Source organism: Protomyctophum parallelum (genome assembly GCF_964188405.1).
Source record: "Protomyctophum parallelum genome assembly, chromosome: 1".
Lineage (NCBI taxonomy): Eukaryota > Metazoa > Chordata > Actinopteri > Myctophiformes > Myctophidae > Protomyctophum > Protomyctophum parallelum.
In genome coordinates, this window is record NC_139697.1 from 998,799 (window position 1) to 1,064,511 (window position 65,713).

The 65,713-nt window shown below is 44.8% G+C and overlaps 1 protein-coding gene across 1 annotated transcript; it reads left to right on the forward strand.

Annotated features, from left to right (window-relative positions):
* The first annotated feature begins 3,551 nt into the window (after positions 1–3,551).
* anln (anillin, actin binding protein) lies at positions 3,552–57,175 on the forward strand. The gene is made up of 26 exons (XM_083784501.1): positions 3,552–3,652; positions 10,713–10,860; positions 12,884–13,141; positions 13,804–13,935; positions 14,963–15,265; positions 15,967–16,298; positions 16,682–17,270; positions 17,440–17,678; positions 19,202–19,432; positions 20,467–20,617; positions 22,062–22,681; positions 30,885–31,018; positions 31,576–31,717; positions 35,629–35,764; positions 41,064–41,432; positions 42,469–42,595; positions 44,698–44,746; positions 45,443–45,496; positions 45,935–45,967; positions 46,114–46,132; positions 47,154–47,266; positions 49,475–49,534; positions 51,887–51,973; positions 54,193–54,300; positions 54,460–54,632; positions 56,797–57,175. Exons 1-26 carry the CDS (start codon positions 3,635–3,637, stop codon positions 56,912–56,914), a joined length of 4,743 nt encoding a protein of 1,580 aa, XP_083640627.1. The 5' UTR covers positions 3,552–3,634; the 3' UTR covers positions 56,915–57,175.
* Positions 57,176–65,713: the final 8,538 nt, after the last annotated feature.

Here is a 65,713-nt window from a genome sequence, read left to right on the forward strand (position 1 = left end):
GTGTGTTCAGTAACAGTGTTAAATAGCTCTATATTGTGACAGTAATCATTGCTATAGTGTGTGTTCAGTAACAGTGTTAAATAGCTCTATATTGTGACATTAATCATTGCTATAGAGTGTGTTCAGTAACAGTGTTAAATAGCTCTATATTATGACAGTAATCATTGCTATAGAGTGTGTTCAGTGACAGTGTTAAATAGCTCTATATTGTGACATTAATCATTGCTATAGAGTGTGTTCAGTGACAGTGTTAAATAGCTCTATATTGTGACAGTAATCATTGCTATAGAGTGTGTTCAGTAACAGTGTTAAATAGCTCTATATTGTGACAGTAATCATTGCTATAGAGTGTGTTCAGTAACAGTGTTAAATAGCTCTATATTGTGACAGTAATCATTGCTATAGAGTGTGTTCAGTAACAGTGTTAAATAGCTCTATATTGTGACAGTAATCATTGCTATAGTGTGTGTTCAGTAACAGTGTTAAATAGCTCTATATTGTGACAGTAATCATTGCTATAGTGTGTTCAGTAACAGTGTTAAATAGCTCTATATTATGACAGTAATCATTGCTATAGAGTGTGTTTAGTAACAGTGTTAAATAGCTCTATATTGTGACAGTAATCATTGCTATAGTGTGTTCAGTAACAGTGTTAAATAGCTCTATATTATGACAGTAATCATTGCTATAGTGTGTGTTCAGTAACAGTGTTAAATAGCTCTATATTGTGACAGTAATCATTGCTATAGAGTGTGTTTAGTAACAGTGTTAAATAGCTCTATATTGTGACAGTAATCATTGCTATAGAGTGTGTTCAGTAACAGTGTTAAATAGCTCTATATTGTGACAGTGATCATTGCTATAGTGTGTTCAGTAACAGTGTTAAATAGCTATATATTATGACAGTAATCATTGCTATAGAGTGTGTTCAGTAACAGTGTTAAATAGCTCTATATTATGACAGTAATCATTGTTATAGAGTGTGTTCAGTAACAGTGTTAAATAGCTCTATATTATGACAGAAATCATTGCTATAGAGTGTGTTCAGTAACAGTGTTAAATAGCTCTATATTGTGACAGTAATCATTGTTATAGAGTGTGTTCAGTAACAGTGTTAAATAGCTCTATATTATGACAGTAATCATTGCTATAGAGTGTGTTCAGTAACAGTGTTAAATAGCTCTATATTGTGACAGTAATCATTGCTATAGTGTGTTCAGTAACAGTGTTACATAGCTCTATATTGTGACAGTAATCATTGCTAGTGTGTTCAGTAACAGTGTTAAATAGCTCTATATTGTGACAGTAATCATTGCTATAGAGAGTGTTCAGTGACAGTGTTAAATAGCTCTATATTGTGACATTAATCATTGCTATAGTGTGTGTTCAGTGACAGTGTTAAATAGCTCTATATTATGACAGTAATCATTGCTATAGTGTGTGTTCAGTAACAGTGTTAAATAGCTCTATATTATGACAGTAATCATTGCTATAGAGTGTGTTCAGTAACAGTGTTAAATAGCTCTATATTGTGACAGTAATCATTGCTATAGAGTGTGTTCAGTAACAGTGTTAAATAGCTCTATATTGTGACAGTAATCATTGCTATAGTGTGTTCAGTAACAGTGTTAAATAGCTCTATATTGTGACAGTAATCATTGCTATAGAGTGTGTTTAGTAACAGTGTTAAATAGCTCTATATTGTGACAGTAATCATTGTTATATAAAGTGTTACTTTGTTCAGTTACAGAAGTACAGAAAACAATGTCTCAGCAAGTCAGCATTCACTTTGAACAACATGAAGGTCAAAGTAAGGGGGATATTAACAGCTAATAATTAACACAGACACTACTAATACTTTTAACGTATTACTTTGACACCGATAATAATAAGAGTATAAGTTAAAAAACAAAGTGTCAACGTTACCTGTCACTTTTATAGAGTCCAGCATCTCTGTAGACAGTCTGTGTTTTCAACCGACGCAGCTTCCAGTGCAGTTATAAATAATACAGTTAGCTTCATGAGCTAACTGATTAGCTTCAGTGGAGTAAACAGACATCTACATTAAGTAAGGCAGCGTGGACATACTATGGTCCTTTATGACATTAACCTGGTGATAATATAACATATTAACATAACATGTTCTCCCAGCCAAACAGTCCCAGAGGCAGGGAGATGAGATGAGACTCTGCTATGGATGGATGGATCTCTACTCTTCTGGGCTGTTTTTGGTTGCCATGGTTTTGTGGCTTGCAGTGTTGCCAGGTTTTTGGGACAGAAACAAGCAACTCCCCCCCACCCCCTTCCATTCCGTTCCTGTTTTTTAATTTATATAGAATTGTATATTTGTACGTCTCTAAATGTTCTGATTAATTGAAAATGGTGGACCCTAGTTGTTGTACACAAGTGTAATGCTATATCAGTGTAACGGCCACAGTGCCTTTGTATTGATTAATTGATTGATTGATTGCTTGCTTGCTTGATTGATTGATTGGAGTATTTATTAACAGTATTACAGTACATTTCAACTGTTAGCTGTGAGAGGACGACACCATAAAATTTACACGACCTGTTTACAACAGGGTCCAGTGGGTCCACCTTCAATGATGTACTATTTTCAAATATCTACTAATTTGCCCAAAGTCACTTATAATAAGCAGACATGGCAACACGGGTGGCTAGCCAACGTCATTACAGAAACGTCAGAGTTTATGGGAGATGAAGTTCGTTTCATATATTTCTTAAACTATTTTATTTGAAAGAATATGGTATAATTAATTTGGCACACACATACAACGTCTCGATAGAGGTTTTTTTTTTAATAATATTATTATTTTAGGAGCAGAGCTGTCAACAGAAACATTGGATAATCCTTTAAGTATTTGTCTCCCTCTCTTGGCCAAACTGCGCATTACGGTGTATGTTGTAGGTATGATTGAAACTGTGGCTTTGAGCGGTATTTCCACTACAAATTTATAAAGCACGCATTGGTCACTTTAGCCCCATTCTATACATTTTTTCAAACATTTATTACTAATTATTTTACAAAACATTAGTCAAGTAAAAGTACAAACGTAATGGCATGCAAATATACTAAAACATATACTAAATAAATGGGTTCTTTAGTTTAAAATATATATTTTGATGCCAAAACGTTTGTACTTTTACTCAACTAACATTTTGAACACAGGCCTTTTAATTTTAACTTGTATCAGAGTTTTATGCTGTATTAAATAAAATCATACATTTATTAAATAAATCGTAGACGTAGACTTAAAACTGAACTGAAATGACTTCTATCAAACGGAACCAGTATCACCGGATACAGTAGGCAGGTCTAAAAGACGTCTGTCGTCATCATCATCTGGGTTGGTGGGTGCTGGTCTGCTCACCGATTGGCTCAGAGCGCACGTCTGTCATCGCTCCCTCTTCGCTGTGATTGGTCCTCCCGCTCCTTTGCGCGTCACAGTCACAGCAGACCGTGTGGTGCGCATGCGCCGTGCCGCTCAGCGCTGAAATTCAAATTTCGACTTTGGAACAGAACAGTTTGTTTGTTTGTGAAGAAAGAGAAGAGAAGAGGAAGGAAGAATCACAATAACAATCACATATCTATATTATTAACGCAGGGAACGGAATGGACCCTTTCACTGAGGTCAGTATTTATTATTTATTCCACTCTGTCTGTGAGGTTTATTTATCATGCTATCGCAGCAGTTAGCACCGCAAGGCTAACGCTAACGTTAACTTTTATTGTGTCAGTTATTCGGGAAGAAAACCAACAAGAACCACGCCTCAGTTATTTATTATCGTTTTGACGTTAATGTGTCAGTTTATGTGTGTTATAATTATGATATTAACCAGTCGCTGGATTGACCACTATAGCACCGAATGCTTTTTGACTGTTTGATTGATTGGAAATATTTATTAACAGTTTTGCAGAATTACAGTACATTTCAAGCACAAACTCAATACAAACTTACAAAGACTGTTAACTGTGAGTGGACGACACCATACAGCATTACACTTGTTTACAAGAGGGTCCACCTTGTTCAATTCATCAAAAACATTTAGAGACAATTATACAAATGTACACTTCTATCCAGTGAGGGGGAGGGAGGGGGGGGGGCGGTGGTGGATAAGATGCCTCTTTCTTTCATTCACATGGCCATTGTTTTGTGTCAACTGTCACATATGCTTTGATATTTTATTATTGCTATAATATACTGTATTAATCCGTGAATTAAGACGTTACAGCAGCATAATGTGACACACAAATACAACTAAAGCTAACTGGAATTTAATGACAATTAGTATAATGCTGCAGCTGCAACTTATTCATTATTTTTCCTTTAGTTAAAAGTATTTTTAGTTTTTTTTACACACACACACGGTTAGGGGGAAAAGCAATACTTAATGACCCAGACAGTGATTCATGTTTGGTTGACTAGTTATTACTATCACTATATTCTATATACTAAAATATATTTTTATGAAGTCTTTAGTAGAATCTTGACCTTTTAACTGTGCTCTGTATCTGATAATGGCTGATACAGTGGGCGCGTTCGGAAATACCACACCGGAGCACACTCGCCTATTAGTTTGCATTGCACAGTGGGCTCAGTGCGCTATTTCCGAACGCGCCCAGTGTCAACATGCCGGCTGTTGTAAATCTCCACTCATTCTCAACCTTTCTGATTTCAATCACACCCAGTTTTATTAGTTTGCATTTGGCCACAGACCCACCCATTATTATTATTATTATTATTATTATTATATGACAGCATACTAGCAAAGCATCCATATGGACCCCTGGAGGTCCTCGGACCAGGCCTTGAGCACCAGTGGTCTGGTCTAACTAACCGTTCATTTCCGTTTTAAGGAACAGTATGTCAGTCGGTCAGCCCTGGGTCTGTCCACTATAGTCAGTCAGTCCTGAGTCTGTCTGTCCACTAGTCAGTCAGTCCTGGGTCTGTCTGTCCACTAGTCAGTCAGCCCTGGGTCTGTTCTGTCCACTAGTCAGTCAGCCCTGGGTCTGTCTACTAGTCAGTCAGCCCTGGGTCTGTTCTGTCCACTAGTCAGTCAGCCCTGGGTCTGTCTACTAGTCAGTCAGTCCTGGGTCTGTTCTGTCCACTAGTCAGTCAGCCCTGGGTCTGTCCACTAGTCAGTCAGTCCTGGGTCTGTTCTGTCCACTAGTCAGTCAGCCCTGGGTCTGTCCACTAGTCAGTCAGCCCTGGGTCTGTCTACTAGTCAGTCAGTCCTGGGTCTGTTCTGTCCACTAGTCAGTCAGCCCTGGGTCTGTCCACTAGTCAGTCAGTCCTGGGTCTACTCTGTCCACTAGTCAGTCAGCCCTGGGTCTACTCTGTCCACTAGTCAGTCAGCCCTGGGTCTACTCTGTCCACTAGTCAGTCAGCCCTGGGTCTGTCCACTAGTCAGTCAGCCCTGGGTCTGTCCACTAGTCAGTCAGCCCTGGGTCTGTCCACTAGTCAGTCAGCCCTGGGTCTGTCCACTAGTCAGTAGGTCAGTAGTCGGTCAGCCCTGGGTCTGTCCACTAGTCAGTAGGTCAGTAGTCAGTCAGTCCTGGGTCTGTCCACTAGTCAGTCAGTCCTGGGTCTGTTCTGTCCAGTAGTCAGTCAGCCCTGGGTCTGTCTGTCCACTAGTCAGTCAGTCCTGGGTCTGTCCACTAGTTAGTCAGCCCTGGGTCTGTCCACTAGTCAGTAGGTCAGTAGTTAGTCAGCCCTGGGTCTGTCCACTAGTCAGTAGTCAGTCAGCCCTGGGTCTGTCTGTCCACTAGTCAGTCAGCCCTGGGTCTGTCCACTAGTCAATCAGTCCTGGGTCTGTCCACTAGTCAGTCAGCCCTGGGTCTGTCCACTATAGTCAGTCAGTCCTGGGTCTGTCTGTCCACTAGTCAGTCAGTCCTGGGTCTGTCTACTAGTCAGTCGAAATATTTATAAATGGTGAAAATAGCCGATCTACAAGCTCCCAACACTTCTCACCACGGCGTGTTGTGAGCATGTAGCTCTGCTATTTTCCATTTATTCTGTTGTGTGGGATGAAGCAAAGCAGAGCATGGACAGAATTAATTTAGGAAAATGTATAATGTTGTATATTAAAAAAAATAGATACAAGGTTTCTAGCTGACTGCAATGATATTATTTGTCTTCTCCTTTAAAAAAAAAAAAAGTTCATCCATGCTGCCTGACAGTTTTCTATGTCAGCGGTGCTCAACCTTTTTCATGTCAAGGACCCCCGGAATTATCTGCATTTGGCCGCGGACCCCCATCTCAAAATATGTAGTTCCAGCAGGGACCCCCCAGACGTAATGATTTGAGTTAAAAATAAAAACGTTCGCTCTGAAAGAATGTATTCAAAGATTTTCACGATTTTTCGAAAATAGCAGATCTACAAGCTCGTATGAGCTTGTGGATCTGCTATTTTTCAATAGCTAAAGTGTAACATAATGCTTTAAAACACCAAAAGGGGGTTCCCGCCCACAGAAAGAGGCTTTTTTCCATCATCATGTGGCATGATGTTCCCTTCCCTCAACCAATAGAATCCTACAGTTCAAATCCAGGAACCGCAAACGGCAGCTGTGTGTGTGTGTGTGTGTGTGTGTGTGTGTGTGTGTGTGTGTGTGTGTGTGTGTGTGTGTGTGTGTGTGTGTGTGTGTGTGTGTGTGTGTGTGTGTGTGTGTGTGTGTGTGTGTGTGTGTGTGTGTGTGTGTGTGTGTGTGTGTGTGTGTGTGTGTGTGTGTGTGTGTGTGTGTGTGTGTGTGTGTGTGTGTGTGTGTGTGTGTCATTCCTTAGGAATGAATGGCCGTTTTAAAAACGGCAGCGAGTCATGTTTTCCACACGTAGAGTAGAGTTGCCTGGAGGAATTCTACGAGCCGCGGGAATGTGTTTGGTCTTGTTGTCACAGGGAGACTAGCCTGACCTAAGCAGAGACATTTCTGGTCTAGAGGGGCGGGTCGCGCCTCTGAAATGCGCGCACCCTGATTGGATCTCATCGATCTGTCCGTCACCCCCGGCCCCTCCTCTCCCCCCTAGTGCAGCGCTACGTCACATAATTTAGAGCGACGCCCACCCGGAAGGGTTGACTCCCACTTTTAGACTGGTTCAGCCCACGGCTTTTTCCAGGCTTTCATCTTTCGCGCAGACGAAATGAAAGCCTGGGTATCGAGGCTACAGGGAGACTAACAGGGCAGTAAATCAGCTCTCATGACACTTTGACTCAGAGGAGGGGGGGGGGGAGATGGGATGGAACAAACACATGTCTGTTATCTGTGTGTTAGAACTAGTGCTGCATGCATGGCTTTTTGCGAGCCATAAACATCAATTAAGACGTCTAATTGCCAGTACCGGATGCCACAGACGATATTTAGAAAATCCCTCTAATCTGGTGTACATGGTGATGATGACATGCACATTACATGCATAATAGAATTACAATTTCTTTCTTTCTTTATAATGGGAGAATTGGCACTCAAAGCCTAAATTGGTGACCATTAGGTGGCGCTGAAGGAGTTGCTCAAAATAAATGTGACAAGAATTGTCATAATTGCCATAACGACTGTGGCTTTAAACGGACACAACATCAAAGTGCTTAAAGACTTTAGACTCTCTGGTAGCAAAAACACAAGAGTAACTAGTTAACTACAATGAATTGGACAGCCAACTAGTGCTGCATCGTTCTGGATCACATTTACAAACTATGAGATTATGAGAGCTATTGAAAAATAGCAGATCTACAAGCTCATAGCGCGGCACCGAGTGCCGCGCTACGAGCTTGTAGGTCTGCTATTTTCGAAAAATCGTGAAAATGTGGCGCGATTCTTTGAATATATTCTTTCAGAGCGAACGTTTTTTTAACTCAGATCTTTACGTCTGGGGGGGGTCCCTGCTGGAACTACATATTTTGAGATGGGGGTCCGCGGCCAAATGCAGATAACTCTGGGGGTCCTTGACATGAAAAAAAAGAAAAAAAGGTTTGAGCACCGCTGACATAGAAACACAGGGTTTTAACCCTGTGAGCACCGCTGACATAGAAACACAGGGTTTTAACCCTGTGAGCACCGCTGACATAGAAACACAGGGGTTTTAACCCTGTGAGCACCGCTGACATAGAAACACAGGGTTTTAACCCTGTGAGCACCGCTGACATAGAAACACAGGGGTTTTAACCCTGTGAGCACAGCTGACATAGAAACACAGGGGTTTTAACCCTGTGAGCACCGCTGACATAGAAACACAGGGGTTTTAACCCTGTGAGCACCGCTGACATAGAAACACAGGGGTTTTAACCCTGTGAGCACCGCTGACATAGAAACACAGGGGTTTTAACCCTGTGAGCACCGCTGACATAGAAACACAGGGGTTTTCAGAAAACTTCTTCTGAACAGGATTTAGAAGAACTTTGTAGAATCGTCCTCAGGTCTGAATGGGTTAACAGAACATCACACCTCTTGGGTCTCTCTCCCCCCCAAAAAATAAAATGCATTCAAAATTAATTATGAATTATTAGGACAGTTTCTAGTTCTACTACTAGTTTTTTCCACAAAGAATCATGCAGCAGCATTTAGAACCACTCGTTGGTCTGTCTTCTGTAAAGTTATTTCATTATTTTATTTTACCCCCTGTCTAAAGTAAAGTTAGCCTCCATGGAAAATAAAGGGAATGCATTTTAAAAATATCACTTTTCGTTGCTTTTATTATAGTCCTCTGACTCTCTCAGGAGTCAGTGTGCTTCACATTCACCCATGATGCACACAGACAGGCAGCACATTTACTAGTACATAAATAAATACAGTAGTGATTACTCTCAACCTTTTTACATGTCATGGCGTACAGTACAGTACAGTACAGTACAGTACAGTACAGTACAGTACAGTACAGTACAGTACAGCACAGCACAGCACAGCACAGCACAGTACAGTACAGTACAGTCTGTGCCGCTGTCTTCATTATTTTATTTCTCTGCCTTTGTGCTTTGCCAGTTCTTATTGGCTGAGCTCCAGTCAGGCAGTCGTTACCTCGGAGGGGGGGGGGGGGGGCATATGACCTTATTTGGAGCTGATTCCAGGTCTAGTTGAAACATGACCTCATCAGATAGGACTGCAGTCTGGAATGGAATATCAACGTAGACCCTCGCTGGTTCTTGTATGTTTGGGCGGGAACTACCTTTTGGTGTTTTAAGCATTATGTTATACGTTAGCTATTGATAAATAGCAGATCTACAAGCTCATAGCTTGTAGGTCTGCTATTTTTTGAAAAATCGTGAAAACGTTTTTAACTCAAATCTTTGCTTTGGGGGGGTCCCTGGAACAACATATTTTCATATGGGGGTCCGTGGGGGGTCTTTTGGGGGGGTCCCTGGAACAACATATTTTCATATGGGGGTCCGTGGGGGGTCTTTTGGGGGGGTCCCTGGAACAACATATTTTCATATGGGGGTCGGTGGCCAAAATGCATATAATTGTGGGGGACGTCCTTGACATGAAAATGTTTGAGAACGACTGACAGAAAACAGGGTTTTAACCCTGTGAGAACGACTGACAGAAACACAGGGTTTTAATCCTGTGAGAACGACTGACAGAAACACAGGGTTTTAACCCTGTGAGAACGACTGACTGAAACACAGGGTTTTTCAGAAAACTCTCAGGATTTAGAAGGCATTTGTAGAATCGTCCTCAGATCTAAATGGCTTAATCCCATCCAAGGCACCCTGACTTACTTTGTTACTTCATAGAACCTTACATTTATGTCCTATTACGGTATGTAAATTGTAAATATGTAAATCCTTCCCCATGAGATGCAGTATGTCACGAGGAAAACTAAAGAGAATATAATGTTTACATTATAAGGTCGGATTGAAAATAAGTTTTATATTTTAACCACTTCCATTTTCTGGTGGGCCGTGGTGGGGGGTGACATTCACCAAATATAGCAGATCTACAAGTTCACACAATGTGTCTCCGTCACGTTGTGAGTGGACGCGCTGTGAGCTTGTAAATCTATTGGACATGGACTAAGCATTTCCCCAGAGTAGGGATGAGAAACCCTGACATGGACTAAGCATTTCCCCAGAGTAGGGATGAGAAACCCTGGACTGGACTCAGCATTTCCCCAGAGTAGGGATGAGAAACCCTGACATGGACTCAGCATTTCCCCAGAGTAGGGATGAGAAACCCTGGCATGGACTAAGCATTTCCCCAGAGTAGGGATGAGAAACCCTGGCATGGACTAAGCATTTCCCCAGAGTAGGGATGAGAAACCCTGACATGGACTCAGCATTTCCCCAGAGTAGGGAATCTCCACACACTAAACATGAACTATAGTCAACAAACAACAAGGTAGAGAGAAAAGAGGGAACAATGCAGTAAACGCTGAACCCTAGCATCTGTATAAACAACCCTAGCATCTGTATAACACTCTGGGAGGTAAACGCTGAACCCTAGCATCTGTATAACAATCTGGGAGGTAAACGCTGAACCCTAGCATCTGTATAAACAACCCTAGCATCTGTATAACACTCTGGGAGGTAAACGCTGAACCCTAGCATATGTATAACAATCTGGGAGGTAAACGCTGAACCCTAGCATCTGTATAACAATCTGGGAGGTAAACGCTGAACCCTAGCATCTGTAGAACACTCTGGGAGGTAAACGCTGAACCCTAGCATCATAATGACTTTTCTTCTTCTCCTTCTCCGTCTACCAGAAACTCCTGGAGCGAACGCGCGCCCGCAGGGAGAACCTGCAGAAGAAGATGGCCTCCAGACCCGCGGCAGGCTCAGCCAGCGGCGGCAAGCGAGCCAGAGAGCCTCTGGCTGAGGCCAACAGCATGAGGAGTGATACGCACACTACAGGTAGGAGTGATACGCACACTACAGGTAGGAGTGATACGCACACTACAGGTAGGAGTGATACGCACACTACAGGTAGGAGTGATACGCACACTACAGGTAGGAGTGATACACACACTACAGGTAGGAGTGATACGCACACTACAGGTAGGAGTGATACGCACACTACAGGTAGGAGTGATACACACACTACAGGTAGGAGTGATACGCACACTACAGGTAGGAGTGATACACACACTACAGGTAGGAGTGATACACACACTACAGGTAGGAGTGATACACACACTACAGGTAGGAGTGATACACACACTACAGGTAGGAGTGATACACACACTACAGGTAGGAGTGATACACACACTACAGGTAGGAGTGATACGCACACTACAGGTAGGAGTGATACACACACTACAGGTAGGAGTGATACGCACACTACAGGTAGGAGTGATACACGCACACTACAGGTAGGAGTGATACACACACTACAGGTAGGAGTGATATGCACACTACAGGTAGGAGTGATACACACACACTACAGGTAGGAGTGATACACACACACTACAGGTAGGAGTGATACGCACACTACAGGTAGGAGTGATACACACACTACAGGTAGGAGTGATACACACACTACAGGTAGGAGTGATACGCACACTACAGGTAGGAGTGATACGCACACTACAGGTAGGAGTGATACACACACTACAGGTAGGAGTGATACACACACTACAGGTAGGAGTGATACGCACACTACAGGTAGGAGTGATACACACACTACAGGTAGGAGTGATACACACACACTACAGGTAGGAGTGATACGCACACTACAGGTAGGAGTGATACGCACACACTACAGGTAGGAGTGATACACACACTACAGGTAGGAGTGATACACACACTACAGGTAGGAGTGATACACACACTACAGGTAGGAGTGATACGCACACTACAGGTAGGAGTGATACACACACTACAGGTAGGAGTGATACACACACTACAGGTAGGAGTGATACACACACTACAGGTAGGAGTGATACACACACTACAGGTAGGAGTGATACGCACACTACAGGTAGGAGTGATACACACACTACAGGTAGGAGTGATACGCACACTACAGGTAGGAGTGATACACACACTACAGGTAGGAGTGATACACACACTACAGGTAGGAGTGATACACACACTACAGGTAGGAGTGATACACACACTACAGGTAGGAGTGATACGCACACTACAGGTAGGAGTGATACACACACTACAGGTAGGAGTGATACACACACTACAGGTAGGAGTGATACGCACACTACAGGTAGGAGTGATACACACACTACAGGTAGGAGTGATACGCACACTACAGGTAGGAGTGATACACACACTACAGGTAGGAGTGATACACACACTACAGGTAGGAGTGATACGCACACTACAGGTAGGAGTGATACGCACACTACAGGTAGGAGTGATACGCACACTACAGGTAGGAGTGATACACACACTACAGGTAGGAGTGATACACACACTACAGGTAGGAGTGATACACGCACACTACAGGTAGGAGTGATACACACACTACAGGTAGGAGTGATACGCACACTACAGGTAGGAGTGATACGCACACTACAGGTAGGAGTGATACACACACTACAGGTAGGAGTGATACACACACTACAGGTAGGAGTGATACACGCACACTACAGGTAGGAGTGATACACACACTACAGGTAGGAGTGATACGCACACTACAGGTAGGAGTGATACACACACTACAGGTAGGAGTGATACACTCTAACCCGTCCCCCATGTCCTCCTCTCAGCTCCTCAGCTGTCCTCTAACCCGTCCCCCATGTCCTCCTCCTCCTCTCAGCTGTCCTCTAATCCGTCCCCCATGTCCTCTCAGCTCCTCAGCTGTCCTCTAAGCCGTCCCCCATGTCCTCCTCTCAGCTCCTCAGCTGTCCTCTAAGCCGTCCCCCATGTCCTCCTCTCAGCTCCTCAGCTGTCCTCTAATCCGTCCCCCATGTCCTCTCAGCTCCTCAGCTGTCCTCTAAGCCGTCTCCGTCCAAGCGCAGCCGTTCTGGGGAGATGGTGGTCCCGCAACAGCTCCAGCTGGGCGAGGAGAACCGGGAGCCTGCGGTCCAGCCTGCGGTCCAGCCTGCGGCGCTGCTGTCGGACCCTCGCACGGACAAGAAGCCCCCGGTGGGACCGGCCAGCGCCCGGTCCTCCTCCCTGGAGAAGAACGCGGCCCGGCCCGTCACCCAGGCCCCGCCTCCAGAACCACCGCTCCAAAGTAACTCATTACATTTACTACTTGAGTGCAGTTTTGAGCTATTTGTGCTTTACTGGAGTATTTCCAATATTTTTACTTCTACTATTGTACTTACTTACTTCAAACTGTTGTACTCTTCACTTCACTAAAATTATTTGACAGCTTTTTCATTGTAGATTTAGATTATTATTACAAAGCTATATTTAAACCTGACTGTTTAGTGCTATATTTAAACCTGACTATTTAGATGAGTGCTATATTTAAACCTGACTATTTAGATGAGTGCTATATTTAAACCTGACTATTTAGATGAGTGCTATATTTAAACCTGACTGTTTAGTGCTATAATTATTTTGCAGTAATTGTGTCTAATTACTCATTCATTCTCTAGTACAGTGAGAAGGACTTACAATTGTAGGAGTTCATTTGAGGTTTTTTTTTAATATTGTGAAAACTGCTGATCTACAAGCTTGTAGATCAGCTATTTTTTATTTTATTTACAGTCTTAAGTCCTTCATGAATTAATACATGGTCACTTCACTGTGATCTGGGGACCCCCCCCCCAAATCATGTGGGGACCCACAGGTTGAGAAACACTGCTCTAGTGAACTATGTATTGTCATTTTATCTAATGTGTTTATTTGGACAAAATGTGAGTACTTTTTTCTCCACCACTGTTCCAGAAGAGACCTTCATGACTCCTCCTCCTCCAGAACAGACCGCGGCCCGGCCCGTGGCTCAGGCAGCCCCGCGTCCAGAACATGTCCAGGGTGTTGAGCCAGAGCCTGAGAGGAGGGCCCGGCCCGTGGCCCAGGGTGTTGAGCCAGAGCCTCACAGGAGGGCCCGGCCCGTGGCCCAGGCAGCAGAACCAGAACCTGAGAAGATGCTGGAGTGTCCTGCTGCCCCAGAACCACAAAGGAGTGAAGGTCCTTATTTTGAAGGTCCGTTTTTTTTTAAATGTTTTTAAAACATTAACCCGATTCTAAAACCCCTTATAAATCCTGACCTAAAGTTGCCTGAAAATCTTCAAAATGTTATATAGCAGCATCAATTGTTTTACAATCAGTGTTGTTTTTGGCAGCAAATTTCTATTTTAGTTTTAGTCGTAGTCTCCTGAATAGTTTTCACTTAGTCTTAGTCACATTTTAGTCACCTGGAATGTGTTAGTGTTAGTCTAGTTTTAGTCGACTAAATGTCATACGATTTTAGTCGACTAAATCTACAGGCGATTTAGTCGACTAAAATGTATTTTTGCGGGCCTTGTTGCCGTCATAATGACTTATTTTACACTTGCTGAAAATAGCCGATCTACAAGCTCACAACGCGTCGCGCTGCGACGCATTGTGAGCTTGTAGATCTGCTATTTTCAGCATGCAACCAAGTGTAAAATGACTTATACTGGAACTCTTGTCCACTAGTCCCTTCCTAACATTTTAGTCTAGTTTTTATTTGTCGACGAAATTGTCAGTATATTTAGTCTTAGTTTTAGTCACCATAGCATAGTTTTAATTTAGTTTCCATTTAGTTTTCGTCAGTGGAAAAAGGTAGTCGACGAACATTTTTCGTCTTAGTTTTAGTCGACGAAAACAACACTGCTGTACACATACTGTACCGAACCCCAAAAGGGTCTGTCTCTGTATATAACACAATGTTGATGTCTTGGTCTTCCTTCAGATCCCCAGCGGAGCGGCCACTCCGCCCCGGGTCTTCCTTCAGAGCCCCAGCGGAGCGGCCACTCCGCCCCGGGTCTTCCTTCAGATCCCCAGCGGAGCGGCCACTCCGCCCCGGGTCTTCCTTCAGAGCCCCAGCGGAGCGGCCACTCCGCCCCGGGTCTTCCTTCAGAGCCCCAGCTGAGCGGCCACTCCGCCCCGGGTCTTCCTTCAGAGCCCCAGCGGAGCGGCCACTCCGCCCCGGGTCTTCCTTCAGAGCCCCAGCGGAGCGGCCACTCCGCCCCGGGTCTTCCTTCAGAGCCCCAGCGGAGCGGCCACTCCGCCCCGGGTCTTCCTGCCGCCGGTAGAACGACGTGCGCGCAGCCCGACCGAGAGGCGGTGCCAAAGGAGGCCCCGCCCCCAGCCAGCGGCGCCGGGGGCATGAAGTCCCGCCTCCAGAGGCTGGCGGAGAAGAGGCAGTGCTGGGACAACAACGGTACGGAGAGATGAAAACATAAACGTTTATAGTTCAATAAAACGACCACCTCTGCATCCACGGGATGCACTACTGTACTACTGTACTGTTTCCTATTCTAGTTTATTTTGATAGCTTTAGTTATAATTCATATTTTTTGTTTTCTACATGAATATAACCACATTATAAAATGAGTTAAATGCTGCAATTTGTAAAATTTGGCAAAATATGACTTGTTGAAGTGGGACTCCTAAAATGTCCCTGGGACTCATTTCTAAAAGACCATCCCTGCATCCTGGGACTCATTTCTAAAAGACCATCCCTGCATCCTGGGACTCATTTCTAAAAGACCATCCCTGCATCCCGGGATGCAGGGATTATTGGAGGAATAATAATGGGGAACGGTAGCCCTAATTCAGGTCAAACTGGGGGTCCTTGAAATGTAAATAACTGAAAATCACTGCTAGGGCCGTAAAAATATTCTCATATGGGGGTCCCTGGGGATCCGTGGGCTAATGAGTGTCAATTTGGGGGTCCTTGACATGAAAAAGTTTCAAGCTAATCGCAATAATCAATGTAAAAAATGGATTACATATTGGTGCTCGTTAACTTTCGGTGGGTGCTCCTAATTCTTTTCTGGTGCTCCTTCATTCTGAATTTGGGAGCACCAGTGCTACCAAGTAAAACAGTTAATTCTGAGCCCTGTTTTTAAATGTTTCTAGGTGACTCGTCTGACGATGTCCCAGATAGCGTCCCTCCTCCTCCTCCTCCTTCGTCCCCTCCGAGGAGACAGGAGGAGGCGTGCGTCCCCCCCTCCTCCTCCTCCTCCTCCTCCCCCCCGGCCCCGGTGGGTCGGCGAGGACGCCTGGCTCACCTGGCCGCCGCCATGGGCTCGTGGGAGGACGACCTGAGCCGCCCGGCCACTCGCAGCAAGGAGGAGGACAAGCAGCCCGCCTCGGCCTGGGCTGTCAAGATGGCCGCCCGGGACGCTGCCGCTAAACAACCTGCTACTGTCGGCAGCAGCAGCAGCAAGCCTCCGTCCACCGCAGAGCAGGTAAGCTAACATTTTGCATCCCAAAAACGCACCATTCAGAATTTCAGACCCAACGTCGAAAATAAATAAATAAATGTTTTCTAAATCATGACAATTTTCGGAAAGATTTGAGGCACATTTTAAATGATTTTTCAAAAATAGCAGACCTACAAGCTCGTAGCGCGCCACTCGGTGGCGCGCTATGAGCTTGTAGGTCTGTTATTTTTCTCCTGTGTCCCCTTATATCTCCTGGTTTCTCAGAATTATAACTTATCTATTTAACCCTTACTGTAAGTGTAACAAGGGGAGGAAAGAGAACCTGCACTAAAACAGTGCCTTTAAGTGCAAATGAACTAAACAACATGCTCATGGGTGTGGTTGGTTTGTCTTATTTCCCCTCCAAGCAGCCCATCGTCGACTGTCCCGTCAAGGCCAGCAGAGTGGTCCCGCCCAGGGGCCAGGCCAGTCCCCAGAAGACCCCCGCCCAGGGGCTCTCCCACCAGGCCAGTCCCCAGAAGACCCCCGCCCAGGGCCTCTCCCACCAGGCCAGTCCCCAGAAGACCGTCATCCCTTGCTCGTTGTCTCTGGTGGTCTCCCAAAGCCCCCTGAAGGACAGGGGCCTCGACTTCACCTTCTCCAGCCCCAAGAAACCAGAGCTGGGAGCCAAACCCCTGACCGCTGGTCCCTCTGGCCCCGCTGGTCCACAGAGCAGAGGGAAGGTCCCCACCAAGGACCCCGGGACCCCCCTACAGCAGAAAGCCAAGGACCCCGGGACCCCCCTACAGCAGAAAAAGGACCCCGGGACCCCCCTACAGCAGAAAAAGGACCCCGGGACCCCCCTACAGCAGAAAAAGGACCCTGGGACCCCCCTACAGCAGAAAGCCAAGGACCCCGGGACTCCCCTGCAGCAGAAAAAGGACCCTGGGACCCCCCTGCAGCAGAAAAAGGACCCAGGGACCCCCCTACAGCAGAAAGCCACTGTCGGACCCACAGGTTAGACACACAGGGCCCTTGCGGTGTCTTGTGCCACTCCTTACCCTTTGCTATCCCTAAATGTACCTACTCTTTTTTTATTTTTACTATTTTTAAATACCGGTACATTTTAAAATAGTTCCCTCACTAAGTGATTTTTATTTATTTTAACCCTGGCTGTCACTCACAGGAGTCAAGTCCTTCGCGGATCGCTTCGGAGAGCGCCTTCAGGAACGCTCCAATCACGGCTCTCCTGCCGCCACAGGCTCCGCCCAGTCTAGGACGCCCGGCGCCGTCCCCCCCAGCACCAGGACCGTCGCCGCCGTGACCCCCGGCGTCTCCCCCAGCACCAGACTGGTCCAGGAGAGGCTGCGCGCGGCCCAGGCTGCCAACACCGCCACGGCAGACCTCACCCAGAGGCAGAAACTGGTACTGCAACGTTTACATTAACACTTTGACCGCGTCATTAATTCATCTTAATCCCCATTTGACTGCTGGTGTTTTTCACTAACCTTTGGGCAGGCAATCTCGGCTCGCTTTGCTCTTTGTCATGTGACCCGGATCAAGGAAGGGGCTTTGTTGTCGGCTCAATAACAAATGCTGGGAGTGTTTACTAGCGGTTTTTCACGGATCAAAAGCGCAAATACTTTTTGCCGTTATGCTGCAACGGTAATGAAACAATCTAGGCTAGGATTAAATAACGGGGAACGCAGTAGAACTGTTAATCATACCACGGTGCCGTGGGTAAACCAGAGCCCAGTTAAAAGTTAACGCCATGTAAAAACAGTTTACAGTCAGACAACACTGCACGATGTTCACGTTGTTGGAGCGACCGCACGATGTTCACATGGTTGGAGCGATACGTCTGTTCTCCACAAAACTTTGGCTATTAAGATAATTATGGAACATTCAATTGATCTCACAAGAGAGCACATTTCTCAGCACCAACCGGCACATATAGATGAAGAAAAGTGAACGTTTTACTGCATACTAAAGCTGCAATATTTTATATTAAAATTAGATACATTCGACAATCGATCCGTTCGAATCATTCCGAACCCACGTGGTGTATTTAACCCATTCTGACCGGGCACCCATTTTGGTGTTGGCATCATGTCGTGCTTTAGCTATTGAAAAATAGCAGATCTACAAGCTCATATCGCGCCACCGAGTGGCGCGATATGAGCTTGTAGGTCTGCTATTTTTTAAAATCTGATCTCAGGTCAGAATGGGTTCATCAGACCAGTGTGTGTCCGGCGGAAACCTCGTATGAATCTGATCTCAGGTCAGAATGTGTTAAAATGAATGTCTGAATGTCATTTTTTGACAATTCTGGCAGCAGTACTACTACAGGACATCAAGGGTTGGATTTGTAGGGTTGTTAGATCAGCTACAATTTACAATGTAGGCATTTAGCAGACGCTCTTAATCCAGAGCGACTTACATTAAGCAAGAACAAAAAAGCATGGGAATACATCACATAAAAACATTTATCATGAAACATGCGTAAGCTAAGAAAGTAACAGTGGAATATCTATATAATGAAGCTATACATATAAACTATACATATATACTACTATATGCTATACATATGTACTATGACGTGCTATGACTATATACAATGCAATTATAGTGCTGTCTACATAACATGCTATAAGTCTGTATCAAATGCTATCTAAGTCTACAGAAATGCTATCTAAGGGGGTAGGGTAAGTGCTATGGGCCATGATGGAGTCTAAAAAGGTGGGTTACAAGGCTGAGCGGCGCGGCAAGGCTGCAGCTCCCAAGAGGCGGTCAAATGTGAAGAACAAATGTCGTATGTGACAAATAGTAGGACTTTATCCATTCCCACTTCCCAGACCCTCTCTAGTCTAACCCACTCACTGATTTCTGCCTTGTTGTGTTTTCAAAACAAACAAAGTAAAACGTGTCTTTCTTTCTTTGTCACACAGGAGCGTGAGTCGGAGCTGGCGCAGATCCGCAGTCGCTTCCAGAAGGGAAGCGGCAACATGTGGAAGAACAACAAGGAGGAGGAGACACCCAGCAAACACCTGGAGGAGACACCAGCACCCAGGAAACACCTGGAGGAGACACCAGCACCCAGGAAACACCTGGAGGAGACACCAGCACCCAGGAAACACCTGGAGGAGACACCAGCACCCAGGAAACACCCACAGATCAAGGTAGATTTAAGCTCGATACAAAATCGTATTCTTTGGGCGGGGACAGAAGTAGAACACTACAACCGAAAATGTCCCTAGAAAACGTCTAAGCCTTGCACACCCACTAGAAAACGTCTGGCCTTGCCCACCCAGTAGAAAACGTCTGGCCTTGCACACCCACTAGAAAACGTCTGGCCTTGCCCACCCAGTAGAAAACGTCTGGCCTTGCCCACCCAGTAGAAAACGTCTAAGCCTTGCCCACCCAGTAGAAAACGTCTGGCCTTGCCCACCCAGTAGAAAACGTCTGGCCTTGCCCACCCAGTAGAAAACGTCTGGCCTTGCCCACCCAGTAGAAAACGTCTGGCCTTGCCCACCCAGTAGAAAACGTCTGGCCTTGCCCACCCAGTAGAAAACGTCTGGCCTTGCCCACCCAGTAGAAAACGTCTGGCCTTGCCCACCCAGTAGAAAACGTCTGGCCTTGCCCACCCAGTAGAAAACGTCTAAGCCTTGCCCACCCAGTAGAAAACGTCTAAGCCTTGCCCACCCAGTAGAAAACGTCTAAGCCTTGCCCACCCAGTAGAAAAGCCGCTAGTGAGACTCGGTCCTATTTTTATTACACGTGACGTAACCGTTCCGTCATGCTAGATTGCTGTTTCAAGTTTCAACCAATCGGACTGCTTCTCGAAACGACATGTTGTTTAATACACTGACGCCGAGCAAGACAGGAACGCCCCACAAACGTCACATCCGGTTTTAGCCCGGGGTAAGAATTTTCTATGGCTGCCAATGCAACTTGGTCCGTTCCTTAATCGCATACGGACAAACATCTATGCCGATAATATCTAACTTGCGGAGGTAGCGTGCCTTGTACACGGGCAACAGATCTTTCAACGTATGGCATTGCAAATACGTTTGATAACCAATCGCTACTCTGCGCAATATTGTTTTGAAAATGCCGCAAACTTCCCCCGGGGGTGGGCGGAGTCAAGGGTTGCCGCGCCTCGGTGTCAGTGTATAAGCGTGTGTGATTGATTGTCTGTCCTGTTCGTTTTCAGGTGGTGGAGGCGGACCGCTCTCTCTCTGTGGATGACGATGATTTCAGTACGGCCAGCAACCTGACCTGTGGCACAGAGCCATTCAGTACGGCCAGCAACCTGACCTGTGGCACAGAGCCATTCAGTACGGCCAGCAACTACACATCTGCAGGTAGCGTAATTTAAAGCTGCAACACTAGAGCTTAGGTCGTGCTGCATGTGACGATTTGGACGGTTACAATAGATATGCGACTTGGTTATAAAACACTTAAGGGTTGCCCACCTGCCCCTGGCACCTAAATAAAACGCTTAAGGGTTGCCCACCTGCCCCTGGCACCTAAATAAAACGCTTAAGGGTTGCCCACCTGCCCCTGGCACCTAAATAAAACACTAAGGGTTGCCCACCTGCCCCTGGCAGCTAAATAAAACACTAGGGGTTGCCCACCTGCCCCTGGCAGCTAAATAAAACACTAGGGGTTGCCCACCTGCCCCTGGCAGCTAAATAAAACACTAAGGGTTGCCCACCTGCCCCTGGCAGCTAAATAAAACACTAAGGGTTGCCCACCTGCCCCTGGCAGCTAAATACAACACTAAGGGTTGCCCACCTGCCCCTGGCAGCTAAATAAAACACTAAGGGTTGCCCACCTGCCCCTGGCAGCTAAATAAAACACTAAGGGTTGCCCACCTGCCCCTGGCAGCTAAATAAAACACTAAGGGTTGCCCACCTGCCCCTGGCAGCTAAATACAACACTAAGGGTTGCCCACCTGCCCCTGGCAGCTAAATACAACACTAAGGGTTGCCCACCTGCCCCTGGCAGCTAAATAAAACACTAAGGGTTGCCCACCTGCCCCTGGCAGCTAAATACAACACTAAGGGTTGCCCACCTGCCCCTGGCAGCTAAATAAAACACTAAGGGTTGCCCACCTGCCCCTGGCAGCTAAATAAAACACTAAGGGTTGCCCACCTGCCCCTGGCACCTAAATAAAACGCTTAAGGGTTGCCCACCTGCCCCTGGCACCTAAATAAAACGCTTAAGGGTTGCCCACCTGCCCCTGGCACCTAAATAAAACGCTTAAGGGTTGCCCACCTGCCCCTGGCAGCTAAATAAAACACTAAGGGTTGCCCACCTGCCCCTGGCATCTAAATAAAACACTAAGGGTTGCCCACCTGCCCCTTGCAGCTAAATACAACACTAAGCTTGCTTTCAGGTTGAAACACAACACCAGATATCTGTCTAAACACCTGAGCGTGTCCAGAGCGCTGTTCTCACTGTTGCTACACTTAACCCGTCATATTCACAGCTAGGTATTTGGCTTAAAAATGTAGGTATGAATTTAGTTTTTTTATTGCACAGCACCAGAAAGTAAAAAACAAGTATTAAATTGAACGTTACAAATTTTCCTAGCATTTTATATATATATATATATATATATATATATATATATATATAATGTTTTATTTACTTTTGGGGCTAAAAGGGCAAGACCTTTGGGCAAGTATAACATAACTAGGAGCCTCTGAGACCTTTTAGTGTCAACCCCTGGACTTGTTGTGCATGTGTTGACTGTTCATTAACAACAGAAACAAAGAATAAAGTAAACTGCACATTTGTCAGGACATCTACTGGCCGTGTCTCCTCCGGCTGCCACCTCCAGCCCTCTGACGAGACCGGACCAGAGGGAGAAGACCCCCTCCTTTGACCAGAGGGAGAAGACCCCCTCCTTTGACCAGAGGGAGAAGACCCCCTCCTTTGACCAGAGGGAGAAGACCCCCTACTTTGACCAGAGGGAGAAGACCCCCTCCTTTGACCAGAGGGAGAAGACCCCCTACTTTGACCAGAGGGAGAAGACCCCCTCCTTTGACCAGAGGGAGAAGACCCCCTCCTTTGACCAGAGGGAGAAGACCCCCTCCTTTGACCAGAGGGAGAAGACCCCCTCCTTTGACCAGAGGGAGAAGACCCCCTCCTTTGACCAGAGGGAGAAGACCCCCTCCTTTGACCAGAGGGAGAAGACCCCCTCCTCCTCCTCTAAGGAGGTAGAGATGAGCGTGGACCAGTCCATCGTGGAGCAGAGTGTGGACCAGTCCATCACCTCGGCCGTCATCAACGGCCTGTTTGAGGGCGTCTATGACGAGGAGGAGGAGGAGGAGGAGGATGCTCTGAACATCTCCTCCATGTCTCTGCTGGCTCCCATGGAGGAGGTGGTGAACAGCCCCGAGAGGAGGCTGATGATGATGGTACGTAGCGTAGCGTAGCCCCCAGAGGAGGCTGATGATGATGGTACGTAGCGTAGCGTAGCCCCCAGAGGAGGCTGATGATGATGGTACGTAGCATAGCGTAGCCCCCAGAGGAGGCTGATGATGATGGTACGTAGCGTAGCGTAGCCCCCAGAGGAGGCTGATGATGATGGTACGTAGCGTAGCGTAGCCCCCAGAGGAGGCTGATGATGATGGTACGTAGCATAGCGTAGCCCCCAGAGGAGGCTGATGATGATGGTACGTAGCATAGCGTAGCCCCGAGAGGAGGCTGATGATGATGGTACGTAGCATAGCGTAGCCCCCAGAGGAGGCTGATGATGATGGTACGTAGCATAGCGTAGCCCCCAGAGGAGGCTGATGATGATGGTACGTAGCATAGCGTAGCCCCCAGAGGAGGCTGATGATGATGGTACGTAGCGTAGCGTAGCCCCCAGAGGAGGCTGATGATGATGGTACGTAGCGTAGCGTAGCCCCCAGAGGAGGCTGATGATGATGGTACGTAGCATAGCGTAGCCCCCAGAGGAGGCTGATGATGATGGTACGTAGCATAGCGTAGCCCCGAGAGGAGGCTGATGATGATGGTACGTAGCATAGCGTAGCCCCCAGAGGAGGCTGATGATGATGGTACGTAGCATAGCGTAGCCCCCAGAGGAGGCTGATGATGATGGTACGTAGCATAGCGTAGCCCCCAGAGGAGGCTGATGATGATGGTACGTAGCATAGCGTAGCCCCCAGAGGAGGCTGATGATGATGGTACGTAGCATAGCGTAGCCCCCAGAGGAGGCTGATGATGATGGTACGTAGCATAGCGTAGCCCCCAGAGGAGGCTGATGATGATGGTACGTAGCATAGCGTAGCCCCGAGAGGAGGCTGATGATGATGGTACGTAGCCTAGCGTAGCCCCGAGAGGAGGCTGATGATGATGGTACGTAGCATAGCGTAGCCCCGAGAGGAGGCTGATGATGATGGTACGTAGCCTAGCGTAGCCCCGAGAGGAGGCTGATGATGATGGTACGTAGCGTAGCGTAGCCCCGAGAGGAGGCTGATGATGATGGTACGTAGCCTAGCGTAGCCCCCAGAGGAGGCTGATGATGATGGTACGTAGCATAGCGTAGCCCCGAGAGGAGGCTGATGATGATGGTACGTAGCCTAGCGTAGCCCCCAGAGGAGGCTGATGATGATGGTACGTAGCATAGCGTAGCCCCCAGAGGAGGCTGATGATGATGGTACGTAGCATAGCGTAGCCCCCAGAGGAGGCTGATGATGATGGTACGTAGCGTAGCGTAGCCCCGAGAGGAGGCTGATGATGATGGTACGTAGCGTAGCGTAGCCCCCGAGAGGAGGCTGATGATGATGGTACGTAGCATAGCGTAGCCCCCAGAGGAGGCTGATGATGATGGTACGTAGCATAGCGTAGCCCCCAGAGGAGGCTGATGATGATGGTACGTAGCGTAGCGTAGCCCCCAGAGGAGGCTGATGATGATGGTACGTAGCGTAGCGTAGCCCCCAGAGGAGGCTGATGATGATGGTACGTAGCATAGCGTAGCCCCGAGAGGAGGCTGATGATGATGGTACGTAGCATAGCGTAGCCCCCAGAGGAGGCTGATGATGATGGTACGTAGCATAGCGTAGCCCCCAGAGGAGGCTGATGATGATGGTACGTAGCGTAGCGTAGCCCCCGAGAGGAGGCTGATGATGATGGTACGTAGCATAGCGTAGCCCCCAGAGGAGGCTGATGATGATGGTACGTAGCATAGCGTAGCCCCCAGAGGAGGCTGATGGTACGTAGCGTAGCTATTTTCTTTTTCAGCCCCTGCCCCTCCAACACTCTCTGCCCATTCCTGGTCACTGTCCACTCAGTCACTAGATGTCCTTTTACTGTCCCCTCAGTCACTAGCTGTCCTTTTACTGTCCCCTCAGTCACTAGCTGTCCTTTTACTGTCCACTCAGTCACTAGATGTCCTTTTACTGTCCCCTCAGTCACTAGATGTCCTTTTACTGTCCCCTCAGTCACTAGATGTCCTTTTACTGTCCCCTCAGTCACTAGATGTCCTTTTACTGTCCACTCAGTCACTAGATGTCCTTTTACTGTCCCCTCAGTCACTAGCTGTCCTTTTACTGTCCCCTCAGTCACTAGATGTCCTTTTACTGTCCCCTCAGTCACTAGATGTCCTTTTATTGTCCCCTCAGTCACTAGATGTCCTTTTACTGTCCCCTCAGTCACTAGATGTCCTTTTACTGTCCCCTCAGTCACTAGCTGTCCTTTTACTGTCCCCTCAGTCACTAGCTGTCCTTTTATTGTCCCCTCAGTCACTAGCTGTCCTTTTACTGTCCCCTCAGTCACTAGATGTCCTTTACTGTCCCCTCAGTCACTAGATGTCCTTTTACTGTCCCCTCAGTCACTAGATGTCCTTTTACTGTCCCCTCAGTCACTAGATGTCCTTTTACTGTCCCCTCAGTCACTAGCTGTCCTTTACTGTCCCCTCAGTCACTAGCTGTCCTTTTACTGTCCACTCAGTCACTAGATGTCCTTTTACTGTCCCCTCAGTCACTAGCTGTCCTTTTACTGTCCCCTCAGTCACTAGATGTCCTTTTACTGTCCCCTCAGTCACTAGATGTCCTTTTACTGTCCCCTCAGTCACTAGCTGTCCTTTTACTGTCCCCTCAGTCACTAGCTGTCCTTTTACTGTCCCCTCAGTCACTAGATGTCCTTTTACTGTCCCCTCAGTCACTAGATGTCCTTTTACTGTCCCCTCAGTCACTAGATGTCCTTTTACTGTCCCCTCAGTCACTAGCTGTCCTTTTACTGTCCCCTCAGTCACTAGATGTCCTTTTACTGTCCCCTCAGTCACTAGATGTCCTTTTACTGTCCCCTCAGTCACTAGATGTCCTTTTACTGTCCCCTCAGTCACTAGATGTCCTTTTACTGTCCCCTCAGTCACTAGATGTCCTTTTACTGTCCCCTCAGTCACTAGATGTCCTTTTACTGTCCCCTCAGTCACTAGATGTCCTTTACTGTCCCCTCAGTCACTAGATGTCCTTTTACTGTCCCCTCAGTCACTAGCTGTCCTTTTACTGTCCACTCAGTCACTAGATGTCCTTTTACTGTCCCCTCAGTCACTAGATGTCCTTTACTGTCCCCTCAGTCACTAGATGTCCTTTTACTGTCCCCTCAGTCACTAGATGTCCTTTTACTGTCCCCTCAGTCACTAGCTGTCCTTTTACTGTCCCCTCAGTCACTAGATGTCCTTTTACTGTCCCCTCAGTCACTAGATGTCCTTTTACTGTCCCCTCAGTCACTAGATGTCCTTTTACTGTCCCCTCAGTCACTAGCTGTCCTTTTACTGTCCACTCAGTCACTAGATGTCCTTTTACTGTCCCCTCAGTCACTAGATGTCCTTTTACTGTCCACTCAGTCACTAGATGTCCTTTTACTGTCCCCTCAGTCACTAGATGTCCTTTTACTGTCCCCTCAGTCACTAGATGTCCTTTTACTGTCCCCTCAGTCACTAGATGTCCTTTTACTGTCCCCTCAGTCACTAGATGTCCTTTTACTGTCCACTCAGTCACTAGATGTCCTTTTACTGTCCCCTCAGTCACTAGCTGTCCTTTTACTGTCCCCTCAGTCACTAGATGTCCTTTTACTGTCCCCTCAGTCACTAGATGTCCTTTTACTGTCCCCTCAGTCACTAGATGTCCTTTTACTGTCCCCTCAGTCACTAGCTGTCCTTTTACTGTCCCCTCAGTCACTAGATGTCCTTTTACTGTCCCCTCAGTCACTAGATGTCCTTTTACTGTCCACTCAGTCACTAGCTGTCCTTTTACTGTCCACTCAGTCACTAGCTGTCCTTTTACTGTCCACTCAGTCACTAGATGTCCTTTTACTGTCCCCTCAGTCACTAGCTGTCCTTTTACTGTCCCCTCAGTCACTAGCTGTCCTTTTACTGTCCACTCAGTCACTAGCTGTCCTTTTACTGTCCACTCAGTCACTAGATGTCCTTTTACTGTCCCCTCAGTCACTAGATGTCCTTTTACTGTCCCCTCAGTCACTAGCTGTCCTTTTACTGTCCCCTCAGTCACTAGATGTCCTTTTACTGTCCCCTCAGTCACTAGATGTCCTTTTACTGTCCCCTCAGTCACTAGATGTCCTTTTACTGTCCCCTCAGTCACTAGATGTCCTTTTACTGTCCCCTCAGTCACTAGATGTCCTTTTACTGTCCCCTCAGTCACTAGCTGTCCTTTTACTGTCCCCTCAGTCACTAGATGTCCTTTTACTGTCCCCTCAGTCACTAGCTGTCCTTTTACTGTCCCCTCAGTCACTAGATGTCCTTTTACTGTCCCCTCAGTCACTAGCTGTCCTTTTACTGTCCCCTCAGTCACTAGATGTCCTTTTACTGTCCCCTCAGTCACTAGCTGTCCTTTTACTGTCCCCTCAGTCACTAGCTGTCCTTTTACTGTCCCCTCAGTCACTAGCTGTCCTTTTACTGTCCCCTCAGTCACTAGCTGTCCTTTTACTGTCCCCTCAGTCACTAGCTGTCCTTTTACTGTCCCCTCAGTCACTAGATGTCCTTTTACTGTCCCCTCAGTCACTAGATGTCCTTTTACTGTCCCCTCAGTCACTAGCTGTCCTTTTACTGTCCCCTCAGTCACTAGATGTCCTTTTACTGTCCCCTCAGTCACTAGCTGTCCTTTTACTGTCCCCTCAGTCACTAGATGTCCTTTTACTGTCCCCTCAGTCACTAGCTGTCCTTTTACTGTCCACTCAGTCACTAGCTGTCCTTTTACTGTCCCCTCAGTCACTAGATGTCCTTTTACTGTCCACTCAGTCACTAGATGTCCTTTTACTGTCCCCTCAGTCACTAGATGTCCTTTACTGTCCCCTCAGTCACTAGATGTCCTTTTACTGTCCCCTCAGTCACTAGATGTCCTTTTACTGTCCCCTCAGTCACTAGATGTCCTTTTACTGTCCCCTCAGTCACTAGATGTCCTTTACTGTCCCCTCAGTCACTAGATGTCCTTTTACTGTCCCCTCAGTCACTAGATGTCCTTTTACTGTCCCCTCAGTCACTAGATGTCCTTTTACTGTCCCCTCAGTCACTAGATGTCCTTTTACTGTCCCCTCAGTCACTAGCTGTCCTTTTACTGTCCCCTCAGTCACTAGCTGTCCTTTTACTGTCCCCTCAGTCACTAGCTGTCCTTTTACTGTCCCCTCAGTCACTAGATGTCCTTTTACTGTCCCCTCAGTCACTAGCTGTCCTTTTACTGTCCCCTCAGTCACTAGATGTCCTTTTACTGTCCCCTCAGTCACTAGATGTCCTTTTACTGTCCCCTCAGTCACTAGATGTCCTTTTACTGTCCCCTCAGTCACTAGATGTCCTTTTACTGTCCCCTCAGTCACTAGCTGTCCTTTTACTGTCCCCTCAGTCACTAGATGTCCTTTTACTGTCCCCTCAGTCACTAGCTGTCCTTTTACTGTCCCCTCAGTCACTAGATGTCCTTTTACTGTCCCCTCAGTCACTAGCTGTCCTTTTACTGTCCCCTCAGTCACTAGCTGTCCTTTTACTGTCCCCTCAGTCACTAGCTGTCCTTTTACTGTCCCCTCAGTCACTAGATGTCCTTTTACTGTCCCCTCAGTCACTAGCTGTCCTTTTACTGTCCACTCAGTCACTAGATGTCCTTTTACTGTCCCCTCAGTCACTAGCTGTCCTTTTACTGTCCCCTCAGTCACTAGATGTCCTTTTACTGTCCCCTCAGTCACTAGATGTCCTTTTACTGTCCCCTCAGTCACTAGATGTCCTTTTACTGTCCCCTCAGTCACTAGATGTCCTTTTACTGTCCCCTCAGTCACTAGCTGTCCTTTTACTGTCCCCTCAGTCACTAGATGTCCTTTTACTGTCCCCTCAGTCACTAGCTGTCCTTTTACTGTCCCCTCAGTCACTAGATGTCCTTTTACTGTCCCCTCAGTCACTAGCTGTCCTTTTACTGTCCCCTCAGTCACTAGATGTCCTTTTACTGTCCCCTCAGTCACTAGATGTCCTTTTACTGTCCCCTCAGTCACTAGATGTCCTTTTACTGTCCCCTCAGTCACTAGATGTCCTTTTACTGTCCCCTCAGTCACTAGCTGTCCTTTTACTGTCCCCTCAGTCACTAGATGTCCTTTTACTGTCCACTCAGTCACTAGATGTCCTTTTACTGTCCCCTCAGTCACTAGATGTCCTTTTACTGTCCCCTCAGTCACTAGCTGTCCTTTTACTGTCCACTCAGTCACTATCTGTCCTTTTACTGTCCCCTCAGTCACTAGCTGTCCTTTTACTGTCCCCTCAGTCACTAGATGTCCTTTTACTGTCCACTCAGTCACTAGATGTCCTTTTACTGTCCACTCAGTCACTAGCTGTCCTTTTACTGTCCCCTCAGTCACTAGCTGTCCTTTTACTGTCCCCTCAGTCACTAGCTGTCCTTTTACTGTCCCCTCAGTCACTAGATGTCCTTTTACTGTCCCCTCAGTCACTAGCTGTCCTTTTACTGTCCCCTCAGTCACTAGATGTCCTTTTACTGTCCCCTCAGTCACTAGATGTCCTTTTACTGTCCACTCAGTCACTAGATGTCCTTTTACTGTCCCCTCAGTCACTAGATGTCCTTTTACTGTCCACTCAGTCACTAGATGTCCTTTTACTGTCCCCTCAGTCACTAGCTGTCCTTTTACTGTCCCCTCAGTCACTAGCTGTCCTTTTACTGTCCCCTCAGTCACTAGCTGTCCTTTTACTGTCCCCTCAGTCACTAGATGTCCTTTTACTGTCCACTCAGTCACTAGCTGTCCTTTTACTGTCCCCTCAGTCACTAGATGTCCTTTTACTGTCCCCTCAGTCACTAGCTGTCCTTTTACTGTCCACTCAGTCACTAGATGTCCTTTTACTGTCCCCTCAGTCACTAGATGTCCTTTTACTGTCCCCTCAGTCACTAGATGTCCTTTTACTGTCCCCTCAGTCACTAGCTGTCCTTTTACTGTCCACTCAGTCACTAGCTGTCCTTTTACTGTCCACTCAGTCACTAGCTGTCCTTTTACTGTCCACTCAGTCACTAGATGTCCTTTTACTGTCCACTCAGTCACTAGATGTCCTTTTACTGTCCACTCAGTCACTAGCTGTCCTTTTACTGTCCCCTCAGTCACTAGATGTCCTTTTACTGTCCCCTCAGTCACTAGATGTCCTTTTACTGTCCCCTCAGTCACTAGATGTCCTTTTACTGTCCCCTCAGTCACTAGATGTCCTTTTACTGTCCCCTCAGTCACTAGATGTCCTTTTACTGTCCACTCAGTCACTAGATGTCCTTTTACTGTCCCCTCAGTCACTAGATGTCCTTTTACTGTCCCCTCAGTCACTAGCTGTCCTTTTACTGTCCCCTCAGTCACTAGATGTCCTTTTACTGTCCACTCAGTCACTAGATGTCCTTTTACTGTCCCCTCAGTCACTAGATGTCCTTTTACTGTCCCCTCAGTCACTATCTGTCCTTTTACTGTCCACTCAGTCACTAGCTGTCCTTTTACTGTCCCCTCAGTCACTAGATGTCCTTTTACTGTCCCCTCAGTCACTAGCTGTCCTTTTACTGTCCCCTCAGTCACTAGATGTCCTTTTACTGTCCCCTCAGTCACTAGCTGTCCTTTTACTGTCCACTCAGTCACTAGATGTCCTTATACTGTCCCCTCAGTCACTAGCTGTCCTTTTACTGTCCCCTCAGTCACTAGATGTCCTTTTACTGTCCACTCAGTCACTAGCTGTCCTTTTACTGTCCCCTCAGTCACTAGCTGTCCTTTACTGTCCCCTCAGTCACTAGATGTCCTTTTACTGTCCCCTCAGTCACTAGATGTCCTTTTACTGTCCACTCAGTCACTAGCTGTCCTTTACTGTCCCCTCAGTCACTAGCTGTCCTTTTACTGTCCCCTCAGTCACTAGCTGTCCTTTTACTGTCCCCTCAGTCACTAGATGTCCTTTTACTGTCCCCTCAGTCACTAGATGTCCTTTTACTGTCCCCTCAGTCACTAGATGTCCTTTTACTGTCCCCTCAGTCACTAGCTGTCCTTTTACTGTCCCCTCAGTCACTAGATGTCCTTTTACTGTCCCCTCAGTCACTAGATGTCCTTTACTGTCCCCTCAGTCACTAGCTGTCCTTTTACTGTCCCCTCCAGACGTCCACTCCGGCCGGCTCCTTCTGTGAGAAGAGTGGACCTCCTGACCTGGTGTCCAAGCCCAGTAAGTTCCAGAGGGCCCGCGTGACCCGGGGAGGATCCACGGACGGCATCGACGACAAACTGCCCTACAGGTACTTAATTTGTGTCCATCATTCATGTCGCCTCGGTCTGAGCCAAATAGCTGAGAGAGTTGCGACATTGAGGGGGCAGAAAACTGAGCGCTCGAGCGCTGTCCATGCAGCCTGGATGGAGAGGGACAAGCTGGAGTTGGAATTGAAATACTTTAGTTTTCAACGAATGGCGGCGCAAATATCAGCCATTTTAGGCACGTCGTGTGCAACATGACAACTGTTTTAAAGTATTGTACAGTGACAACTAAAGTCTCTGTAATGTTTATGTTGTACTTTTACTACAAAACAATCTAAAATAAAGGGATTTAAGATCATTCAAGCTGGGCTGTTGCCGCCTGGGTCCAGTGCATTTCTGCCTACTTCCGGTCCAGGACTTGGTCACTCTTCGCCAATAGAAGTCTATATATGACAACTATTCAGCCCGTCTACCCTTGCTATGCCTAACAATTGTGTGTGTGTGTGTGTGTGTGTGTGTGTGTGTGTGTGTGTGTGTGTGTGTGTGTGTGTGTGTGTGTGTGTGTTGTGTGTGCGTGTGTGTGTGTGTGCGTGTGTTCCAGTGTGGATGCGTACCGGTCCATCAGAAAGAAGGACGTGGACAGACCTGATGAGAAGCAGGTCATCGTGAGGAAAGAAGACGTTTCCAAACGTCTGGACGAACCCAGAGCGGCTAGTGCTGCTAACATCAAACACAAGATGAAGGTTAGTTATCTTTACTAACCTTTAACTAACTAGTGCTGCTAACATCAAACACAAGATGAAGGTTAGTTATCTTTACTAACCTTTAACTAACTAGTGCTGCTACCATCAAACACAAGATGAAGGTTAATTATCTTTACTAACCTTATAACTAACTAGTGCTGCTAACATCAAACACAAGATGAAGGTTAGTTATATTTACTAACCTTTAACTAACTAGTGCTGCTAACATCAAACACAAGATGAAGGTTAGTTATATTTACTAACCTTTAACTAACTAGTGCTGCTAACATCAAACACAAGATGAAGGTTAGTTATCTTTACTAACCTTTAACTAACTAGTGCTGCTACCATCAAACACAAGATGAAGGTTAGTTATCTTTACTAACCTTTAACTAACTAGTGCTGCTACCATCAAACACAAGATGAAGGTTAGTTATATTTACTAACCTTTAACTAACTAGTGCTGCTAACATCAAACACAAGATGAAGGTTAGTTATCTTTACTAACCTTTAACTAACTAGTGCTGCTACCATCAAACACAAGATGAAGGTTAATTATCTTTACTAACCTTTAACTAACTAGTGCTGCTACCATCAAACACAAGATGAAGGTTAATTATCTTTACTAACCTTTAACTAACTAGTGCTGCTAACATCAAACACAAGATGAAGGTTAGTTATCTTTAGTAACCTTTAACTAACTAGTGCTGCTAACATCAAACACAAGATGAAGGTTAGTTATCTTTACTAACCTTTAACTAACTAGTGCTGCTAACATCAAACACAAGATGAAGGTTAGTTATCTTTACTAACCTTTAACTAACTAGTGCTGCTAACATCAAACACAAGATGAAGGTTAGTTATCTTTAGTAACCTTTAACTAACTAGTGCTGCTAACATCAAACACAAGATGAAGGTTAGTTATCTTTAGTAACCTTTAACTAACTAGTGCTGCTAACATCAAACACAAGATGAAGGTTAGTTATCTTTACTAACCTTTAACTAACTAGTGCTGCTACCATCAAACACAAGATGAAGGTTAGTTATCTTTACTAACCTTTAACTAACTAGTGCTGCTACCATCAAACACAAGATGAAGGTTAGTTATCTTTACTAACCTTTAACTAACTAGTGCTGCTAACATCAAACACAAGATGAAGGTTAATTATCTTTACTAACCTTTAACTAACTAGTGCTGCTAACATCAAACACAAGATGAAGGTTAGTTATATTTACTAACCTTATAACTAACTAGTGCTGCTAACATCAAACACAAGATGAAGGTTAGTTATATTTACTAACCTTATAACTAACTAGTGCTGCTAACATCAAACACAAGATGAAGGTTAGTTATCTTTACTAACCTTTAACTAACTAGTGCTGCTACCATCAAACACAAGATGAAGGTTAGTTATCTTTACTAACCTTTAACTAACTAGTGCTGCTAACATCAAACACAAGATGAAGGTTAGTTATATTTACTAACCTTATAACTAACTAGTGCTGCTAACATCAAACACAAGATGAAGGTTAGTTATCTTTACTAACCTTTAACTAACTAGTGCTGCTAACATCAAACACAAGATGAAGGTTAATTATCTTTACTAACCTTTAACTAACTAGTGCTGCTAACATCAAACACAAGATGAAGGTTAGTTATATTTACTAACCTTATAACTAACTAGTGCTGCTAACATCAAACACAAGATGAAGGTTAGTTATATTTACTAACCTTATAACTAACTAGTGCTGCTAACATCAAACACAAGATGAAGGTTAGTTATCTTTACTAACCTTTAACTAACTAGTGCTGCTACCATCAAACACAAGATGAAGGTTAGTTATCTTTACTAACCTTTAACTAACTAGTGCTGCTAACATCAAACACAAGATGAAGGTTAGTTATATTTACTAACCTTATAACTAACTAGTGCTGCTAACATCAAACACAAGATGAAGGTTAGTTATATTTACTAACCTTATAACTAACTAGTGCTGCTAACATCAAACACAAGATGAAGGTTAGTTATCTTTACTAACCTTTAACTAACTAGTGCTGCTAACATCAAACACAAGATGAAGGTTAGTTATCTTTACTAACCTTTAACTAACTAGTGCTGCTAACATCAAACACAAGATGAAGGTTAGTTATCTTTACTAACCTTTAACTAACTAGTGCTGCTAACATCAAACACAAGATGAAGGTTAATTATCTTTACTAACCTTTAACTAACTAGTGCTGCTAACATCAAACACAAGATGAAGGTTAGTTATATTTACTAACCTTTAACTAACTAGTGCTGCTAACATCAAACACAAGATGAAGGTTAATTATCTTTACTAACCTTTAACTAACTAGTGCTGCTAACATCAAACACAAGATGAAGGTTAGTTATCTTTACTAACCTTTAACTAACTAGTGCTGCTAACATCAAACACAAGATGAAGGTTAGTTATATTTACTAACCTTTAACTAACTAGTGCTGCTAACATCAAACACAAGATGAAGGTTAGTTATATTTACTAACCTTTAACTAACTAGTGCTGCTAACATCAAACACAAGATGAAGGTTAGTTATCTTTACTAACCTTTAACTAACTAGTGCTGCTACCATCAAACACAAGATGAAGGTTAGTTATCTTTACTAACCTTTAACTAACTAGTGCTGCTAACATCAAACACAAGATGAAGGTTAGTTATCTTTACTAACCTTTAACTAACTAGTGCTGCTAACATCAAACACAAGATGAAGGTTAGTTATCTTTACTAACCTTTAACTAACTAGTGCTGCTAACATCAAACACAAGATGAAGGTTAGTTATATTTACTAACCTTATAACTAACTAGTGCTGCTAACATCAAACACAAGATGAAGGTTAATTATCTTTACTAACCTTTAACTAACTAGTGCTGCTAACATCAAACACAAGATGAAGGTTAGTTATCTTTACTAACCTTTAACTAACTAGTGCTGCTAACATCAAACACAAGATGAAGGTTAATTATCTTTACTAACCTTATAACTAGTGCTGCTACCATCAAACACAAGATGAAGGTTATATATTTACTAAATAAAACCATTTAATGCATTTAGACGTCTGTCTTCTAAATCCTGACAGTTTTATGAAACGCCCCATGTTTCTGTCGGTGGTTCTCAAACATTCTCATGTCAAGAACCCCCAGATATATATTCAATTGGCCGCCGACCCCCATGTTGTTCCAGGGACCTTCTGGAAGCAAAGTCTTAAAATGGGTCTTAATGCTTCCAACTCGAGTAGAATTATTAATGTTCTGTGCAAGTGTCCATGACAAAAAAAAGAAATATGATGTGGAGACAATAAAGACTATTATTATCATTATTATTGAAGGTGGTAACAGTCCATTTGCTCAGTAAAATATTTCGGGGGCAAATTTAGAAGGTGTGCAGGCTTGAGTATGTTGAATCTAGTTTGCATTAATGAGGATTTAGTTGACAAAATAAAATAAAATGGCGATAGTATTCCATGTGGGGCAGACGGCCTGTCACAGCCAGATTTGGGAGAGCAGCAGCTTTGTTGTTTGCGAAGAAAAAAAAGCTCCGACGGAGCGTCACAGTATAACTCTATGGGGACACAAAAGCGACACAAAAGTAGGACCCGGACGTATCTCAGGAGGGGGCGCTCACGTCACGGCTAAAACACTGAATAAAGAATGGTGCAGCGCTATTTGACACTAGTATAGACACGGAATAAATACATTTAAGTCTTGTGATGTATGACTATATGCGGAACTATTAGACTCCGGATATCGTCTGTACGATCTACATAATGTGAACCTGCAGTTTGACTGACCCTCTCCCCCCTCCCCTCCCTCTCTCCCCCTCCCTCTCCCCCCTCCCTCCCTCCTCTCCCCCCCTCCCCTCCCCCTGTAGGTCCTGAGTGAGGAGCTGAACCTGCAGCAGACCATCATCCACCAGGCCAGCCAGGCCCTGAACTGCTGCACCGACCTGGAGCACGGGAAGGGCTCCCAGGTGGAGGCCGAGGCCGAGAGGCTGCTGCTGGTGGCCAGTGAGTTATAAATAATACACCGAGAGGCTGCTGGTGGTCAGTGAGTTATAAATAATACACCGAGAGGCTGCTGGTGGTCAGTGAGTTATAAATAATACACTGAGAGGCTGCTGGTGGTCAGTGAGTTATAAATAATATACTGAGAGGCTGCTGGTGGTCAGTGAGTTATACATAATATACTGAGATGCTGCTGGTGGCCAGTGAGTTATAATATACTGAGAGGCTGCTGGTGGTCAGTGAGTTATAAATAATATACTGAGAGGCTGCTGGTGGTCAGTGAGTTATAAATAATATACTGAGAGGCTGCTGGTGGTCAGTGAGTTATACATAATATACTGAGATGCTGCTGGTGGCCAGTGAGTTATAATATACTGAGAGGCTGCTGGTGGTCAGTGAGTTATAAATAATATACTGAGAGGCTGCTGGTGGTCAGTGAGTTATACATAATATACTGAGATGCTGCTGGTGGCCAGTGAGTTATAATATACTGAGAGGCTGCTGGTGGTCAGTGAGTTATAAATAATATACTGAGAGGCTGCTGGTGGTCAGTGAGTTATAATACACTGAGAGGCTGCTGGTGGTCAGTGAGTTATAAATAATATACTGAGAGGCTGCTGGTGGTCAGTGAGTTATAAATAATATACTGAGAGGCTGCTGGTGGTCAGTGAGTTATAAATAATATACTGAGAGGCTGCTGGTGGTCAGTGAGATATAATATACTGAGAGGCTGCTGGTGGTCAGTGAGTTATAAATAATATACTGAGAGGCTGCTGGTGGTCAGTGAGTTATAAATAATATACTGAGAGGCTGCTGGTGGTCAGTGAGTTATAATATACTGAGAGGCTGCTGGTGGTCAGTGAGTTATAATATACTGAGAGGCTGCTGGTGGTCAGTGAGTTATAAATAATATACTGAGAGGCTGCTGGTGGTCAGTGAGTTATAATATACTGAGATGCTGCTGGTGGTCAGTGAGTTATAAATAATATACTGAGAGGCTGCTGGTGGTCAGTGAGTTATAAATAATATACTGAGAGGCTGCTGGTGGTCAGTGAGTTATAAATAATATACTGAGAGGCTGCTGGTGGTCAGTGAGTTATAAATAATATACTGAGAGGCTGCTGGTGGTCAGTGAGTTATAAATAATATACTGAGATGCTGCTGGTGGTCAGTGAGTTATAAATAATACACTGAGAGGCTGCTGGTGGACAGTGAGTTATAAATAATATACTGAGAGGCTGCTGGTGGTCAGTGAGTTATAAATAATATACTGAGAGGCTGCTGGTGGTCAGTGAGTTATAAATAATATACTGAGATGCTGCTGGTGGTCAGTGAGTTATAAATAATATACTGAGATGCTGCTGGTGGTCAGTGAGTTATAATATACTGAGAGGCTGCTGGTGGTCAGTGAGTTATAAATAATATACTGAGATGCTGCTGGTGGTCAGTGAGTTATAAATAATATACTGAGAGGCTGCTGGTGGTCAGTGAGTTATAAATAATATACTGAGAGGCTGCTGGTGGCCAGTGAGTTATAAATAATATACTGAGAGGCTGCTGGTGGCCAGTGAGTTATAATATACTGAGAGGCTGCTGGTGGTCAGTGAGATATAATATACTGAGAGGCTGCTGGTGGTCAGTGAGTTATAAATAATATACTGAGAGGCTGCTGGTGGTCAGTGAGTTATAAATAATATACTGAGAGGCTGCTGGTGGCCAGTGAGTTATAAATAATATACTGAGAGGCTGCTGGTGGTCAGTGAGTTATAAATAATATACTGAGAGGCTGCTGGTGGTCAGTGAGTTATAAATAATATACTGAGAGGCTGCTGGTGGTCAGTGAGTTATAAATAATATACTGAGAGGCTGCTGGTGGCCAGTGAGTTATAAATAATATACTGAGAGGCTGCTGGTGGCCAGTGAGTTATAAATAATATACTGAGAGGCTGCTGGTGGTCAGTGAGATATAATATACTGAGAGGCTGCTGGTGGTCAGTGAGTTATAAATAATACACTGAGATGCTGCTGGTGGTCAGTGAGTTATAAATAATATACTGAGAGGCTGCTGGTGGTCAGTGAGTTATAAATAATATACTGAGAGGCTGCTGGTGGTCAGTGAGTTATAAATAATATACTGAGAGGCTGCTGGTGGCCAGTGAGTTATAAATAATATACTGAGAGGCTGCTGGTGGCCAGTGAGTTATAAATAATATACTGAGAGGCTGCTGGTGGCCAGTGAGTTATAAATAATATACTGAGAGGCTGCTGGTGGTCAGTGAGATATAATATACTGAGAGGCTGCTGGTGGTCAGTGAGTTATAAATAATACACTGAGAGGCTGCTGGTGGTCAGTGAGTTATAAATAATATACTGAGAGGCTGCTGGTGGTCAGTGAGTTATAAATAATATACTGAGAGGCTGCTGGTGGACAGTGAGTTATAAATAATATACTGAGAGGCTGCTGGTGGCCAGTGAGTTATAATATACTGAGAGGCTGCTGGTGGTCAGTGAGTTATAAATAATATACTGAGAGGCTGCTGGTGGCCAGTGAGTTATACATAATATACTGAGAGGCTGCTGGTGGTCAGTGAGTTATAAATAATACACTGAGAGGCTGCTGGTGGTCAGTGAGTTATAATATACTGAGAGGCTGCTGGTGGTCAGTGAGTTATAAATAATATACTGAGATGCTGCTGGTGGTCAGTGAGTTATAAATAATATACTGAGAGGCTGCTGGTGGTCAGTGAGTTATAAATAATATACTGAGAGGCTGCTGGTGGTCAGTGAGTTATAAATAATATACTGAGAGGCTGCTGGTGGTCAGTGAGTTATAAATAATACACTGAGAGGCTGCTGGTGGTCAGTGAGTTATAAATAATATACTGAGAGGCTGCTGGTGGTCAGTGAGTTATAAATGTTACACTGAGAGGCTGCTGCTGGTCAGTGAGTTATAATATACTGAGAGGCTGCTGGTGGTCAGTGAGTTATAAATAATATACTGAGATGCTGCTGGTGGTCAGTGAGTTATAAATAATATACTGAGGCTGCTGGTGGTCAGTGAGTTATAAATAATACACTGAGAGGCTGCTGGTGGTCAGTGAGTTATAAATAATATACTGAGAGGCTGCTGGTGGTCAGTGAGTTATAAATAATACACTGAGAGGCTGCTGGTGGTCAGTGAGTTATAATATACTGAGAGGCTGCTGGTGGTCAGTGAGTTATAAATAATATACTGAGAGGCTGCTGGTGGCCAGTGAGTTATAAATAATATACTGAGAGGCTGCTGGTGGCCAGTGAGTTATAAATAATACACGGAGAGGCTGCTGGTGGTCAGTGAGTTATAATATACTGAGAGGCTGCTGGTGGTCAGTGAGTTATAAATAATACACTGAGAGGCTGCTGGTGGTCAGTGAGTTATAATATACTGAGAGGCTGCTGGTGGTCAGTGAGTTATAAATAATATACTGAGAGGCTGCTGGTGGTCAGTGAGTTATAAATAATACACTGAGAGGCTGCTGGTGGTCAGTGAGTTATAAATAATATACTGAGAGGCTGCTGGTGGTCAGTGAGTTATAAATAATATACTGAGAGGCTGCTGGTGGTCAGTGAGTTATAAATAATATACTGAGAGGCTGCTGGTGGTCAGTGAGTTATAAATAATATACTGAGAGGCTGCTGGTGGTCAGTGAGTTATAATATACTGAGAGGCTGCTGGTGGCCAGTGAGTTATAAATAATATACTGAGAGGCTGCTGGTGGTCAGTGAGTTATAATATACTGAGAGGCTGCTGGTGGTCAGTGAGTTATAAATAATATACTGAGAGGCTGCTGGTGGTCAGTGAGTTATAATATACTGAGAGGCTGCTGGTGGCCAGTGAGTTATAAATAATATACTGAGAGGCTGCTGGTGGTCAGTGAGTTATAAATAATACACTGAGAGGCTGCTGGTGGTCAGTGAGTTATAAATAATATACTGAGAGGCTGCTGCTGGTCAGTGAGTTATAAATAATATACTGAGAGGCTGCTGGTGGTCAGTGAGTTATAAATAATATACTGAGAGGCTGCTGGTGGTCAGTGAGTTATAAATAATACACGGAGAGGCTGCTGGTGGCCAGTGAGTTATAAATAATATACTGAGAGGCTGCTGGTGGTCAGTGAGATCATAATACACTTTGGAAACAGCCTCCCCCAGCCGGGGCGCCTGATGGAGGGGAAAGGAACTGGTCTCTAAACTGCCTCCCCCTGGCCAGCCGGGGCGCCTGATGGAGGGGAAAGGAACTTGTTGGAATAACGTGTTCCTTCCACGCGCTACGTCCAACCAGGGAAACTCCCCCCTGTCAGGTGTAAAGGAGCAACTTGGACACTCAGGCATGAAGGAAGCATGAGTTCAAGTCCGTTGCTCTCCCCTTGTCCCCCATATATGGGGACTAGGTTGGTCTCCCCTTGTCCCCCATATATGGGGACTAGGTTGGTCTCCCCTTGTCCCCCATATATGGGGACTAGGTTGGTCTCCCCTTGTCCCCCATATATGGGGACTAGGTTGCTCTCCCCTTGTCCCCCATATATGGGGACTAGGTTGGTCTCCCCTTGTCCCCCATATATGGGGACTAGGTTGGTCTCCCCTTGTCCCCCATATATGGGGACTAGGTTGCTCTCCCCTTGTCCCCCATATATGGGGACTAGGTTGGCGGAGGGTGTGTAGAGCCCAGGATCACATTAGATGATTGACACAGGGGTGAAAAATGGGTTACAAAATCGTGGGATAAAAAAATATATATTAAAAAGTAAATTTGGAACGGTCATAGCTGAGTGGTCAGTTAGCCCTGGGTGGAGCCAGAGGTCCTGGTTGTCCTATAGCTGAGTGGTCAGTGGTCCTGAGGAGCTCCAGGTTTCCCCAGGAACGATTCCAGGCCAGGTCAGCGATGTGTTGATGTCCCTGAACAAGACTCTGGACCCTGAATTGAGTCCCCGAGTGGCAGAATGGCTGCTCACTGCTCCTAGTGGATATATTCTATAGACACATATAATATATAGCGTCAGAATGGCTGCTCACTGCTCCTAGCGGATATATTCTATAGACACATATAATATATAGCGTCAGAATGGCTGCTCACTGCTCCTAGTGGATATATTCTATGGACACATATAAATGTATAAACACCCCAAAGGAGGTGGGGACTATTCTATGGTCGATGTTAGATGTTCCCGTTAGGACTTCAGGCAGTGAACCACTTTCTAAAAGTATTTCCATGGTGAATTGAGCCAACGGTTTCTCTCTGTCTCGTCTGTCTCTCGCCGTACAGCGGAGAGGCGGGCCGCGGTGAAGGCCGCGTTGGAGCAGCTGAAGAACCAGGGTTCTGCTGGCGGTCGGACCCAGGCTGGTGGTGAGAACCAGGGTTCTGCTGGCGGTCGGACCCAGGCCGGTGGTGAGAACCAGGGTTCTGCTGGCGGTCGGACCCAGGCCGGTGGTGAGAACCAGGGTTCTGCTGGCGGTCGGACCCAGGCCGGTGGTGAGAACCAGGGTTCTGCTGGCGGTCGGACCCAGGCCGGTGGTTCCGCCTCCTCCTCCAAGGACACGATGGGTGTTTCTGCCTCCAAGGGCTCCATCTCTCTGCTGGAGCTGCGTCTGCCTCTCAAAGCAGACTTCGTCTGCTCGGCTGCCAACACGCCAGGTACTGTTCTGGAGCTGTTCCACAGACTGCTCTGAAAAGGTCCTCTGAATCTAGCTCTGGTCCATAGCCTTACTGCTTCCATTCTGCCCTGCGCAGTAAGGCTATCGGTTTAAAATCTCAAATGGAAATCAGACCAGCCTCTCCTCTTTAGTGGAAATCTCACAAACGTTTGACCTACTCACCAAAACAAAGATGTGTTGTGTTAATAGAAAGACTACTTTCCTTAGTGGACGCACTCTGAGCCCCCCCCCCACCACCGGAGGAAAAATATTCTCTATGGCAATATCAGTAGAGGGCGCAGCGGAGTAACTAAAAATATTTTTTTTCCGGTAGAAACAAAATCCCCTTTTGGCCAAAAAGTACAGTTTATACGTGTGGTGGGGGGGGGGCTCAGAGTGCGTCCACTAAGGAAAGTAGTATTTCTATTAACACAACCCGTGTTTGTTTTGGTGAGTAGGTCAAACGTTAGTGAGATTTCCACAAAAGAGGAGAGGCTGGTCTGATTGAGATTTGAGATTTAATACTGATAGTCACATAGCCTTACTGCAGGGAAGAATGGAAGCAGTAAGGCTATGGACCAGAGCTACTCTGAATCCTAACTCTGTGTGAGTGCGTGTGCGTGTGAGGGTGAGGGTGAGGGTGTGTGTGTGTGTGTGTGTGTGTGTGTGTGTGTGTGTGTGTGTGTGTGTGTGTGTGTGTGTGTGTGTGTTTAGGCCTGTCACAAAGATTCAAAACGATATTATACTTTATACCTGATTTTTATACCAGTTAAATGGTATAAAATATATCTGTTTCCCAGATCGGGTAAATAGTCGATCACCGATCAAGTCATTTGGAGTGAATGTTTGCTGTGATCGATCGATCGATCGGGTCTCCTCTACTCACTGTGATTGGGTCTAAATCATTTGCATATAAAATAAACAGTTGAATCTGTCCTGACATCAATCTGTCGTCCTATTGGTCCATCTCTTCAGAGTCGTCCAATCGTTACTTCTTCCTGACATTAATCTGTCGTCCTATTGGTCCATCTCTTCAGAGTCGTCCAATCATTACTTCTTCCTGATGATCCGAGCGGGGGCGGAGCACACTGTGGCCACGCCCCTCGCCAGCACGCGCAGCGCGCTGAGCGGAGACGCTTTGACCTTCAGCACCAAGTTCACCATGTGAGTATTAATACCTATTACTAATACTACCTAGTAACTAGACCCTGACCTTCAGCACCAAGTTCACCATGTGAGTACTAATACCTATTACTAATACTACCTAGTACCTAGACCCTGACCTTCAGCACCAGGTTCACCATGTGAGTATTAATACCTATTACTAATACTACCTAGTACCTAGACCCTGACCTTCAGCACCAAGTTCACCATGTGAGTACTAATACCTATTACTAATACTACCTAGTAACTAGACCCTGACCTTCAGCACCAGGTTCACCATGTGAGTACTAATACCTATTACTAATACTACCTAGTAACTAGACCCTGACCTTCAGCACCAAGTTCACCATGTGAGTATTAATACCTATTACTAATACTACCTAGTACCTAGACCCTGACCTTCAGCACCAAGTTCATCATGTGAGTATTAATACCTATTACTAATACTACCTAGTAACTAGACCCTGACCTTCAGTACCAAGTTCACCATGTGAGTATTAATACCTATTACTAATACTACCTAGTACCTAGACCCTGACCTTCAGCACCAAGTTCATCATGTGAGTATTAATACCTATTACTAATACTACCTAGTAACTAGACCCTGACCTTCAGTACCAAGTTCACCATGTGAGTATTAATACCTATTACTAATACTACCTAGTACCTAGACCCTGACCTTCAGCACCAAGTTCACCATGTGAGTACTAATACCTATTACTAATACTACCTAGTACCTAGACCCTGACCTTCAGCACCAAGTTCATCATGTGAGTACTAATACCTATTACTAATACTACCTAGTACTAGACCCTGACCTTCAGCACCAAGTTCATCATGTGAGTACTAATACTTAACAGCCTAATTATAGGCTAATAAGTAAGACTGCATGATATATCGAACATGTACCTTACAAACCATACAAAACTCTGATGCTGGCATTCAAAGCAACCAAAGGTATGGCTCCCCCATATCTTGCAAGTATGATTGAACCCTACAAACCCTCCCGCGCACTCAGATCAGCCAACGCAGGCAAGCTGGAAGTACCCTCACTAAAAACGCCGGGACAACAACGCTCCACACGTCCCAAACTCTTCTCCCTTCTGGCTCCAAAACTGTGGAATGCACTTCCCATTGCAGTCAGAACTGCAGCATCACTCCCAATCTTCCGCCGTAGTCTGAAAACCCACCTTTTCAGACTCCATCATGGCCCATAGCACTTACCCCACCCCCTTAGATAGCATTTCTGTAGACTTAGATAGCATCTGATACAGACTTATAGCATGTTATGTAGACGGCACTATAATTGCATTGTATATAGTCATAGCACGCCATAGTACATATGTACTGTATAGCATAGTAGTATATATATATATAGCTTATATGTATAGTCTCATAATATAGATATTCCACTGTTACTTTCTTAGCTTACGCATGTTTTATGATAAATGCTTTTGTGATGTATTCCCATGCTTTTGTTCCTGATTATTGTAAATCACTCTGGATTAAGAGCGTCTGCTAAATGCCTAAATTGTACCTTCATATAAACCAAGTTGAGCAAAGCCACTCTTCTCTGTCCCTCTCTCTAACAGACACAGTTAACGATGGCTTGTTAAGTGCCTGCCAGACAGACAATCAGATGAAATGAAGGCAGGTGTAGAGTAGAGTGTAGACTAGTGAACTGAACATGTTCTCTGGTGTAGAGTAGAGTGTAGACTAGTGAACTGAACATGTTCTCTGGTGTAGAGTAGAGTGTAGACTAGTGAACTGAACATGTTCTCTGGTGTAGAGTAGAGTGTAGACTAGTGAACTGAACATGTTCTCTGGTGTAGAGTAGAGTGTAGACTAGTGAACTGAACATGTTCTCTGGTGTAGAGTAGAGTGTAGACTAGTGAACTGAACATGTTCTCTGGTGTAGAGTAGAGTGTAGACTAGTGAACTGAACATGTTCTCTGGTGTAGAGTAGAGTGTAGACTAGTGAACTGAACATGTTCTCTGGTGTAGAGTAGAGTGTAGACTAGTGAACTGAACATGTTCTCTGGTGTAGAGTAGAGTGTAGACTAGTGAACTGAACATGTTCTCTTCCATGTCTTAACGTGCAGGTCTGACATCAGCAGTGACTTTGAGATCGACATCGAGGTCTACTACTTGGTAGGTGTCTCCCCCCCCCTAACCTGACGCTGCCAGATCCAAGAAGCTTGCTACACAAATTTGTTTCACAGCTTATTGGGATCTGGGATCGCGGAAGCAAATTCGATGACGGGGCTGTTCCTTTTTTTCAAGATACTTGGTAGATGATTGGATGGGACCGTCTGTCTATCACCGTGTGGGCGTGCAAACACAACCAATCATATTGACGTGTCTATATAGCTTCACATCCGGTTCCGCACATATCCCGCCCTTAGCTCACGCTGATTGGCTCGAACCGGGAGCGGTTCGGTGTTAGCTGAACTCCCTAAGAGGTCCCAGATGGTTGTGGTGTTGGGGAACATGGTTACCCAATACCCCCCCCCCCCATCTGAAAATATGTAGTTCCAGGGACCCCCCCCCCCCATCTGAAAATATGTAGTTCCATGGACCCCTCAGGGACCCCTCAGGAGCAAAAGATTTGAGTTAAAATCGTTCAATCTGAAAGAATATTCAAAGATTTGCGTCACATTTTCACGATTTCTCAAAAATAGCAGACCTACGAGCTCGTAGTGCGCCACTCGGTGGCGCACTACGAGCTTGTAGTGCTCCACTCGGTGGCGCACTACGATCTGCTATTTTTCAATAGCTAAAGTGTAACATAATGCTTGAAACACAAATGGGTTAAATGTGAATTCTTTGACATAAACCGTGTTCTAGGTCCAGAAACGTGAGCTGCTCAACGACAAGAAGAAGAAACCCAACAAGTCTAAGGTGAGTTGTTTTTGGCAGCAACATTAGATTTCTGTTTTAGTCATACTACCTTCAATAGTTTTCATTTAAGTTTCAGTCACCTGGAATAGTCACTGATTTTAGTGTTAGTCTAGTTTTAGTCGACAAAATTTCACGAGATTTTAGTCGACTAAATCTATAGTTGATTTAGTCGAGTAAAATGTATTTTGGCGGGCCTTGATGCCGTCGTAATGACTGATTTTACACTTGCTGAAAATAGCAGATCTACACTGTTTACCATATGAACCGGTTCTTTCTGTTTACCATATGAACTGGTTCTTTCTGTTTACCATATGAACCGGTTCTTTCTGTTTACCATATGAACCGGTTCTTTCTGTTTACCATATGAACCGGTTCTTTCTGTTTACCATATGAACCGGTTCTTTCTGTTTACCATATGAACCGGTTCTTTTTTCCCAGGCCATCACCCCAAAGAGATTCCTTGCCATCACTGTAAGTCTTGTCACATTTTTCTCTCCAACTTTCCCAATTTTTGTCCATAAAACAAAACTAAATGCTTGTGTTTGACTCGTCTTTTATCACAACACTATCATTTATTTTGCCTTTTGTTCTTTTCTTTTTTTCTCTCCTCCTTGCAGAAAACTACCCAAACTCCAGGTAAGACAGACTTTAATAATAATTATATAATTATATTATTATTGTTATTATTATTATAAACTCCAGGTAAGACAGACTACCAACGAACTAAGATCGTTTTGAAATAACTTGAATTCATTAACCCATTTAGACCTGACGTCGAAATAAATAAAAAGTCTTCTGAAAGAATATTATATTCAAAGATTTGTGACACATTTTCATGATATTTCAAATATAGCAGACCTACGAGCTTGTAGATCTGCTATTTTTCAATAGCTAAAGCATAACATAATGCTTAGTTAGAACACCAGAATGGGAATGAAGTCCTGGATTATAGTTTCTTACTATTGAAACAAACTGCTATGGTATCCTATCCTGAGAGACCACTGTCCTTGTTGTGTTGTTGTGTGTCCAGTGCTGGCCAGTCTGAGTGACCACTAACTGTCCTTGTTGTGTGTTCCTGACCAGTCTGAGTGACCACTAACTGTCCTTAGTGTGTGTTCCTGACCAGTCTAAGTGACCAGTCTGTAACTGTCCTTCTTGTCTCCAGTGCTGGCCAGTCTGAGTGACCACTAACTGTCCTTATTGTGTGTTCCTGACCAGTCTAAGTGAACACTGTAACTGTAACTGTCCTTGTTGTCTCCAGTGCTGACCAGTCTGTAACTGTCCTTGTTGTCTCCAGTGCTGACCAGTCTGTAACTGTCTTTGTTGTCTCCAGTGCTGACCAGTCTGTAACTGTCCTTGTTGTCTCCAGTGCTGACCAGTCTGTAACTGTCCTTGTTGTCTCCAGTGCTGACCAGTCTGTAACTGTCCTTGTTGTCTCCAGTGCTGACCAGTCTGTAACTGTCTTTGTTGTCTCCAGTGCTGACCAGTCTGTAACTGTCCTTGTTGTCTCCAGTGCTGACCAGTCTGTAACTGTCCTTGTTGTCTCCAGTGCTGACCAGTCTGTAACTGTCCTTGTTGTCTCCAGTGCTGACCAGTCTGTAACTGTCCTTGTTGTCTCCAGTGCTGACCAGTCTGTAACTGTCCTTCTTGTCTCCAGTGCTGGCCAGTCCCGGAGGGCCCAACTCTGTCAGAACCAGTAACTTCAGCCTGGTTGGATCTCACAAGCTGACCCTCGCTTCCATCGGCAAGAACAAGTTCCCCTTGACCAAGGTATAGACCAATCACAAGAAGGCAGTCAACGGGGTAGACCAATGACAAGAAGGCAGTCAACGGGGTAGACCAATCACAAGAAGGCAGTCAACGGGCATTTTGACAAATTATCTCAAATCATTGCGATTATTAGATGATGATGTCATTGTCGTGGTGGGCTTAGCCCCGCCCCCAGTTCTGGTGGTCCGTTTAGTTCCTTTTGGTCCATTTGAGAACCTCTAGTACTTTTTGGACTCCTAATGTTCCATTCTGAAGAAAACCTGGAGACAGACATTCAGTAATTGGGTCTTAAGATGAAAATAAGAACATTAAAATGTGTAATAAGAAATAAGAACATTAAAATGTGTAATAAGAAATAAGAACATTAAAATGTGTGTGTACAACAGAAAATATAAAAACCTTCCATTCAGAAGTGTTTTCTTTTACCATTTTGAAAAACATTTTGGAATAGTTCAACTAGCCAATCTACATTGACACGTTGTGAGCTTGTAGACTGGCCATTTTAACTATTCAAAAATGTTTGGCAAAATAGTAAAAAGAAAAAAAAGGGGCAAAGAAGTTTAGGGATAAGGGGTTTAGGGGTGACGGAAATGGAGCCCCTAGTAACTGTCTCTGCCAGATGTAGTGACATGTGGACTCCTCAGTTAGGAAAGGAAAGGTACCATGTTTACCCAGGGTAACTGGACTAACGAAAGGAGAGGTACTATGTTTACCCAGGGTAACTGGACTAACGAAAGGAGAGGTACTATGTTTACCCAGGGTAACTGGACTAAGGAAAGGAAAGGTACTATGTTTACCCAGGGTAACTGGACTAAGGAAAGGAAAGGTACTATGTTTACCCAGGGTAACTGGACTAACGAAAGGAGAGGTACTATGTTTACCCAGGGTAACTGGACTAAGGAAAGGAAAGGTACTATGTTTACCCAGGGTAACTGGACTAAGGAAAGGAAAGGTACTATGTTTACCCAGGGTAACTGGACTAACGAAAGGAGAGGTACTATGTTTACCCAGGGTAACTGGACTAACGAAAGGAAAGGTACTATGTTTACCCAGGGTAACTGGACTAAGGAAAGGAAAGGTACTATGTTTACCCAGGGTAACTGGACTAAGGAAAGGAAAGGTACTATGTTTACCCAGGGTAACTGGACTAAGGAAAGGAAAGGTACTATGTTTACCCAGGGTAACTGGACTAAGGAAAGGAAAGGTACTATGTTTACCCAGGGTAACTGGACTAAGGAAAGGAAATGTACTATGTTTACCCAGGGTAACTGGACTAAGGAAAGGAAAGGTACTATGTTTACCCAGGGTAACTGGACTAACGAAAGGAAAGGTACTATGTTGACCCAGGGTAACTGGACTAACGAAAGGAAAGGTACTATGTTTACCCAGGGTAACTGGACTAAGGAAAGGAAAGGTACTATGTTTACCCAGGGTAACTGGACTAAGGAAAGGAAAGGTACTATGTTTACCCAGGGTAACTGGACTAAGGAAAGGAAAGGTACTATGTTTACCCAGGGTAACTGGACTAAGGAAAGGAAAGGTACTATGTTTACCCAGGGTAACTGGACTAAGGAAAGGAAAGGTACTATGTTTACCCAGGGTAACTGGACTAAGGAAAGGAAAGGTACTATGTTTACCCAGGGTAACTGGACTAAGGAAAGGAAATGTACTATGTTTACCCAGGGTAACTGGACTAAGGAAAGGAAAGGTACTATGTTTACCCAGGGTAACTGGACTAAGGAAAGGAAAGGTACTATGTTTACCCAGGGTAACTGGACTAAGGAAAGGAAAGGTACTATGTTTACCCAGGGTAACTGGACTAAGGAAAGGAAAGGTACTATGTTTACCCAGGGTAACTGGACTAAGGAAAGGAAAGGTACCATGTTGTTTACCCAGGGTAACTGGACTAAGGAAAGGAAAGGTACTATGTTTACCCAGGGTAACTGGACTAAGCTCAATAACTTGTTTACAGCCAGGCCCTGCTCATAGAACATTTCATGGTAGAGGTTCAATGCCTTGCTCAAAGGGCACTTCAGCGGTGGCAATTTGAACGTGTCGGTCCGGGGATACGAACTATAGCGACCTTCCGATATCAAGACCGCTCCGCAAACCGTTCGGCCACCGCTGCCACAAAGTTCACCTGGTCTCTGCCAGATGTAGTGACATGTGGACTCCTCCGTTCACACCTTCCTTCATCCCTCTCTGTAGATCAGACATGAAGAACGGCTCCTCACAGACATGTTTCACACAGACATGTTTCATTACAAGGTTACTTGGCCACAATTATTCTCTCTCCTTTTTTTTAAATAAATTACATTTGTGTACGTTTGGGAGAAAGGGGTTTGTTTCACCGCACTGCACAGCAAGAGGGTGTTTCTCTGTGTTCTGGTTATGACTCTGACGTCACGTTAATCTGATCGATACAAGAGGGTGTTTCTTTGTGTTCTGGTTATGACTCTGACGTCGTCACGTTAATCTGATCGATACAAGAGGGTGTTTCTTTGTGTTCTGGTTATGACTCTGACGTCGTCACGTTAATCTGATTGATACAAGAGGGTGTTTCTTTGTGTTCTGGTTATGACTCCAACGTCGTCACGTTAATCTGATTGATACAAGAGGGTGTTTCTTTGTGTTCTGGTTATGACTCCAACGTCGTCACGTTAATCTGATCGATACAAGAGGGTGTTTCTTTGTGTTCTGGTTATGACTCTGACGTCGTCACGTTAATCTGATTGATACAAGAGGGTGTTTCTTTGTGTTCTGGTTATGACTCCAACGTCGTCACGTTAATCTGATCGATACAAGAGGGTGTTTCTTTGTGTTCTGGTTATGACTCCAACGTCGTCACGTTAATCTGATTGATACAAGAGGGTGTTTCTTTGTGTTCTGGTTATGACTCTGACGTCGTCACGTTAATCTGATCGATACAAGAGGGTGTTTCTTTGTGTTCTGGTTATGACTCGTAACGTCGTCACGTTAATCTGATTGATACAAGAGGGTGTTTCTTTGTGTTCTGGTTATGACTCTGACGTCGTCACGTTAATCTGATCGATACAAGAGGGTGTTTCTTTGTGTTCTGGTTATGACTCGTAACGTCGTCACGTTAATCTGATCGATACAAGAGGGTGTTTCTTTGTGTTCTGGTTATGACTCGTAACGTCGTCACGTTAATCTGATCGATACAAGAGGGTGTTTCTTTGTGTTCTGGTTATGACTCTGACGTCGTCACGTTAGTCTGATCGATACAAGAGGGTGTTTCTTTGTGTTCTGGTTATGACTCGTAACGTCGTCACGTTAATCTGATCGATACAAGAGGGTGTTTCTTTGTGTTCTGGTTATGACTCTGACGTCGTCACGTTAATCTGATCGATACAAGAGGGTGTTTCTTTGTGTTCTGGTTATGACTCTGACGTCGTCACGTTAATCTGATCGATACAAGAGGGTGTTTCTTTGTGTTCTGGTTATGACTCGTAACGTCGTCACGTTAATCTGATCGATACAAGAGGGTGTTTCTTTGTGTTCTGGTTATGACTCTGACGTCGTCACGTTAATCTGATCGATACAAGAGGGTGTTTCTTTGTGTTCTGGTTATGACTCGTAACGTCGTCACGTTAGTCTGATCGATACAAGAGGGTGTTTCTTTGTGTTCTGGTTATGACTCTGACGTCGTCACGTTAATCTGATCGATACAAGAGGGTGTTTCTTTGTGTTCTGGTTATGACTCGTAACGTCGTCACGTTAATCTGATCGCCAGTCTGTTCTCATCATGAGGAATTTAATTTCTACCGTCTGAGGTAATAATAATAATCAGGTTTTTCACTAATGCATTAATCTTAATCACTTGATGTTTTTTTATATGTGCAAAAACAAAATCTAACGAGCTCACAGTGTCATGTAACTCGTGTTGTACATGTGCTGTTTTTGACAAAGATATTTCATGTGAAGTGAGTGGTACTGTACTGTGCGTGCGTGGTACATTGTGCATTACATTCACCCATTCATTCACACACCAATGGTGGAGGAAACCATGCAAGGCACCAACCAGCACATCGGGAGCAATCAGGGGTTCAGAGTCTTGCTCAAGGACACTTCAACACTTAACTGTGTGTGTGTGTGTGTGTGTGTGTGTGTGTGTGTGTGTGTGTGTGTGTGTGTGTGTGTGTGTGTGTGTGTGTGTGTGTGTGTGTGTGTGTGTGTGTGTGTGTGTGTGTGTGTGTGTGTGTGTGTGTGTGTGTGTGTGTGTGTGTGTGTGTGTGTGTGTGTGTGTGTGTGTGTGTGGGTGGTTGTAGGTTCCATTCCGATGTCCTATGGAGGCACTAACTGTGTGTGTGTGTGTGTGTGTGTGTGTGTGGTTGTAGGTTCCATTCCGGTGCCCTATGGAAGGCACTAACAGTGTGTGTGTGTGTGTGTGTGTGTGTGTGTGTGTGTGTGTGTGTGTGTGGTTGTAGGTTCCATTCCGGTGCCCTATGGAAAGCACTGACAGTGTGTGTGTGTGTGTGTGTGTGTGTGTGTGTGTGGTTGTAGGTTCCATTCCGATGCCATATGGAAGGCACTAACTGTGTGTGTGTGTGTGTGTGTGTGTGTGTGTGTGTGTGTGTGTGTGTGTGTGTGTGGTTGTAGGTTCCATTCCGATGTCCTATGGAGGGTCACATCTGCCTGAAGATGCAGTGTCAGGTGGACTGCAGCGTGGAGGAGAGAGGCTTCCTGGTGAGTGTCGTTTAGTTTAGTTTTAGTCACCTGCCTTGTCTTAGTGTTAGTCTGGTTTTAGTCGACTAAATCTACAGTTGATCTTTAGTCGACTGAAATGTATTTTGGCGGGCCTTGATGCCGTCGTAATGCCGGCTGATTCCACACCTGCTGATATATAAAGAAATAGCTGATCTACAATCTCACAACGCGTCACAGCACGACGCATTGTGAGCTTGTAGATCTGCTATGTTCAGCATTCAACCAAGTGTAAAATGACTTATACTGGATCTCTTGTCCACTAGTCCCTTCCTAACATTTTAGTCTAGTTTTTATTTGTTGACGAAATCGTCGATATATTTAGTATTAGTTTTAGTTATCATCATAGCTTAGTTTTCATGTAGTTTTCATGTTTTGAAGACGTTAATAATGTTAAAGGTATATTCAGTGATTTCACTCAAAAAACCTTAGGTTTCGTTTTTGGCTGTGGGACCCAGCCTTTTGTCCAATCAGGATAGAGAGTCAAAAACGAAACCTAAGGTTTTTTGACCCCCAGGGGTTAACTGGGGACAGGGAGGAACTCCTTATATGGCCAGCACACTCTATAGTAGGGAGGATTATCACAACAAAACAAAAAAATAAGTGATATTTGAATTAAGTGAAATCACTGAATATACCTTTAATGACTGTTTCAGACCATGTTTTGAAGACGTTAATAATGTTAATGACTGTTTCAGACCATGTTTTGAAGACGTTAATAATGTTAATGACTGTTTCAGACCATGTTTTGAAGACGTTAATAATGTTAATGACTGTTTCAGACCATGTTTTGAAGACATTAATAATGTTAATGACTGTTTCAGAACATGAAGACATTAATAATGTTAATGACTGTTTCAGAACATGAAGACATTAATAATGTTAATGACTGTTTCAGACCATGTTTTGAAGACGTTAATAATGTTAATGACTGTTTCAGACCATGTTTTGAAGACGTTAATAATGTTAATGACTGTTTCAGACCATGTTTTGAAGACGTTAATAATGTTATTGACTGTTTCAGACCATGTTTTGAAGACGTTAATAATGTTAATGACTGTTTCAGACCATGTTTTGAAGACGTTAATAATGTTAATGACTGTTTCAGAACATGTTTTGAAGACATTAATAATGTTAATGACTGTTTCAGACCATGTTTTGAAGACGTTAATAATGTTAATGACTGTTTCAGACCATGTTTTGAAGACGTTAATAATGTTAATGACTGTTTCAGACCATGTTTTGAAGACGTTAATAATGTTAATGACTGTTTCAGACCATGTTTTGAAGACGTTAATAATGTTAATGACTGTTTCAGACCATGTTTTGAAGACGTTAATAATGTTAATGACTGTTTCAGACCATGTTTTGAAGACGTTAATAATGTTAATGACTGTTTCAGACCATGTTTTGAAGACGTTAATAATGTTAATGACTGTTTCAGACCATGTTTTGAAGACGTTAATAATGTTAATGACTGTTTCAGACCATGTTTTGAAGACGTTAATAATGTTAATGACTGTTTCAGACCATGTTTTGAAGACATTAATAATGTTAATGACTGTTTCAGACCATGTTTTGAAGACGTTAATAATGTTAATGACTGTTTCAGACCATGTTTTGAAGACGTTAATAATGTTAATGACTGTTTCAGACCATGTTTTGAAGACGTTAATAATGTTAATGACTGTTTCAGACCATGTTTTGAAGACGTTAATAATGTTAATGACTGTTTCAGACCATGTTTTGAAGACGTTAATAATGTTAATGACTGTTTCAGACCATGTTTTGAAGACGTTAATAATGTTAATGACTGTTTCAGACCATGTTTTGAAGACGTTAATAATGTTAATGACTGTTTCAGACCATGTTTTGAAGACGTTAATAATGTTAATGACTGTTTCAGACCATGTTTTGAAGACGTTAATAATGTTAATGACTGTTTCAGACCATGTTTTGAAGACGTTAATAATGTTAATGACTGTTTCAGACCATGTTTTGAAGACGTTAATAATGTTAATGACTGTTTCAGACCATGTTTTGAAGACGTTAATAATGTTAATGACTGTTTCAGACCATGTTTTGAAGACATTAATAATGTTAATGACTGTTTCAGACCATGTTTTGAAGACATTAATAATGTTAATGACTGTTTCAGACCATGAAGACATTAATAATGTTAATGACTGTTTAACTTTCAGACCATGTTTGAGGACGTGAGTGGTTTCGGAGCGTGGCACAGGAGATGGTGTGTCCTGTCGGGTCACTGCATCTCCTACTGGACCTACCCGGACGACGAGAGACGCAAGGTACCGCCCGACACACTGAGACGCATGTTATCATGGTTCTGTCTCTCATGCATTGTGTTGTGTTCTTGTTCTCTGTCCAGAAACCCCATGGTTCTGTCCTAACGTGTTCTTCTCCTCCAGAAGCCCATGGTTCTGTCCTAATGTGTTCTTCTTCTCCAGAAGCCCATGGGTCGACTGAACCTGGCCAACTGTACCAGCCGTCAGGTGGAGCCGGCCAACCGTGAGTTCTGCGCCCGGCCCAACACCTTCGAGCTGGTCACCGTGCGCCCCCAGAGGGACGAGGACCGGGAGACGCTGGTGTCCCAGTGCAGGAACACCATGTGTGTCACCAAGTGAGTCTGACCTGAGATCAGATTCATACGATGTGTCTGCCGGACACACACTGGTCTGATGAACCCATTCTGACCTGAGATCAGATTAAAAAAATGTCAGTCGTTCTTCGATTTTTTTCAAAAATAGCAGACCTACAAGCTCGTATCGCGCCACTCGGTGGCGCGATACGAGCTTGTAGATCTGCTATTTTTAAATAGCTAAAGCATAACATGATGCCGACACCAAAATGGGTGCCCGGTCAGAATGGGTTAACCCATTCTGACCTGAGATCAGATTCATACGAGGTTTCCACTGGACACACACTGGTCTGATTCATAATAATACTAATGGCCCAGGCGGTGGCGTAACCATCTGGGCACCCGACTGGTAATCCAGTCGCAGTGTGCCGCGGGTTCGACTCCCGAGCCCGACACGGCCTTTACTGCATGTCTTCCCCCCCAATCTTTCTCCCGTTTCCTGTCAGCCTACTGTCTGTCCCTTCAAAAACAATAAAAAGGCGTAAGCCGCTAAAAAAATATCTTAAAAAAAAAAAGAAAATAATAATAATAATAATAATAATAATAATAGCTCAGATGTATATAGTGCTTTTCTAAGTACCCAAAGTGCTTTACATAAAAGAGTAGGAACAACTTTAATTCAAGAAACAAAACGAAAAGGCAAGTAAAATGTCGGTGCTATAGGTTAAAAACATGAAAGGCTAAGCAAGGGATCTTAACCAGACCTCAGCTATAGGGAAGGGATGGGGGGACATCTTAACCAGACCTCAGCTGGGGAAAGGGATGGGGGGACATCTTAACCAGACCTCAGCTATAGGGAAGGGATGGGGGACATCTTAACCAGACCTCAGCTGGGGAAAGGGATGGGGGACATCTTAACCAGACCTCAGCTATAGAGAAGGGATGGGGGGACATCTTAACCAGACCTCAGCTGGGGAAAGGGATGGGGGGACATCTTAACCAGACCTCAGCTGGGGAAAGGGATGGGGGACATCTTAACCAGACCTCAGCTATAGGGAAGGGATGGGGGGACATCTTAACCAGACCTCAGCTGGGGAAAGGGATGGGGGACATCTTAACCAGACCTCAGCTGGGGAAAGGGATGGGGGACATCTTAACCAGACCTCAGCTGGGGAAAGGGATGGGGGACATCTTAACCAGACCTCAGCTGGGGAAAGGGATGGGGGGACATCTTAACCAGACCTCAGCTGGGGAAAGCTATCCTGAAGAGGTGGGTTTTGAAGGAGGGGGGGGGGGGGGGGGGCAACTCTGAGATGATTGGGGAGTTCATTCCAGAGGGTGGGGGCAGAGACATAGAAGGCCCTGTCTGTCCCCCCAGGTGGGGGCAGAGACATAGAAGGCCCTGTCTGTCCCCCCAGGTGGGGGCAGAGACATAGAAGGCCCTGTCTGTCTGTCCCCCCAGGTGGGGGCAGAGACATAGAAGGCCCTGTCTGTCTGTCCCCCCAGGTGGGGGCAGAGACATAGAAGGCCCTGTCTGTCTGTCCCCCCAGGTGGGGGCAGAGACATAGAAGGCCCTGTCTGTCTGTCCCCCCAGGTGGGGGCAGAGACATAGAAGGCCCTGTCTGTCCCCCCAGGGTGGGGGCAGAGACATAGAAGGCCCTGTCTGTCCCCCCAGGTGGGGGCAGAGACATAGAAGGCCCTGTCTGTCCCCCCCAGGTGGGGGCAGAGACATAGAAGGCCCTGTCTGTCTGTCCCCCCAGGTGGGGGCAGAGTCATAGAAGGCCCTGTCTGTCCCCCCAGGTGGGGGCAGAGACATAGAAGGCCCTGTCTGTCTGTCCCCCCAGGTGGGGGCAGAGACATAGAAGGCCCTGTCTGTCCCCCCAGGTGGGGGCAGAGACATAGAAGGCCCTGTCTGTCCCCCCAGGTGGGGGCAGAGTCATAGAAGGCCCTGTCTGTCCCCCCAGGTGGGGGCAGAGACATAGAAGGCCCTGTCTGTCTGTCCCCCCAGGTGGGGGCAGATGCATAGAAGGCCCTGTCTGTCCCCCCAGGTGGGGGCAGAGACATAGAAGGCCCTGTCTGTCCCCCCAGGTGGGGTACTTTAACTTTAATGTCCCGGTGAGTGTCCTTCTCCTCCTAGCACTCCTCCTAGAGGGAAATGTAAACGGTAACTAACGTGCTTCTTGTCTCCTCCTTGTGGTCGTGTCAGGAACTGGCTGTGTGCCGACACCAAGGACGAGAGGAACCTGTGGATGCAGAAACTCAACCAGGTGATGGTGGACCTGAGGATGTGGCAGCCTGACGCCTGCTACCGCCCCCAGCAGTGAGCAGACTGTCCACTAGGGGGCAGCCTGACGCCTGCTACCGCCCCCAGCAGTGAGCAGACTGCCCACTAGGGGGCAGCCTGACGCCTGCTACCGCCCCCAGCAGTGACTGTCCATTTTTTTTGGCCCTTCTTATTTCATGGGACTAATTATTATTATTATTTAATATAATATCATTTACTGTTTAAGTGCAATACGGTTTGAAATGTGTTGAATATGTTTTGTTTTTACGGGCTAATATTTTAAAGAGAGCAAACGGTAATCGAACGCGTATTTTATAGACGTGAGAAACGTCGGGGATGTCATTTCAGTTCAGTATTTGGTGGAGGTTTGATGACTCTCTAATGGGTTGTGTTTGGCCAGAGTTTTAACCCATTCTGGGCGGGGCTTTTGGTGTTCTTAGCAAAATAGCAGATCTACAAGCTCATAGGGCGGCACTCTGTGCCGTGCTATGAGCTTGTAGATATTTTTCAATAGCTAAAGTATAACGTAATGCTTAAAACACCAAAAGGGGTTCCCGCCCAGAATGAGTTAAAAAGTTTTTTTTTAATGGTAAAAAATGGCAAATTATTTTAGGAATAAGGGTTATGGGGTAGATATAGCCCTTAGAGGCTCCACTGAAAAGTGTTCCAATCTCTCTGTAGTCTCATGTGCCCAGACCCTCCACGGTGCCCAGTGCTTTGGAGAGGCTGTTCCATCACAGTTCCATTTTATTTTTCACAAAAAAAAAAAGGCATGGCTTTATTTTATATATATATATATATATTGAGTTGGTTTCCGATGCTTCGTTTTATGTGTAAATGTTGAAATACTAAATGAATGCAAGCTTTTCTTGCCACAAGTGTGATTGAAAGATGTATTGTTCTAATTCTGCATGATGGCAACTGTATGGCATTTGTTTAAAACTATATGAAAACTGTTTTGTCAAGTTCTAAAAGTTCTTATTATTTTTTGTCAATTTCACCATATGGGCATCTGAATGGGAGTGGGTGGGACACCCACCCGGGGAATGTGACAAAAAACATATTGATAAATGTTGAGGCTTCGTGGGGTTTATAAAATTAGTAAATAAGTAACTATTTTTGTGTGAACTACAGTGAGTTCAGCATAGCACATGTAACGTGTGTGTGTGTGTGTGTGTGTGTGTGTGTGTGTGTGTGTGTGTGCGCGCGCCCCACACAGCTTCTTATTTGTCATATTATTGGTTTCAATAGTTTTATGTTTTTATTTTCCTCGACCTGGATATTATTTTATTGTACGTCATTAATGTTACATTAAGCATTAAGCACTCCATTGTTTTAATGACTGTTGGGTTTTGTTTGAAAAAAAAGGCACTTCAATAAATACCTGGTTTTAAATGCCAAACGGAACTAAGTAACTTTTGTATTTGGCAACACACCTCAAAATAAAATGTGTAATATAGCTTACAGGAAACCATTTTAGAGGTTATATATTAATATATATATATATGTTATATGTTAATATAGCTTACAGGAAACCATTTTAGAGGTTGAACACACTTCCAACACTACTTCTTAGTTTCCAAAAATGTCCAAAGAAATTCTAAATTGTTTAATTAAAAGCAGATGTTGTATATCTGCAATATCTGCAATTGTTTGAATATCCAACATATAAATGTTATGTTTGTTTAGGCCTACCTCTGATTCTTAAGAGTGGTCCAGGGGGTCTCCATGAGCTAAATGATGATTTGGAACCAAATGGACCCTTATGAGTCTGTAAGAAAATAACATTGCTTTTACAATAATATACATTGGGGTCTCAGAGATAGAAATGCCATTAAATTGGGGTCCATAGCCCGTTGCATATCAAACTGGGGGTCCTTGAAATGAAAATGGTTACAAATCACTACTGTAAAAATCTTCTGTTATGAGGGTCTTTGGCATATATTTTCAAATGGATGGACAGTGGCTGTGGTTTAAGATGGATATATGGAAACTCCCCTCTGTCAGGTGAAAAGAAGCAGCTTGGACTCCTCATGCATAGAAGGAGGCATGAGGTCAGTCCTCTGCCCCCCCCCACCCAGGTTGGGTGGGGGGGGGGGCGGAGGAAGTGTAGTGCCCAGGATTACATTAGTGAAAAGAAAACTGGGTTACAAAATCGTGGGATAAAAATGTAGTAAAAATGATGGATATATATATATATATATATATATATATATATATAAACTGCTGCTGAATGATGTAACCATCCTCTGCGTTGTGTGGTCGTGTGGTTCCATCCTCGGGGAGGCCACCTGTTAATTGTGTCATCCATACATACCCCCTTTCTGAAACCAGCTCCTCGCCACTCGCCCTACACACTTGCCCTCGATATGTGCGTTCACGCGAGGCTGCGCCATATTAAGTGTTGTCCGAAACCAAGCAGCCTTGAGTGGAAGTGGCTTATAAAGCCCTCAAGAGCGAGTCTGTGCCGATCTAGACTCGATTGCCTTGTGCAGCCCTGCTTTCTGTCCGCATGGAAACCGCGACCTACAAATGGAAGTACCACTAAAAAAAATGATAAATAAACTCCTCCTAAACAATCTTCATCTGATGCAGAATAGACAATGCTCCAACTGATGTTCACAAGGGCTCTTTATTTACCCCACCGTGAAAAACTATAAATGAAACCACACAAACAAAGCAACTTTTAACACAATGATTTATAAACACCATGGATGTATATGTCATTTTTGACAGTCATGCTGTATTTCCTTTTTCCATATTAATGAAATCCACATGTCACACAAACATTCACGATGCAATGCAATATAACTGTACAAACAAAATAACAGGTAACACAATTGCATGATGGTAACCATGGCAACGAATAGTGTCTGTTTCCTGTTTCTTCACAAGGAGGGCGAGTGTATTTCCAAACAGTTTTTTAAACCCAGCACCCTAATCAAGGGAACTTGATTCAGCTGGAGGGGCACTTCCTGACGAGGGAACCTCCCGAGAGCACTTCAAGTCAAGGGACTGGTTTCAGAAAGGGCCAGTTAGAGTTATGCATCCATATCCATCATTACATCACATCTGGAGGATCCCATAGCCCGGGATGCAATTGTTTAGTCAGTTGTCATGACAGCCAGCAGGGCATGCATTCATAAGTGTACAGTAGATGAACAGTGTGATCATATATCATATCGCAGCCCTTTGCCCTAACCTCGACAACCTTACAGGCATATTACAGTAAATCTGTCGTTTACATTTATTTAACTTAGCATTAAGTTTTGATTGATTGATTGAAATATGTATTAACAGTTTGCAGAAGTACAGTACATTTCAAGCACAAACTCAATACGAAGACTGTTAACTGTGAGTGGACGACCCAATTAAGCATTACACTTGTTTGCAACAGGGTCCACCATGTTCAATTCATCAAAACATTTAGAGACGTACAAATAGACACTTCTATGTAGTTAAAGAACAGAACAGGATTTCATCATAAAGGAAGCAAAAAGGGAAAAGAAACATATACAGTGAGGGGGAAAAGGGGGGGCGGTGGGGGGGATTCATATTTTACGGGGGCCGGTTTCGAATTGCAGCCGTCCGTAGGTGCCCTTTGAGAGCGGTTTTGAAGGAGTCAAGGGATTCACATGTCTTAATGACTGTTGGTAGGGCGTTCCACATTTTGGTGGCATAGGAGCGAAAATAATTTAGACCCTTGTTTGTGCTGAATCTGGGTTGCACATGGTTTGTTGTACTCCCTCTGGTGTTGTGGGTGTGGACTTCGTTTACATTAAGGAAGTATTTAGACAGGTACATGGGTATCTGAAGTATTTAGACGGGTACATGGGTATCTTAGTGAAGTATTTAGACAGGTACATGGGTATCTTAGTGAAGTATTTAGACAGGTACATGGGTATTGAAGTATGTAGACAGGTACATGGGTATCTTAGTGAAGTATTTAGACAGGTACATGGGTATCTTAGTGAAGTATTTAGACAGGTACATGGGTATCTTAGTGAAGTATTTAGACAGGTACATGGGTATCTTAGTGAAGTATTTAGACAGGTACATGGGTATCTTAGTGAAGTATTTAGACAGGTACATGGGTATCTTAGTGAAGTATTTAGACAGGTACATGGGTATCTTAGTGAAGTATTTAGACGGGTACATGGGTATCTTAGTGAAGTATTTAGACAGGTACATGGGTATTGACGTATGTAGACGGGTACATGGGTATCTTAGTGAAGTATTTAGACAGGTACATGGGTATCTTAGTGAAGTATTTAGACAGGTACATGGGTATCTTAGTGAAGTATTTAGACAGGTACATGGGTATCTTAGTGAAGTATTTAGACAGGTACATGGGTATCTTAGTGAAGTATTTAGACAGGTACATGGGTATCTTAGTGAAGTATTTAGACAGGTACATGGGTATCTTAGTGAAGTATTTAGACAGGTACATGGGTATCTTAGTGAAGTATTTAGACAGGTACATGGGTATCTTAGTGAAGTATTTAGACAGGTACATGGGTATCTTAGTGAAGTATTTAGACAGGTACATGGGTATCTTAGTGAAGTATTTATACAGGTACATGGGTATCTTAGTGAAGTATTTAGACAGGTACATGGGTATTGAAGTATGTAGACGGGTACATGGGTATCTTAGTGAAGTATTTAGACAGGTACATGGGTATCTTAGTGGAGTATTTAGACAGGTACATGGGTATCTTAGTGAAGTATTTAGACAGGTACATGGGTATCTTGGTGGTGTAGTGAATCTTGTGGACCAGACCCATTGCAAGATGCTGTACTCTGTCGTCGACCCTAAGCCCATTCCAGCCTGTCAAAGTGGGCAGGGGTGAGGTGGGTTCGGGGGATGAGGCCAAGTAGGAGCCTGACCAGTTTGTATGTAGACATATATAGCACTCTAGACCGCATGGCTTGACATTAAGGCTTGTCCGGTTGTCCGGGACAAGTAATATATCTTTAGTGCAATAAAAATGTACATTGTCCGTTTGGACAAGTGACACACCTAGCAGCCAACAGGATTATTTGGCACTATTGCCTGGCTTTCCTATAATAATCACCTTTCCAATATTGTTAATAGCGCTGGCCTAGAATGTCTGTGATCTTACATGTCCTGTATTCTAAATACACAGCCTTAGATCGGTCCTATCCCCCCTGAGAATAGGAGGGAACAGTCGATGTTTGATTACGGTTTACGGGGGACACAATCGGCAGGTGTGTTGCGATTGTTGTGGCTTCAGTACCACCTTGTGCGTGCCTCATACATTCGTGCTTCCTAAAGGAAGTGTTGATGTGTTCAGTCCAGCTCTCATTCCGGGCTTCTCGCCGGAGAGAATGTCGTCCGTGTGTAATTGCGAACGCAGTGAGCCACTTACTATGACAGCAAGGGCTGAATGTCTGTGTGTCCCGCTGTTACACCACCCGCCCGCCACCAGAGGCCGCAGCTGTAGCACACACACACACACACACACACACACACACACACACACACACACACACACAGGGCGCAGCTGTAGCACACACACACACACACACACACACACACACACACACACACACACACACACACAACCACACACACACACACACACACACACACACACACACACACACACACACACACAACCACACACACACACACACACACACACACACACACACACACACACACACACACACAACCACACACACACACACACACACACACACACACACACACACACACACACACACAACCACACACACACACACACACACACACACACACAACCACACACACACGAGCTGCGTTCGCTTCCCGCGTTTGCGCGTCTTACTTGTCCATATTGCTGTTCATTGTAACAATGTGGACCCTGTTGTAAACAAGTGTATAATGCTTAATTGGGTCGTCCACTCACAGTTAACAGTCTTTGTATTGAGTTTGTGCTTAAAATGTACTGTAAATTCTACAAACTGTTAATAAATATTTCAATCAATCAATCAATCCTTATAATGGTGACTCAACCAGGCAATCCGGTACAGTTTGGTTTCCCTTGAGATTCTAACTCACTTTTCTGTGGAAGTTCTTGACATCCGTCTTCCCAGTAAACTGACGACATTGATGCGTCATCATTTGTCACCAGATCATTTACTGCATTGTTTCTCAACTTGTGGTCAATACAATAAATTCAAATACGAATCTTCACTTTCCTACATTACTAAATGCATCAGGGACCACATGCAACACCTTCACGGACCACCAGGGGTCCACGGACCACCTGTTGAAAACCCATGATCTAATATTCAAAGTTTCAAAGTGTTCCCCAAACTAACTAGTTAGTTGATTTAAAATGTATTGTGTGTGTGTGTGTGTGTGTGTGTGTGTGTGTGTGCTTGCTCGCACTCCGGACAAGTGACTTTTGTGTGACAAGTGAAATGTACTAAAAATGTTAATGTCTAGAGGCTACCTACTTTATATAGTTCCATTGTTCAGATATTATACTGTTAGATTATTATTATTATTATTATACTGACAGATGCTATAGGTTTGTAGGTTCTTCTGATCATTGAAGACTATTTCTATGTATTTGATGTATTACCTTTAGATCACTTAAATTAGCATTGATTTTACAATATAAATCGTTGGTCCCAGAGATAGAAATGACATTAAATGGGGGTCCGTAGCCTAATGCATGTCACACTGTGGGGGTCCTTGAAATTAAACGGGTTGAGAATCACTGCTAGAGCCGTAGAAATCGTCTCTCAAATGGGGGTCCCTGGCATGTCTCTTTAAATGGGGGTCCCTGGCATATCTCTTTAAATGGGGGTCCCTGGCATATCTCTTTAAATGGGGGTCCCTGGCATATCTCTTCAAATGGGGGTCCCTGAGATATCTCTTCAAATGGGGGTCCCTGAGATATCTCTTCAAATGGGGGTCCCTGGCATATCTCTTCAAATGGGGGTCCCTGGCATATCTCTTCAAATGGGGGTCCCTGGCATATCTCTTCAAATGGGGGTCCCTGGCATATCTCTTCAAATGGGGGTCCCTGAGATATCTCTTCAAATGGGGGTCCCTGGCATATCTCTTCAAATGGGGGTCCCTGGCATATCTCTTTAAATGGGGGTCCCTGGCATATCTCTTCAAATGGGGGTCCCTGGCATATCTCTTCAAATGGGGGTCCCTGGCATATCTCTTCAAATGGGGGTCCCTGGCATATCTCTTCAAATGGGGGTCCCTGGCATATCTCTTCAAATGGGGGTCCCTGGCATATCTCTTTAAATGGGGGTCCCTGGCATATCTCTTCAAATGGGGGTCCCTGGCATATCTCTTTAAATGGGGGTCCCTGGCATGTCTCTTTAAATGGGGGTCCCTGGCATGTCTCTTCAAATGGGGGTCCCTGGCATGTCTCTTCAAATGGGGGTCCCTGGCATGTCTCTTCAAATGGGGGTCCCTGGCATATCTCTTTAAATGGGGGTCCCTGGCATATCTCTTCAAATGGGGGTCCCTGGCATGTCTCTTCAAATGGGGGTCCCTGGCATATCTCTTCAAATGGGGGTCCCTGGCATATCTCTTCAAATGGGGGTCCCTGAGATATCTCTTTAAATGGGGGTCCCTGGCATATCTCTTCAAATGGGGGTCCCTGGCTTATCTCTTCAAATGGGGGTCCCTGGCATATCTCTTCAAATGGGGGTCCCTGCAGGCATATCTCTTCAAATGGGGGTCCCTGGCATGTCTCTTCAAATGGGGGTCCCTGGCATATCTCTTCAAATGGGGGTCCCTGGCATATCTCTTCAAATGGGGGTCCCTGCAGGCATATCTCTTCAAATGGGGGTCCCTGGCATGTCTCTTCAAATGGGGGTCCCTGGCATATCTCTTCAAATGGGGGTCCCTGGCATATCTCTTCAAATGGGGGTCCCTGGCATATCTCTTTAAATGGGGGTCCCTGGCATATCTCTTTAAACGGGGGTCCCTGGCATATCTCTTCAAATGGGGGTCCCTGAGATATCTCTTTAAATGGGGGTCCCTGGCATATCTCTTCAAATGGGGGTCCCTGGCATGTCTCTTTAAATGGGGGTCCCTGGCATGTCTCTTCAAATGGGGGTCCCTGGCATATCTCTTCAAACGGGGGTCCCTGGCATGTCTCTTCAAACGGGGGTCCCTGGCATGTCTCTTCAAATGGGGGTCCCTGGCATATCTCTTCAAATGGGGGTCCCTGGCATATCTCTTCAAATGGGGGTCCCTGGCATATCTCTTCAAATGGGGGTCCCTGGCATATCTCTTTAAATGGGGGTCCCTGGCATATCTCTTTAAACGGGGGTCCCTGGCATATCTCTTCAAATGGGGGTCCCTGAGATATCTCTTTAAATGGGGGTCCCTGGCATATCTCTTCAAATGGGGGTCCCTGGCATGTCTCTTTAAATGGGGGTCCCTGGCATATCTCTTTAAATGGGGGTCCCTGGCATGTCTCTTCAAATGGGGGTCCCTGGCATATCTCTTCAAACGGGGGTCCCTGGCATGTCTCTTTAAATGGGGGTCCCTGGCATATCTCTTTAAACGGGGGTCCCTGGCATATCTCTTCAAATGGGGGTCCCTGAGATATCTCTTTAAATGGGGGTCCCTGGCATATCTCTTCAAATGGGGGTCCCTGGCATGTCTCTTTAAATGGGGGTCCCTGGCATGTCTCTTCAAATGGGGGTCCCTGGCATGTCTCTTCAAACGGGGGTCCCTGGCATGTCTCTTCAAATGGGGGTCCCTGGCATATCTCTTCAAATGGGGGTCCCTGGCATGTCTCTTCAAATGGGGGTCCCTGGCATGTCTCTTCAAATGGGGGTCCCTGGCATGTCT

Excerpts from the sequence above, each read along its gene's own strand:
- anln (XM_083784501.1), top strand. Across the intron at positions 35,765-41,063 it reads GAGGCTGCTGCTGGTGGCCA|CGGAGAGGCGGGCCGCGGTG; the intron begins GTGAGTTATAAA and ends CTCGCCGTACAG. Across the intron at positions 54,301-54,459 it reads CGGACGACGAGAGACGCAAG|AAGCCCATGGGTCGACTGAA; the intron begins GTACCGCCCGAC and ends CTTCTTCTCCAG.